The 72,089-nt window shown below is 38.0% G+C and overlaps 5 protein-coding genes across 5 annotated transcripts in view; 3 read left to right on the top strand and 2 right to left on the bottom strand.

The window, feature by feature from the left end:
• Positions 1-197, top strand: part of LOC125389813 (olfactory receptor 6C68) — a 939-nt gene extending 742 nt beyond the window's left edge. Inside the window, exon 1 of the mRNA XM_048418484.3 lies at positions 1-197. This exon is cut by the window's left edge and continues 742 nt beyond it. Coding sequence (XP_048274441.1) covers positions 1-197 — 197 coding nt within the window.
• A 19,518-nt stretch (positions 198-19,715) lies between these two features.
• Positions 19,716-20,651, top strand: LOC125389892 (olfactory receptor 6C2-like). Its single transcript, XM_048418610.3, has one exon. It carries the CDS (start codon positions 19,716-19,718, stop codon positions 20,649-20,651), a length of 936 nt encoding a protein of 311 aa, XP_048274567.3.
• A 6,574-nt stretch (positions 20,652-27,225) lies between these two features.
• LOC148117748 (olfactory receptor 6C2-like) lies at positions 27,226-28,161 on the top strand. The gene has a single exon (XM_087902192.1). It carries the CDS (start codon positions 27,226-27,228, stop codon positions 28,159-28,161), a length of 936 nt encoding a protein of 311 aa, XP_087758318.1.
• Positions 28,162-43,885: 15,724 nt separating this feature from the next.
• On the bottom strand, positions 43,886-44,824 carry LOC148117747 (olfactory receptor 6C3-like). Its single transcript, XM_087902155.1, has one exon. It carries the CDS (start codon positions 44,822-44,824, stop codon positions 43,886-43,888), a length of 939 nt encoding a protein of 312 aa, XP_087758281.1.
• A 16,639-nt stretch (positions 44,825-61,463) lies between these two features.
• Positions 61,464-62,402, bottom strand: LOC146889804 (olfactory receptor 6C3-like). Its single transcript, XM_085683338.2, has one exon. It carries the CDS (start codon positions 62,400-62,402, stop codon positions 61,464-61,466), a length of 939 nt encoding a protein of 312 aa, XP_085539464.2.
• Positions 62,403-72,089: the final 9,687 nt, after the last annotated feature.

Below are 72,089 nucleotides of genomic sequence, written 5' to 3'. Positions count from 1 at the left end.
TCACCTACGGCAGCTGCATCTTCATCTACATCAAACCGTCCGCAAAAGAAGAGGTAACCATTAATAAAGGTGTGTCAGTGCTTATTTCTTCCATATCACCCATGCTGAATCCTTTCATATATACTCTAAGGAACAAGCAAGTTAAACAAGCTGCTCATGACTTACTCAAGAAAATTGCATTTCTTTTAAAAAAGTGAAGTGTGCCCAAGTTGACAAATCAAGGTGTCCTCTCTTCTTGTTTTTTCATTACAAATAACAAGCTTTGTACTTTCTTAGACAACAGACAATCATGTGACCTCTTATGGTTTTTGTTGGCTGTGGTGCTTTTGTTGGTAGTGATGGTGGAACTACCCATAGAAATCATGAAACTGATAAGGGGTCATGGGAGCCATCAGTTTTTAAGAAAGGACAGAGAGGTACAATTCACAAGGTATGAAGGGGAAAACTGGAGATAACAAAACAATAAAGGTTAAGTGTGGTGGGAGATGGATCAAAAGAGAGAAGTGGGATTTGAGAAGCCATGATTAACACTGAAAGGCTTCTGGAAAGAAAAAAACAGAAACTTTAGAAGCTTCTTAACATTTATATTTATACATATATAAAGGATTTTAAATAGAATCATCCTATAATGGGACAACACTGCTCCTACCATACATCACAGGCAAATAAATAAAAAGCCTAACAGCAGGTGTGGAATATCTCTTTTGTCCTTGTTGGTTGGTGAGGTCACATAGACCTCCCCAAAACATTACATACTACTGCCAATGCTTTTGGCTGCCCTCCAGAAATAACACCCTGTTGCTGAACACACCAGATGCTTGAGTAACAAAACATAGGGAAATCAAACTGGTGCTCACCTGGAAGCTTCATGCTTTTGACTAGTTGTCATAGTTCCTGAAGGCATAGTGATGACATTTGGGGAGCAAAGCAATCATCAGTCATATTCAGCTGTGAACCTTTAAAGCTACAACAGTTTGGAAAGTTATAACCACTACTGTACTAGTGGGATGAATGTTATGTGAGTAGCCAACCATTTTCTAGCTGGACTTAAGACACTCCACAAAATGAAATTCATTCCCAGTACTGTTAATGAGTCTGGGTAGGTAATAGGCCCTAAGAGAGGACCTATTACTATTTTTCTAAATAGACCTAGTATTAAACCAGCTACTAAAGAGAAAGTATTAAACTGATTCCTAAAGACTTATAGTTATACCAATAGATAAGTTTGACTCTCAATCCTCATCTCAGAATCTTCTTTTGGGGTAGATGATGAATAACATGGAAACCCACAATTGGCCAACAAACAAGAATGCACAGTATTCAATCCTTAATTGGACATCTAAACCATGCTTCCTCATTCCAAAGTTCAAAGATAGGATGATTATTGAAGAGTATATAGAAAGATTATGAGTTGATGGGAGATTATCCTCTGTATTTTCTGAATATGTTTTAATACCATTGCTTAATAAAAAAGCTGCTATGGCTTATAGCAGGACAGAATATAGCAAGGCAGGAAAATTAAATTGAATGCAGGGAGAAAGAAGGCAAAGTCAGACAGATGCCATGTAGCTGTCCAAGAAACAAGATGTGAGGCAACAAACCATGAGCGTTTTGGTAAAATATAAAATAATAGAAATGGGTTAATTTAAGATGAAAGAGCTAGCTAGGAATACACCTAACCCACTGGCCAAACAGTGTGGTAATCAAAATAGTTTTGTGTGATTATTTGGTTCTGGGTAGCTAGGAAATGAAAGCACAGTATTCATTTATATAATGGCACCCAATGTGGGGCAACACATATACACATATAGCCTAAGAAAGCATTTTTTAAAAAGGATAGTAAAGCTTCTAGGCCCACAAAAACAGGAACCAACTGGAGCTTCTTGGTAGTTGCATTTTTTCAGTTAGCCTCTGTTTGCTAGCTGTAAGCAGAGGCATAACTTCTTTAAGAGACAGTTTCCTGGTTTGTGCTAGAGGCATGAATGGCTCTGGATCTTTTGGGAAGTCCTGCGACAAAGCACTTAAATGGGATTTGTGAGCAGAGGGCTATAAGTTGCTTAATGGTGACATAGACCTGCTGTGTCTCTAGAGCTAGAGCAGTTAAGATGACTCACAGAGGTTGTGAACATACCTCTGCCATAGTGGACAGGGCAGAGCCAACAGGAAAAGCTGCAGCATTAGCTCTAGCCACACCTTCTTAGCAATTAAAAAAAACTCTCCTAGTCAGGAAGGATTACAGATACACAATAAGACTGAATCAGACAAAAAAAAGAACCTCTGAATGGGTCACATTGTTGGATAAATGTACATGGGCTTAGGAGAGAGAGAAGAAAGAATACAGATAGTCATAGACAAAAGGAGTAAAAGTAAAATAAATATTAAAAGTAGTAGAGTTAAAAAATAGTCATGTAAAGATGGAATATACACAGAGAATGGATTATGTGTATCATTGTGTTTTCTTTGGATTTTTTGACTGTTAATGTGTTAACTGATGGGGAAAAATTTGAATCTTGGACTGTTCAACTAAACCAACATATATATTTTAAAGGTATCTTGACTTCAAAATTTGAGTCTAAAGATATGTTACTTAGGAAAGAGGTTCTGCTTTTGTTTCCACAGAAGAAGAGAACATGTGGATTCCTTCCAGGCTAATGTAGTTTGATGGAACAAAGGCCACTAAAAGGTCTCCATGAACCTTAAAAGTGCTATGTCCAACAAACAGCATGAAGGAATTTGGAGAAAACAATACCCAATCATTCTAAAAATGACTGTTTATAAATGTTTTTTTTCATTTAGGGGGTTGCTTATAAGTAGCTAATGATCACAATCAATCTCTTTCTAAAATAAAATAAAATAAAAAAGATAGTGGAACTTTGATATATACATTGGTATGGACTTTGGTTCATTGATTCAAATTTAAGGTCAATTTTATTATATCTGTATTTCTACTCTCACTTAAGGTATTATGTTTATATAGCTCATTTTAAAATTTATAATTTAAAATTACAGATTAAGAGACAATCATTTATAATAGTCAAACATAGTTACGCTAGTTGGGTCTTCTAGATAGACAGAGACATATTTCAGTTAGATAAATAATCTTCACCAATTTAAAGACATACAGAATATGGCATTTAAAAGGTTTTTTAGACTTTTCTTAACAGTGAGACAACTGTTTCTAGCAGCACCAATTACTTCAGAAAGGTTGATGGGCATTGAAGAAACTTATTATGGAATTCGCCTTCAATGTAACAAGGCTAGCCATTTGAGCAAGAAATTGCTTTGAGGGACTACTTGATGGTATGCTATATAAAGTGGACATGCAGGCCCCACATAAAACTGACTACTGAACTTGCCAAAAGAACGTGAGACAGCCTTCAAAGTTCCTCGTTCATGAAAAGTTTTCCAGACATTCTACAGCACACACAAGAAAGTGAATGACAAATTGCCAAAATAGGCAAAACAGTCTTTCAAATTTCCTGCTTCATGGAAGAGTCTGCCATATAGTATGGGTCTGTAGGGTGCAGATGGATATCCCAATGGTACAGAAGAACTTTGTGTGACTGTCCAGGCAGCAAGATGTCTCTGTCAATTTGGAAGTTGCTCACAATGCACTTCCTGTTTACTTAGGTAATATTGTATCCTTCTGGGGTCTTCGATGGAATTGAAGACATCCAGTTATAGTTACAGTTTTCCTTAGTTATGATAAAAGATAAATTAGATATGAAACTTTATACCCACAAAAAGTAGATGATAGAATATTTTCCAGATACAAATGAACTAAATATCGTAACTGTAATTCTTGCTGGATACCTGTTTTGTTATATGTAGAAGTTAAACCCGTTCTTTTTATTTTGACAGAAAATGGGGAGATGATATGGGATTCCCCTTTGTATGCTGTGAATGTTTTATTGCTATTGATTAATAAAGAAGCTGCTTTGACCTATGGCAGGGCAGAATATAGAATATAGCTAGATGGGAAAACTAAACTGAATGCAGGGGGGAAGAAAGCAGAGTCAGGCAGATGCCATGTAGCTGTCCAAGAGGCAAGAGGTGAGGCAACAAACCACGAGCCTCATGGTAAAATATAAAATAATAGAAATGGATTAATTTAAGATGTAAGAGCTAGCTAGGAAATGCCTGAGCCACTGGCCAAACAGTCTTGCAATTGAAATCGTTTTTGTGTGATTATTCAGGTCTGGGTGGCAGGGAAACGAAAGTACAATCTCTGTTTACAATGAGTAAGTGGATGTTATAAGAAAACAATGTTTCTTGACACATCAGGGCAGTCATACATATTAACTGACAGTGGCTCTGACTGCATGTTGGGTCCTTAGAGAAAAGGCCTTCACACCCCCACTTGATCTGTTTTACACTCTTGCAGCAGGTTGAAAACAGGAACAAAAACAGGAACAATCTGTTGTTTTCAGCAATGTTTCTAAGGATGTTTACCCCTAAGCCATTGAGTTATAGTGATGAGCTTCCTGCTTTTGCTGGCTTGGCCTCCCCTGCTGAGGTTTATATATACTGTGTGAGAAAGTGGAATAAAGGCTTGCCTACAGAACCTGAAGTTGTGTTGTGTGTTAATCCCAACGTCCCTCATTCAGAAAAACAACAGTTGCTGGAGGTTTCCACTGAGATCTGAGAAAGAAGGGGTAGCAAATGGGGTCATCCTAGGCCAGTAATGACGGATTGAGGTAAAAAATGGGATCCACAAGCAGTAAGAGAGACCTGATATATCAGAGAGCTAAATTGTTAGAGAAACAAGGCACCGTGGTCAAAGAGAGAACTATAGAGGTTTTTTTTTTTTAAGAATATAGTCACAGCAAGCCTATATATGACAAAGGATACATAGGACAACTCTTTATCATGCTAAATTAGGGGAAAGGGAGCACATCTAACATGATAAGGGGTACATATGATAACCCTTTAACATGCTAAACTAGGGAAAGGGGAATACATCTAACATGATAAAGGGCACATATGACAACCCTTTTAAATGCTCAATGTAGAGAATCTCTAGACACAATCAAACCAGTAACAAGAAAACTGTCCGTCATCTCCACTCCTTTTCAATACTTGAAGTCTTAACTAGAGTAATATGCAGAGTTGTGGAGCCCAGTCTCAAAGGATACATCTACAAATACTCCCGCATCAAAGGATCAAGGAATAGTGTGGGGAAAGTGTTGGGAAAAGTGTAAAAGCCAAAGTGTCAGGAAGTTTTCTAGGAGACTGTACCTCCTGGTAACATCAGAAGCTACACCCATAAGGCCACAACAACAGGACTGCCTAGAAATGAGCTGAACAAGGGTGACACCAACGAACATATCAGACTGCACAGAGGAAAATCCACTAGGCCTCAATCCTGCACAAAGAACTACGGACAACTCAACAAAACTGGGAGAGGTGCCCCTCCCCAGAAAAGAATAGACCAATTGGTTGCCAAAAGGTCTGTTCTGAAAACATACATACAAGCAACACTAAGTGGACTCAACAAGTTATATTTGGAAACTTTTTGTATAGGTAAATGTATGTGATGGAATAACAGTCGAAGAAAAAGAATTTACAGGACGGTGGAGAAAGGAGGGTATGAAAAGAGGAAAGGGAAGGAGAGAATGTTATATTTAAATTAAAATCACAAAAATTAGAATTAAGAATGAATATAATTAGGTTTGTGAAAGATGACGCTGTATTTTTATCTCATTTAGAAGGAAGAAGGGCACAACAATTTATTTTAAAATTTATTGCTATGTTCAGTCGCAGTCCAACTGCCCTTGGTAAACTCTCATTAGATCCGACCCCTTGTATCAGTGGGTGATAGCATCCCTCGCAGTCCTTCATCATTTTCTTCGTCCTTCTGCTCCTCATTTGGACCTTGGGGGGCTCAGTCCGGTGCTCCAGTGTGGGTCTCCGTCTGTATCGCCATCCATCGCCAGATGAAGGATCTATGGTGATAAGCAAAATATTCATCAGTATGGTTATAGGCCAAGGAATGTGGCCGGATTCTCTGAATGTGGCTGGCCCGGAGTCTTTCTGAGAAGCCATTGACAATGACACTGGGACTAGTTTCCTCTGCATATACTGGATTTTTGGGATCCAGTCTCTTTGGATACTCACCTTCCTGGACCTGGAGGGAGGGGGGAGGAACTTGAACTTCCCACAGGGCTGGAAACCCTGACTGCCCTTAGAGACAAAGAGGGAGGAGGAGAGGGAGGGGGGGAGTGGGAGGGTGTTGGGAAGAGGGGCGTAAATGGAAACTTTTATAATTTAATAAAATTATTTTTAAAAAAATTTATTGCTATGACTTATTTCTAAAAAAAGACTCTACAAAGGAAGAAGACATCTATATTAGAAAAAATAGCTGTTTAATTTGAGTTTTCTCTATATTGTTTAATTTCGTTACTGTGAATGTTGTTTGCTATCTATCTGTTATGCCACACCCAGGTAAATCAGCACTGAAGAACTATTAGATCAACAGGGAATGGTTTAGAAATGGCCAGCTGTCATGCTACTCATAGACTTTAACCAGTTTATTTAAGAAAAAAAATTTTGCCAATTATTACTAAGAAATATATATTTTTCTGCTTTTGCTATTTCTTTCTATATGGATATGCATTCTGTTAAAATATAATTTTAAAAAATTTTTAAATATGGTTCATACAAATAGAATATATGGTTGACACAAATAGAATATTTTGTTCAATTACTTCATCAGTGACAGGTAGCAAAGATGTTTCAGAGAAAAATTCAGGGAACACATACTGTGACTGTATGTCTGTCCACATCATTTTCTAATGGTTGTTAAACTGGTTAAGGATCTACACAGTTTTGATCATCATCTTTTTAATTATAAGCTATGTGTAAGTTCATTCATTCTTTTTTATTTTTATTTTTTATTTCTTTCAGCTTTTTCGAGACAAGGTTTCCTCTGTAGCTTTGGAGCCTGTCCTGGAACTAGCTCTTGTAGACCAGGCTGGCCTCTAATTCACAAAGATTTGCCTGCCTCTGCCTCCCGAGTGCTGGGATTAAAGGCATACACCACCACCGCCTGGCTAAGTTCATTCATTCTATATCCTAGGCAAAAAAAAAAAAAATCTCCTAAGCTTGTACACATTTTTCTTTTCTTTCAGTATCTTCCAGATGAACCTGTGAAACAGTGGCTTTTTAAGTCATAAAGTTGAATGTCTTCTTTATTTCTAAGATTTCAAAAACTTTTCATCAATTGATTTGAGCAATTATCCTGAACTCTTTCTCCCATCTGCTCCCTTGGGTTGAAAAAGGGATATATTTGACAGCTGAATTTTTATCAAGAATATGGAAAAACTTAGGTATCTCCTTTTAATCAGTTAAATCTATTCTTTAACAATTTTGTATGTATATGTAACACATTCTGGTTGCTCTCATCCTGCACCTCTCATACCTCCTTCTGCCCACTCCAGTCAACTCTGGCCCTCTACCAATACTTTCCCAATGTCCATGTCTTTTGGATCTGTGCAGAGATGGAGAGAAGAGAGTGGAAGAGGCAGAAGCCAATGAGGAGGGTAGTTTAGTATGAATATGATGGAACTATTTATTTTTAATGTGGAAAGTATTTACACTTAGATATTAACTTCCTTTGAGTATATTTCTACTTTTTTTAATCAAAACAGATATCAAGCAGTGTTTTATCTTTTCTTACCTATGAGTTAAGGTAAACACAGAATTTTCAGAAAATTCTGAATTGCCCATTTTCCAGACAGTTATTGATTTATGCTTAGACTGTGTCTAATAAAACTGTTGTGTATTATTGTCTCTGAGGACACAAGTCCCATTGTTGCTACTGCTTGATATTCTGCCAATTAGAGATTATCACATTCATTAGCTGTGTTTGTGTTTGGCCACAAAGGACTCTTTCTTTATCCATAAAAGACTGCATAATAAAACAGTCACCTTTCTTTACAATTTAAAATTCTTTTTGTCCATAGAAATTGGAAATTATCTACCAAAATACTCTAACAATAATTTTATATGCCTTTATTTCAGTTTTGAGATATAATAAATTGGTTACTATGTTTAGACTAAAATGAAATCTTTAATGTGAAGCTAACCAAAAACAGCACTATCTTCTGTAAAAGAATTCTCTCTCCATGTACATCTTCACAAGGTTAGATCACTCTTACACTGCCAGTTTCACCTTTAAGAAAACAAATATAATAGATCACCTGAAGTCATGATTGCCTTCCAGAAGAGTAAGTATGTTTTACTCTTTTGTTTGTTCTGAAGTTTGACCACTTCCATTTTTTTCTTTGCCATCATTCCATTTTCTTAGCCGCTGTAGTAGTCACACTTGTCCATTTAAACATCAGAGGTAGTGAAAAACAATATTGGTGTTGCTGGACAAGAAAATATATATAAATGATGTCATTTTCTGTTCTACAAAAATCAAATATACAAAATAATAGGATTCATTGAAAATAATTTATATATGCATCCTCAGAATGAATATGATCATATCTTATTCACCCATTCTCTCCTAATTATTTAATGTGTATCAATCATATCATATATAAGAAATATTCTCTAATAAGCTCATGAGTAATCTCAGGACAAGATAATTTTAAAGGCAAACAGAAGTGACCCACAATGACACTTTCATCAATCTATACACAAATGGAAACTGTAATATCCTTCATGCAATCTCCAAAACATTTGCAGTGTTGTCACTTGTGATTACTTAGTTCACAACAAGTAAACTTGAAATATTCGACATTGAAAGTATACCTAAACTGAATTGATTGATCAGAGCATTCATTTCATATTCCGCTTCAAAGTGGAAAAGACATTACTAGTCACACAAGAAAGAGAGTTTTTAAATCTACAATTCTGCTATGAGTTAGGATACAACATGAAAAATTAAGAGTGAAATTTTCATATTTGGGCTCAATTTCTGAATGATCTTCTCTGGAAGAAAGATAGCCTAATCATAATGAAGCCTACCTGATTATCAACTAATTGTTTTTTCCAGCACTTAAGTTTCTCTTATTCTGTAGAGGTGCTTACAAACCAGATGTATTTGTCTGATTATGAGCATCTAATAGCTTAATTTGTAACTGCCTTAGAAGACAAACATGCCTCAATCCACCAATTTTAAGAAAATGTACCTCTGAATTTCTTCCAGAGTAAAATTCATAAAACATGAATGATCATTGAGCTATAAATTTCAAAAGAAACCTTTTCTAGCTTGAAAAAGAAAGAAAGTAGAATTCTTTCTTTACAAAGTACACTTAACAGACCAAAATTTTTCATAACACATTTGGAAAGATTAATTTTATCTGGATTTGGGAAAAAATTCCAATTGCATTGATAAAGGAGTGAATGAAATTGAAGACAATAACATCTTCAGAAATAAATCTAGAATCCTCCTGATGCATTCTCCAAATTGCAGAATCCACGGTCCTCCTCTTGTTAATTCACTAGATGAGTATAGAAGGTTATTAGAGGCACTAAAAATTCTCATTTTAATCAAGACTACAAGAACAAAAATATAATATGCACAATGGCCATTGTTTAATGATGAAATAAATTAGCAAAAACGTTGAAGCAAGTTAATGAGCAAAGGAAAAAAAGTAAAATGAATACATAAATGAACAAAAGAATTTGAGATACTGACTCTAACTTATGGTCTACCAAGAATTCTTGGGAAACTATCCAACAAATAATCACAATAATTTCATTAACTAGATATTGTTAAGGATGCTGATGCAAAGAAATAAATAAAAATAGAAAGCTCATAGATAGTTTCTAAAACTTATAAAAGCACAGGAAATATTCTCTCTCTTTATACATCAGTCAATAGAAAAGAATTATAGAGAGTCAGACCAATGACTATAATATTAAAGATAGTCTCAACATATCAATGAATTTTTGTAATGAGGATCATATGAAAAGAAAATTCTTAGAAGTGATTCTATGACTTTACTTGTATAGGTAAAACAAATATGTTCATTTCAGCATTACTTCTGCAAACTTTTATATAATACTATCTAGATTCATTGAAATACATTTCAAAGAATTGTATTGATATTGAAGCTATTTCTGTATTCCCATGTCCATTTGGTCATCATTAATGATTCTAACATATAAAACTAAGCATCCATAAATAGATGAATAAAGAAAATAAGATACAGATGTCAAATAAAACACAGTACAACTTAAGTAAGAAGGAAATTCTGCCATCTGCAATAACATATGTGGAACAAAAGGACACTATTTTAACTGAATAAACCAAGACCACAATGTGGTAATTTAATTTTCAATTTTAATATGATGGAGAAAATTTTATATATATATACATAGTGTGTGTGTGTGTGTGTGTGTGTGTGTGTGTGTGTATAATAAGATATGGGACTTTGGAACCACATCGTAATTTTATTTTTACTTTTTTAAAACCTTTATGTCGTTTTCTAATATATCTGTACTATTGTGCATTCCTGATAGCTAAATGGTCGGCTGCCTTCTCTCCACACTTGCAGCACTTGTTCTCATTCACTTTTGATTTAGCAATAAAAGTCTTCCATGTAAGACCTTAAACAACAAAAGAACCAGAAGAAAGCATAAGGAAAGTAGACAGACGAGATGGCACCGAGCTAAAAAGTTTCTACACACTAAAGGAAAATACTTAGAGAGGGAGAAGACAAACTACAGATAGGAAGAGAATGCTTACCAACTAAAAATCACACGACGGAACAAATATTTAAAATATTTAAGGAACCCAATAGCATAAAAAGTATCCAATTTTAAAATGCACAGAATATGTAAAAAGAGGTAGGAATAGCCAATGCTGTCATTTCTAATTATAAAAACATCTCTAATCATAACGAAAGTACAAACTAAAACCACATTACCTAGAGTTGAGGCCCCATGAACTTTCCCCTCTCGTGTCAGCATATTTATTGGTGTGGTTATTGTTTGCTTCTTGCTTGTACTCCTATGTTGATGAGATTTCAAGGATGTTGATTCTCTGACATTTCTAGAAGAAATGATCTCACACCAAATTCCCTGTTCCTCTGGTTCTTACAGTCTTTCCAATCTTTCTGCTCCCCCTTCCACAGTAATTTCTGAACTTTAATTATAGGAATTGTGTTATACATGTTTCCAGTAGGACTGGGTTCCACAACCCTGCATTTTGATTGGTTGTAGTTTCCTATAATAGTTTATTTTTTCAGTTGCAAAGATGAAGAGTAGGAACTACCCTTATGTGTGAGCATAAAGATAAATATTTAGAATGTAGTTAGTAATTTGCTGGTTTAGAAAACTGAAGGTGCATGTTCTTCTCAAGAGCCATGACAACTCTAACCTTAGAAAACTGGTTAGGTTTCGAGGGGAGGGCATGAGTGCAATTAGAGAGCTGTTGGTTGCCACCAAGGTATGCATTCCACTCTTACACCCTTAGAATTATAGTGTCCTGTGGTCATTATCGTAATTCAAAGTGCTGTAGTTGAGCAGGTTGATTGCTTGTTTTCCTCCCTTGGATAAGCAGCTAAGAAATGGCAAAGTGAAAGAAATAATTTTCCCCAGAGAACATATTCCTCAATTGGTTATTCAATTTCAAGTGATCTGCCTTGAAATTATATACGTGCAAACAATATTATACAGACTGAGCAGTTTATATTTAATATTTAGAAATAGATACAAACATATGTAACAATAATTAAAGAAGAAGCCATGAATTTGAGAGAGAGTGAGAGGATTCATAAGAGAAGTTGGAAGGAGGAAAGGGAAGATAGAAAAAAGATAGAAACATAATTATTATAACTCCAAAAATTAAAACATATTTTAAATAAATTTTAAAAGTACATTATCCTTTCATGGAGACTATTATGAAAAGATGAAAGAAAAATAAGTATACAAAACATTCTCTTTGAATTTTTCTCTTGTACATAACCCAAGATAAATGAATTAAGTGAATTATTTGAGGGCATTCAAATACAAAAAATAAATCATGAATTCAGACCCTCTAAGTCAATTTTGAGGTCCTTAAATTGGAAAACAGTACCATACATTTTCCACACAGATATGAAACTAAGGATTATTTCCTTACTTCAAATCACTTCATTAAAAGAAAAAATCTCCTAAGTAAGAATCAGAAGCAATTTCCTTAAAAGTGATTTATACTACACAATTGTAACACTTGGATGAGGAAAAAGAGCCATGAAGGAAATGGGAATTCATGAAAGTGTGAGATGATGGAGCTAAGCTATAAAGCCTTTCAGGGGGAAACAGGTCACAGTCTTATATTCAGCAGAAAATGTGAATTAAATAAAGACTGAGTTATGCTTAATTAATGAAGTAAAGAGTGATAATTTTGGCCGAAATAGTTTAAAACATACTTAGAAAAAGTGAGTTCATGTATTAAGTGGAAAGTGGAAAAGCAAAAATAATTTTGTACAAATTGAATATAAAGGAAAGGGAAAATAAACTTCAGAAATGACCTATTCTCTTGATGTGATGTTACTAGGTCACACTGTCATATATAACAAAGTATTAAGACTGTCTCAAACTAAACTGAGGTGGATCCAAAACGGAATAACAAGAATATAGCTCTTCAATTATGACAGCATATTCTGATTCCCTGACTTCCCTGCAGGGAACTGAATCAAAATTATCACCAAAGCATGCATACAGTGAGTAAACATGCTGGTATTGCATGTGTTTTAAAAAATAAACACAGGGACCTTCATTTTAGAATTTTATATAAAAATATACCTTTATTGAAACACCTTCTTCTAAATATATCAAAGGAAAAAATCTTCACTATCTAGAGAGCATGGAACCTGCAGCTAGTTAGGGACACCAGGGTTTTCAGCAAGAAAATCAAGTAACCTGGTGAGTCAGTTCCACACTTCCATTTGCAAGCTGGGAAAACAATTCTTTGTATGAGCCTGTATTATTGTTTGTTTTTCTTTATTTGTTTATTTTTTAATTGATTTTAATTGAGCTCTACATTTTTCTCTGCTACACTCCCTGCCTCTCCCCTCCCCTTTAACCCTCTCTCAAGGTCCCCATGCTCCCATATTACTCAGGAGATCTTGTCTTTTTTTACTTCCCATGTAGATTAGATCTATATAAGTCTCTCTTAGGGTCCTCACTCTTGTCTAGATTCTCTGGGATTGTGGTTTGTAGGCTGGTTTTCTTTGATTTATGTTTAAAAACCCACTTATGAGTGAGTACATGTGACAATTGTCTTTCTGTGTCTGGGTTACCTCACTCAAAACGATATTTTCTAGCTCCATCCATTTGCCTGCAAAATTCAAGATGGCATTATTTTTTTCTGCTGTGTAGAACTCCATTGAGTAAATATACCACATTTTCCTTATTCATTAGTTGGTAAAGGGGAATTTAGGCTGTTTCTATGTTCTTGCTATGACAAACAATGCTGCTATGAACATAGTTGAGCACATGTCCTTGTAGAACGAATGAACATCCTTTGGATATATACCCAAAAGTAGTATTGCTGGGTGTTGAGGAAGGTTGTTTCGTAATTTTCTGAGAAATCACCACACTGAAATCCAAAGGGGCTGTGCCAGGAGTGTTCCCTTAACCCTACAACCTCTCCAGCAAAAGTTGTCATCAATGTGTTTTATCTTTGCCATTCGTAGAACTGTAAGAAGGAATCTCAGAGTTGTTTTGATTTGCATTCCTCTGATGAACAAGGATGTGAACATTTACCTAAGTGTCTTTCAGCCATTTTAGATTCCTCCATTGAGAATTCACTGGTTCTGTTTGTACTCTATTTTTATACTGAATTATTTGTTCTTTTGATGACCAATTTCTTGAGTTCTTTGTATATTTTGGAAATGAGACCTCTGTCTGATGTGGGGTTAGTGAAGATCTTTTCCCATTCTGTAGTCTGTGATTTTGTCTTGTTGACCATGTCTTTTGCTTTACAGAAGCTTTTCAGTTGCAGGAGGTTCCATTTATTAATTGTTTCTCTCAGAGTCTGTGCTGCTGGGGTTATATTTAGGAAGTGGTTCCCTGTGCCAATGTGTTCAAGTGTACTTCCCACTTTATCTTCTATGATGTTCAGTGTGGCTGGCTTTATGTTGAGGTTTTTGATCCATTTGGACTTGAGTTTTATGCATGGTGATAGATATGGATCTATTTTCATTCTTCTACATGTTGATATCCAATTATGCCAGCACCATTTGTTAAATATGTTTTTTTTTCAATTTGATATTTTTGCTTCTTTGTCAAAAATCAGGTGTTCAAAGATGTGTGGATTAGTATCCAGGTCTTTGGTTTGGTTCCATTGGTCCTCCTATCTGTTTTTATGCCAATACCAGACTGTTCTCAGTACTGTAGCCCTGTAGTATAGTTTAAAGTCAGGGATTGTGAACCCTCCAGAATTTCTTTTATTGTACAGGATTGTTTTGTCTATCATGGATTTTTTGATTTTCCATATGAAGTTGAGTATCATTCTTTCAAGGTCTATGAAGAATTTTTCTGGGATTTTGATGGGCATTGCATTGAATCTATAGGTTGTGTTGGTAAGATTGCCATTTTTATTATGTTAATTCTACCTACCCAAGAGCATAGGAGATCTTTCTACTTTCTCGTGTCTCCTTCAATTTCTTTCTTCAAAGATTTAAAGTTCTTGTCATACAAACCTTCCATTTGTTTGGTTAGAATTACTCCAAGATATTTTATGCTATTTGTGGCTATTGTGAAAAGTGATGTTTCTCTGTTTCTTTCTCAGCCCATTTATCATCAGTGTACAGGAGGGATACTGATTATTTTGAGTTAATCTTATATCCTGCACATTACTAAAAGTGTTTAGGAGTTGTAGAAGTTTTTTGTTAGAATTTTTGGGGTCACTTATGTAAACTATCTTATCATCAGCAAACAGTGAGAGTTTGACTTCTTCATTTCCTATTTGTATCCCCCTTGATCTACTTTTGGTGTCTTATTGCTCTAGCTAGGACCTCAAGAACTATACTGAATTGATATGAAGAGAGTGGACAACCTTGTCTTCTTCCTGATTTCAATGGGATCGCTGGGAGTTTCTCTTCATTTAGTTTGATGTTGGATATTGGTTTGCTGTATATTGCCTCTATTATGTTTAGATATGTTCTTTGTATCCCGGCTCTCTTCAAGATCTTTAACATGAAGGGATGTTGTATTTTGTTGAAAGCTTTTTCAGCATCTAATGAGATGATCATGTGGTTTTTATTTTTCAGTTTGTTTATATGGTGGATTACGTTGACAGATTTTTGTATGTTGAACCAACCCTACATCTCAGGAATGAAACCCACTTAATCATGGTGGATGATGGGTATGATGTGTTCTAGGATTCGATTTGCCAGTATTTTATTGAGTATATTTTGGTGTGGGACAATGGTCTGTATCTGTCAATTAAACTTTAAATAAATGCTGATTGACCAGTAGCCAGGCAGGAAGATAGGCGGGACAACCAGAGAAGAAGTAGAGGTGGATCAATGAGAACAAGAGAATTCTGGGAAGAGGACACAGTCCTGACCCAATCCAAGAAGAAGCAAGATGTGACTGCCCAGCCACATAAGGTCCCAAGACATGTGGCTAACACAGATAAGAATAATGGCCTAATATAAGTTGTGAGAGTTAATAAAAAAAACCTGGACTAATGGGCCAATCAGTTTATAACTAATGTAGAACTTTCTGTGCTTTCTTTGGGACTTAAAAACTGCAGGAACCAGGCAGGACAGAAAATTCAGTCAACAATTTTTGCATCAATGTTCATGCGTGAGAATTGTCTGTAATTCTCTTTCTTAGTAATATCTTTAGGTGGTTTGGGTAATAGGGTAATTGTAGCCTCATAAAAAGAGTTTTGTGATGTGTGCTCTGTTTCTATTGTGTAGAACAATTTGAGAAGTATTGGTTTTAGTTCTTTGAAAATCTTGTAAAATTTTGAGCTGAAACCATCTGGTCCTGGACCTTTTTTGGTTGGGAAACTTTTGATGACTGTTTCTGTTTCTTCAGCAATAATAGGTCTGTTTAATTTGCTTATCTGCTCTTGATTTAATTTTGATAAGTAATATTTATCCAGAAAGTTGTCCATTTCCTTTAAGTTTTCAAATTTTGTGGAGTACAGGTTTTCAAAATACAACCTGTATTTCCTATGTACCTGTTGTTATGTTCCCTTTCAGTTCTGATTTTGTTAATTTGGATATTCTCACTGTCTTCTGGCTATTTGGGATTAAGTTTGTCTATTTTGTTGATTTTTTCAAAGAAGCAACTCTGTCTCATTGATTCTGTCTATTGTTTTCTTTGTTTCTGTTTTGTTGATTTCAGCTCTCAATTTGATTATTTCCTGCAGTCTAGTTCTCTTGGGTGAATTTGTTTCTTTTTGTTCTAAAGTTTTCAAATGTTCTGTTAATTCACTAGTTTGGGATTTTACCAGTTTCTTTATGTAGGCATTTAGTGCTATGAACTTTCCTTTAACACTCTTTCATTGTATCTCATAAATTTGGGTATGTTGTGTTGGTCCTTTTCATTGAATTTTAGGAAGTCTGTAATTTCTCCCTTTATTTCTTCCTTGACCCATTGATTATTCAGGTGAACATTGTTTAATTTCCATGTGTTTTGTGGGCTTTCTGGAATTAGTATTGCTGTTTAATTCATGGTGGTCTGATAAGAAACATGGGGTTATTCCAAATTTTTTTGTTTTTGCTGAGGTTTATTTTGTTACCAAATATGTGGTCAATTTTTGAGAAAGTTCCATGAGATGCTGAGAAGAAGCTATATTTTTTTATGTTTGGGTAGAATAGTCTATAGATGTCTGTTAAGTTCATTTGAGTCATAACATCTGTTAGTTCCCTTATTTCTCTGTTAACTTTTTTTCTGACTGACCTGTGCAGTTGTGAAAGTGGAGTGCTGAAGTCTTCCACTATTAGTGTGTGGGGTTTGATGTATGATTTAAGTTTTAAAAGTGTTTCTTTTACATATGAGGGTGCCCTTGTATTTGGGGTATAGATGTCCAGTATTGAGATTTCCTCTTGATGGATTTAGTATTAATTAATACTAAATGTCCTTCTTGGTCTCTTTTGATTGATTTTAGTTTGAAGTCTATTTTGCTAGATATTAGGATAGCTACACCAGCTTGTTTCTTAGGTCCATTTGATTGAGATTTTTTTTCCCAGCCCTTTTCTCTGAGGCAATGTCTGTCTTTGAGGTTGAGGTGTGTTTCTTGTATGCAGAAGTAGGATGGATTCTGTTTTTGTATCCAATCTGTTAGCCTGTGTCTTTTATAGGTGAGTTGAGTCCATTTATATTAAGGGATATTAATGACCAGTGATGGATATCTCCTGTTAATTTAGTTTTCATATTGGTAATGTTAATCTGTGCGTTTTTCCCTTCTTTGGGATTTGTTGCTATGAGACCATCAATTGTCTGTGTTTTTGTTGATGTAGACAACTTCCTTGGGTTGGAGTTTTTCTTCTAGTCTTTTGTGTAGAGCTGGGTTTGTGACTAGGTGTTGGTTAAATCTGGTTTTGTCATGGAATATCTTTGAAATTCTTTCTTCCAGCTCTTGTATTTTGCTGTTTATGCTTCCATTTGTGGTTCCTGATCATTTTCTCATGATTTCTGTTTCTATAACTCTCTTGGCTTGTGTTTTCTTTATTGTCTATATTTCAGTTTCCAAGTCTTCAATAATTTCTTTCATATGTTTGTTTGCTTTTTCTTCGTTCTCTTTAAGGGATTTGCTGATGTCTTTCAATTTTTTGTTTGTCTTTTCCTTCATTTCTTTGAGAAAATTTCTCTTTTCCTCTTTAAAAGTCTCAAACATTCTCCTGAAGTTATTTTTTAGGTCATTTTCGTCTACTTCATCTATATTTGGTCTTGCTATTATAGGGCCTTTAGGTTTTACTGGTGTCATGTTGCTCTTTGTGGTGTTGTGGATATTCTTATCTTTTCTATTCATCTTTTCCTCTAATAGGTGTGGTGGGGCTGTCTGTGATTCTGCTGATAAATTTTCTAAGTGCCAGTTAATCCAAGGTGCAGATGGTTGTTCCTCGTGGTACAGTCAGTGCCACAGTTCTATTTACCCCATTGGTCACTCTGTGTTCCTGGAGGTTGCTCAATGCTCCTGGGCTTTGCTCCACTCCCTCAAAGTTTGCTGTCTCAGGTCTGCTCTAGCCTAGGTTCTTGACTCATACCTGTTTCTGTAAATGTCCCTGGTCTGAATCCATTCCTGCAGAGGTCCTGGCTTGTGGTTGGTCCTGTAAAGGACTCTGGCTCTGATCTACTCCCTTGGAGTTCTCAGGCTCGGATGTTCCCAGACCACCAAAGGACCTGGCTCAGGCCTACTCCCTCAGAGGTCCCAGACTCATGCCTGCACCTGTAGAGATCTCTGGTTCCTCCCTAATCCCTTGAAGGTTCCAGACTCATGCCCAGAACCACAGGGGTCCTGGCTTAGGTCTACTCACGGAAGGTCCCAGACTCGCGCCAGGACCTGCAGCAGTCTCCGTCTCTGGCCCACTCACTCAGTAGTAGTTGCTCCCCTGTACCTGCTCCTGTGGAGTTTGCTGACTCAGGTCTGCTATAGCTCAGGTTGCTGGCTCAGTTCTGCCTCTACAAATGTCACTGGTCTGGATCCATTCCTGTTCCCATGGAGCTCATCTTCTCAGGCCCGCTCTGTCCTTGGTAGCTGGCTCTGTCTCGCTCCCATGGAGCTCACCACCTCATTTCTGCTCTGGCCTAGGTCACTGGCCCAGTCCTGTTTCCTCAAATGACCCTGGTCTGAATCTCAGTACTGTTCTTTTGTTGATCTCTGCCTCAGACCTGAGCCTGTATTTTGAATCACAAAATTATACTTTGTAGATATTCTATTGTGGCATCCAGAGGAAAATACAATCAGCACTAATTGTCACATACAGAAAATACATATTCATATGTATGAAAATACAAATCAATATGGCAAAAATCTAAAAACATTTTAACCGAAACGGATCTAAATTGATCTTTTTTGTGAGGAAGTTTTGAGACAGGGTCTGTCTACATAGCCCTGGTTGTTCTGGAACTCCTTTTGCATACTAGGCTGACCTCTAATTCACAGAGATCTACATACCTCTGACTCCAAAGTACCAGGATGGTGTGTGCCACCACACCTAGTAACCTAAATGAATCTTTTAAAAAACACTAAAAAGCATTAAACATAGGACTATACTGCAACTGTGTGCTAGTTATGTACAAGTTAATAACTAACATTAAATATGAACATAATACTAAGATTATCTTAACAGATACCTTTTTTTTAAAATACAATTTTAAAAATTTTAAAATAAAAGTTTTTTAAAAGATATCTTAACAGATATCTTTGTTTATTTCAGCAGTTCTAAAATCTTGTCTAGGAACAGCAGTTGGAAGAAAGCAGAAGTGTTGGAACAAAAGCAATTGATTTAAAGGCAATTCTTGTGGGATAATGTTTATAAGATTATGCATTAAATTGGCATCGATTCCAGCTAGACTGCAGACGGAGGGTATCGGTATGAAATCTGTGATTCAACTATGAGCTGCTGTATGACACAAAAGGAAGATCAAAGGCCAGCATGCACTGCGCGCTTGCTTCTTCACTACCCAACGGCAGTAGAGGAACGGCAAGCTAACTTGCCGTGAGGTTAGCATCTGACTAAATTCTGAAGTTTTGCAAATAATGTCTTTCTTATTTTTCAACCAGGCTGGTCAAGAGACAATAATCAGGAATGAGAAACCGAACAGTGACAACCTTCATCTTGCTGGGTCTGACAGATGACATTAGACTGAAAATTCTTCTTTTTCTCTTTCTGCTCCTTTCTTACATGTTGAGTTTTTCTGGGAACATAACCATCATCACTCTTACTCTGACTGACCCCAGCCTTAAAACACCTATGTATATTTTTCTCAAAAATTTCTCCTTCTTGGAAATTTCACTAACAACTGCTTGTATTCCCCGATTTTTGTATAGCATATCGTCTGGGGACAAGTCCATTACCTATACGGGTTGTGTCGCTCAGCTATTCTTTATAGACCTCTTTGCAGCAACAGAATTTTTTCTTCTGGCTGTCATGTCCTACGACCGCTACGTGGCCATCTGTAAACCTCTGCATTACATGACCATCATGAACGGTAGAGTCTGCAGGAATTTCATCTTCTTCTGTTGGGTAGCAGCACTGAGCATCCTTGTCCCCCCTATCAGTCTAGGCTTGGGCCTGGACTTCTGTGACTCAAACATCATTGACCATTTCTGTTGTGATGCAGCTCCTCTCCTGAAAATCTCTTGTTCAGATACGTGGTTGTTAGAGCAGATGGTGATCGCTGGTGCGGTGCTGACCTTCATCATCACCTTCGTGTGTGTTGTCCTCTCCTACGTTTACATCATCAAGACCATTCTGAGATTTCCCTCGGCCCAGCAAAGGAAAAAGGCGTTTTCCACCTGCTCTTCCCACATGATTGTGGTGTCCATTACTTATGGCAGCTGCTTCTTCATCTACATCAAACCTTCATCCAGGAGTGACGTAGCTATCAACAAAGGGATTTCACTTCTCATCATATCGGTTTCACCAATGTTAAATCCTTTTATTTATGCACTGAGAAACAAGCAAGTGAAACAAGCTTTCAATTACTCAATTAAAAAGCTTGTGCTCCTGTCAAAGGTGTAAAATAAATTGAGGCATGCTAGACAGAAAGACGGGTGAAAAAGCACAGGATCTGAAGCTGTGCTATATTTTTCCACATACTTGTTTTATAATCTTTTTATACTCACATTTTCTCTTTCAGCTTAAATACTATGAACCATGACATTCCTTACCGTTAAAAATAAACTTTTTGAATATGTTTAGTCTTGCAGGGAACCTAAAATTGTTGTCTGACTGTTATTCCTGGAAACACAATAGTTGGTGGTTTTCTACCATGTTTTCCACACTTTCAGGTGTGCCTTTTTATTTTATGCTGAAGCTAATCAAGAGAGTGTGGAAATGATGTATGTACCATTGACAGATGTGGCCCATAAAAGTATTCATTATCCATTTCCACTTAGAAAAAAGATTACACTTCTTAAAATGACTTTTTACGCTTCATGGTGGTTATGAATGTTCTTATTAATATTTCCTCTCAAAACCACTCTAGGAAGACCTTTCCAGTGACCATCAAATTTGAAACCTCCATAAACCATTTAGGTGAACAATAAACTGATTTAAGTTCTTGTTAAACAACTTTTCCTGGGATTTCTCCGGGGGTAGTTAACTGTGACAGCAAAAACCTAAGACATGTGGCATTCATATAAAATGAAGAAATGAATAGAAGACTAGAAACATAAAAATTTATGCAAAGCAGTGGGAAAATTAATAAGACAGTCACTGATTCCCTTTACAGGGACCCATGATGACTGAGGAATCAAGTAGACAATTTTCACTCTCGTTCTCTCCTCCAAATTTAATCCCCCAATGTCATTCTCAGCTCTGTAGCAGATCACCTTCTATGGTCACTTGTGCTTCTCTGCCACAATTCTCAGTGGTCTATGCAGATCCTGGTGGTTCACACTGCTTTACTCCTTCCAGTGAACACACTGAGAATCTGCCATTTGTGGCAACTCCACAGAGCAAACCAAGAGGTTAGTGACCAGCTCCCCAGATGAACAGAGCAGAACTTGACCAGCAGGCAAGCCTCCTGAAGGCAGGCATTCTGCTGCAACACTCCCCCATCAATCAGACCCTGTCTACAAGTTCCACTCCCACCCAAACCCACCCAACACCAGAGACATCAATGAATCCCTGAGACACAGATAAAGGCTGAAGAGAGCAAATCAAGAACAGTCCCCTAAGAAACAAACAGCAACCACAAGGATGGGTCCAAGAGAAGATTATTGAGACACAGACACTGACTTCAAGGATTGCAACAAGAAGCAAAGACCCTGCCTGCACAAATTGCAGGAAGAGATGAGTAGGTGCCAATTAAGATTACATTCCACAACCTAAAAAGCAACATGGCAACACCAGAACCCAGGGGTCATACAACAAGAAGACCTGATCCTTACCCAGAAGAAGCAGAAGAAAATGACCTTAAATATAACTTTATGAAGATGATACAGATTCTTAAAGAAGAAATGAAAAATTCTCTTAAAGAAATGGAGGGAAAGATAAAAAAACGGAAGAAATCAATAAATTTCTTAAAGAAAACCAAAAGAAAGCAATCAAACAGGTAAAGCATACAGTTCAACCAGTAAAAGACATGAAAACTGAAACAGAGGAAATAAGAAAAACACAAATCAATGGAATTATGGAAATGGAAAATCTGGGAAAGCAAACAGGAACTATAGATGCAAGCATAGAAAAGAGAATCTCAGGTATTGAAAATATGATAAAGGAAATAGAAGTATCAGTCAAAGTGAGTATTAAATCCAACAAATTCTTAACATAAAACATCCAAGGAATCTGGGACACCATGAAAAGACCAAACCTAAGAATAATCGAAGAAGGAGAAGAACTCCAGCTCAAATATACAGAAAATATATTCAACAAAATAGAAGAAAACTTTCCCAACCTAAAGAATGATATGCTAATGAAGGAAAAAGAAGTTACAGAACACCAAATAGCCTGGACCAAAAAAAAATTCCCCTTGCCATATAATAATCAAAGCACTAAACATACAGAATAAAGAAAGACTATTAAGAGCTGCCAAGAAAATAGACCAGGTAAAATTTAAAGGCAGACATATCAGAATTACACCCAATTTCTCAGTGGAAAACACTGAAAGCAAGAAGGTCATGGACAGATGTGCTGCACACACTAAAAGGTCATGAGGCTATAGTTACCCTGACACCCAAACCACACAAATACTCAGCTAAGAAATAGAATTACAGATCAATCTCCCTTATGAAAACTGATGCAAAAATACACAATAAAATACTGACAAATTGAATCCAAGAACACATTTTTTAAAAATCATCCCCTATGATCAAGTTGGCTTGATCCCAGAGATACAGGGATGGCTCAACATACAAAAAAATCTATCAATGTAATCCACTATATAAATAAACTGAAAGAAAAAACATATGATCATTTCATTAGATGTTGAAAAATCATTTGACAAATCCAGCACCCCTTCATGATAAAGATCAGAGATATGAGGAACATATATCAACATAATAAAAGCAATACACATCAAGCCAACAACCAACATCAAATTAAATGCAGAGAAACTCAAAGTGATTCCACTAAAATCAGGAACAAAATAAGGTTGTCCACTCTCCGCATGTCTATTCAACATAGTACTCAAAGTTCTAGTTAGAGCAATAAGACAACAGAAAAGGATTAAGGGGATACAAATTAGAAAGGAAGAAGTCAAACTTTTGCTATTTGCAGATTATATGATAGAATACATAAGTGACCCAAAAAAATCTACAAGGAAACTCCTACAGCTGATAAGCACCTTCAGTAATGTGACAGGATACTGTGTCTCTGTATTTTCTCTTCCCAGAATTCTCCTAGTCTGGTTGCCCTGCCTATACTTCCTGCCTAGCTACTGGCCCATCAGCATTTTTATTAAACCAATACAAACAGTCTTTGCCATTTACAAGAGCATTGTCCCACAGCACATTCTATATTATTTGTAGTAATGTCATCCTTTTGTTGATCACCAGGATCTCAGGCCTATAACCATCTGTGGGTTCTCCTGCCTTCACATTACTCTTGGCACTGAGCCATCTCCTCAGCCCCATAGTTTGGCTTGCAAAAATAATACTCAGGAACCATCAAGATTCTTCATGGAGTAAACACTGATATAGGCCTGGAAACCTGAATTTTAGCCCCTAAATCCATGTAATAGTGGAAGGAGAGAAACTGCTCCACAAACTTGTTCTCAGACATCCACACATCACTGTGGCACACACACCCATATGCAAAAACACAAATAATGTACACATATTCAGATTAATATTTATTAAAAATTTAACTTTTAAAAATAAAATTAAAACATTTTTCATAGAATAAAACAGTGATATTTTAAACCCGTGTAAAGTATTTATTGCATAACAAATTGATAATACAGAAAATGAGACCAAAATATTTTGCACCTGGCATAACAAGGATTAATTATAAGAAACTGGGCTTGGTTTTCTTTTAATTAAATTCTACATTTTCCTTGCAGTTTATTTTAAATGATTTTGATGCTTCATTGAATCTCCAAAGGCCCTGCTCCCACAGATAATTCATTAGCTATTTCTGAGTCTGAGCCACTGAGGACTCTTTTTTTTATTTGCTGTAGACATGGTACATTAATAAGAATCAAGCTTGATATTAGAAAACCCTCTCTCTGAGCAAAAGGGGTCAGAATATCAGCTCTTCGCAAACTTCCAGACATTCCTTTGAAACTATTTTTCAGGGATAGAAGAAGTAAGAAAATTACTTTCTTATGACGGCACTGCATTCTTTTTTGGAAAGTTGATGCAATTGATTAAAAACAGAAAATTTAAACCTCTATGCATTCCCAGACTACTATTTTTGTAGACATGAATAGATTTAGTCAGTGATCACTAGAAATAATCATTTTCAAATAATATTTAGAAGAATCAATGTGCTTAAATAACTAAGAGAGAACAAGGCTATGAACAATTGCCAGAAGTTTGAATAGGATGAATTCTGTTCTTTCAACTACAGGGTTTTTTTTTTGAGATTCAGATCCCATGTTTCTCTAGTTACAGTCTTCACAGACTGTGTTAAAATTAAAAATAGACACTCTAATGTAGTCCCAATTGAAATATCATTTCAAAGTGTTTGATATTGGATAGGTATAGCCATTAATAAGGTTATATTAAGCAACGATGAGAACTGAGGCCACAGCCCAACTATCATTAGAGGATACGCCTTTCTTGCTAGAATTGGTTGATGACCAAAAGTGATGATTAATTCCTTATACCCATTTCTGCCCTCAAACTCTTGATATAAAAAATTATCAATGAGTAGGTATGCACCCTAAAGACTTAAGGTAGAGCTAAATGGTTGTTTTCCATGTATAAAAGTATATATTTGTGATACTTTTAAGATTCTTTATAAGATTACCTTTCAAGATAGGTAATAAAGTGGTTGGTCCTATCTTTGTAACTGCAAAATGCAAACTTCCAGAAAAAGACCTGACTGAGAAAAATAGCTTACTTGCTTTTACTCTGTTAATCTATGACAAGTTGTTTGTGTAAGAATGCATGTGATTTCTTGTGGACAATTTTTCCCCTATAACAAGTAAAATGTTCAATCATGGAAGGGATAAGGATGACATGCTGTTTTTCACTTGTTTTCATTGTCATCAGTCACACGAAAAGCAAGATGTAACCACATTGTAGTTTTGATATTGTGTAAAAGATTTTGCTAAGGTATTTAAGCTGTGTGGACAAAAACAAAGAGTTAGAAGGAAAACATCAGGAATGAAAGAATAAGAAAGCATAAAGATAAAATTAGATGGAAAACATCAAGAATAAAGATTGAGTTAGAAGTAAAACATCTAGAGTGAAAGAAGGAAACCACCAGGAAATCAAGAATAGAGGATACAGATAATAAAGAAGGAAACCAGAGAGAGAAAGAGAGAGAGCAAGAACGAGAGAGAGAGAGTCTTTCTCCTTACCCCCTAACATAGTATGGAGGATTCCCTTTGAGCCCTGTGCTGCTTGAGGCTGGATCCCAGGCAATGAAAGATAGCTAAGTATGTAACCTATTGCAAAGGTTCAGTAAGTATGTAATTTATTGTAAAGTTTCAGTAAGTATGTAAATGTGCAACCTATTGTAAAGGTTTAGTGGCTTTGTAAGTATGTAACTCATTTTAAAGGTTCAATATGTAGCCTCTTGTAAAAGTTCAGTATGTAACATACTGTAAAAACTTACTGATCATAACATACTAGTTTGAATTAAAGATACAAAGTAAAATAGAATACAGGTATGGACATCAAATATTTCATTTTCGACTTGTATTCCAGGCATTTTCTGATATGAGGAGTAATAATTATTGGAGATTAAAAGCTCAAGAAAACACAGAGTTATGTTAACAAATAATAAAGCACAATGGGCTACATAAAGACTTCAGCAAGAAAAACAAATGACTCAAAATTACAAAGAAGGAAGGTGACAGACAAAACACATAGGTCACAAAGGTAAGCTATGAAAGAATGCTATGAATATTGTGTGGTTAAAAATACCCACTCTACTCACAGTGTCCATAAATTAAAACACAAATTTCATAGTGTCTGATTAATTTTGTTAAAGATTGTTCAATTTAAGTAACAGACAAAATGTGACTTTGGTATATGGACAACAGAACATGTTAACAGAAAAAATCATGGCTCAGGATGCTGAAGAAGTTCAAACATGTCTGCTACTCACAAGCACCTCATTTTTGGTGTTTTAACATGGAATATGTATGAATAATATTATTATTTCCATAATAAACTAAGTGCAAGTGAAGCTGCGATATCATTGAAGACAGGCTTAACAGTTAAGTGTGGCATTTTTACTTAACAGTAAAAATATAGTGATATTTATAGTGCATTCCAAAATTAAAAAGTAATAGTGGTGATCTAAGCAAAAGTGTATTTTATATATAACTGATCATATAATACAATAAGCCTACCCTCAACATATTTCCTTTCTTTATTCCACGATAGGAATATAACAAAATTTTGAACTGAAAAATTAAGAGGAAGAAATGGGTAATAACTAAGGAAAGGACTATTTAAAGAAAACATGAAAGTTCGTGATTATAATACTAGCCCCCAACATGTTAGACAGCAAATAAAAGGCCTATAAGAGCAAACTATGTGTGACTTTTATAAATAACAAAATCTCAAGAAATACATGAAAAGGTCAAAGAGAGTTTGAGATTTGACTTCAGGATTCTACCTCTACGGAGGAAGTAAGGGTCATGAAGCATTAGCATCCAACCCAAAATGCTTGGAAACACATAAACTCAAAAGACAATTAAACAAAAAATGATAAATTAAGAATCGGATGCATAGAGAAGAAAGCACCCATAACATTTTGAAATGTGGTATACATAAGGCAATTTGATTTTCTAACTCTACCCTGAAAAGACCAAACTACCTATTTGTTAGATCTAAGCAACCAGTATGTTTATGTCTGCAATCATGAGTGAACGCATATGAGTGGGGTTTCATAATATTTTTCCTTAATTGCTACTCCTGAACAGATAACCCTGAATTTTCAATGCAGACTGGATAAAGGTACCAATTCAATTATGAGAAACCACACAGTGACAACATTCGTCCTCCTGGGACTGACTGATGACCCAAAGCTGAAAATTCTGATCTTATTCTGTCTGTTTCTCACCTACCTGCTCAGTATAACTGGAAATCTCACAATCATCTTCCTCATCTTTATAGATTCACACCTAAAAACTGCCATGTACTTTTTCCTACAAAATTTTGCCTTCTTAGAAATCTCATTTACAACTGCTTGCATTCCCAGATACTTATACAACATCTCAACAGGTGACAGGACAATTTCATATAATGACTGTGCCTCTCAACTATTTTTTACTGATCTTTTTGGTGTGACAGAATTTTTTCTGCTGGCCGTTATGTCCTATGACAGATATGTCGCCATCTGCAAACCCCTGCATTATACCACCATCATGAACAGCAAGATCTGTAACAGACTTATCTTCTGTTGCTGGGCAGCTGGCTTGTTGGTGATCCTGCCACCACTTAGCCTGGGACTCAACCTGGAATTCTGTGACTCTAATGCTATTGACCACTTTGTCTGTGATGCGTCCCCTCTCCTGAAGATCTCATGCACAGACACGTGGCTCATAGAGCAGATAGTGATAGTTTGTGCGGTACTGACATTTATCATGACCCTTGTGTGTGTGGTTCTTTCCTATGCATACATAATCAGGACCATTATCAGATTCCCTTCTGCCCAGCAGAGGAAAAAGGCCTTTTCTACCTGCTCGTCCCACATGATTGTGGTTTCCATCACTTATGGAAGCTGCATCTTCATCTACGTCAAACCTTCAGCAAAGGACTCAGTGGCTATCAACAAGGGTGTGATAGTGCTGACCACTTCCATTGCTCCCATGCTGAACCCCTTCATTTACACCTTGAGGAACAAGCAAGTCAAACAGGCCTTTCATGACTCAGTTAAAAGGGTCACACTGCTCTTTCAGAAGTAGAGAAATCTGCTACTGTAAAGAGTCAACTTTTCATTAAAATATATGACATCTATAAACTATATCTTTTAAATTTTTATTTTAGCTTTCTTACTGAGAAACTTTACGGCATTTATTTTTTCTTTTATTCAAAAAAATTTCATTTTACATAACAACCACAGTTCCCCCTCTCACCCCTTCTCCCCCCTCCCCTGTGTCATCCCCATGCACTTCCTCAGAGAGGTAAGGCCTCCCTTGAGGAGTCAACAAAATCTCGCATGCAAAGTTGAAGCAGGACCAAGCCCTTCCCTGCCCAGGATCAAGGCTGAGCAATGTATCCCACCATAGTGAATGGGGTTTAAAAAGCCAGTTTATGCACCGGGGATAAGCCCTGGTCCCACTGGCAGGACCGCCCACAAACTGCCTACAGATAAAGCCACATAACTGTCCCCCACTTTCAGAAGGCCTAGTTTGGTTCAATGGAGCAGGAGTCCCAGTTGACAGTCCAGAGTCTGTGAGTTCCCATTAACTCAGGTCAGCTGTCTCTGTGGTTTTCTCCATCATGAAACCCCACCCCTTGCTCATATGATATCTCCTCCCTCTATTCAGCTGAACTCCGGGAGCTCCGTCCAGCATTGTCTGTGGGTCACTGCATCTATTTCCATCAGTTCCTGGATCTAGGTTCTATGATGACAGATAAGGTAGTCACTAACCTGATTATAAGGAAAGAAAGTTCAGGCACCCTCTCCGCTATTGCTAGGAGTCTTAGTTACAGTCATCCTTGTAGGCACTGGGAATATTCCTAACACCAGGTTTCTCACTAACCTCATAATTGTTTCAAATTTCTTAGTTATTTATAAAGTATTTTCAGGAAATAAAAATATGTCTTCACACTAAAAAATGTTAAAACAAACAAATGTTAAAGCAATTGCAATGAATGCTTTTGTATATTGTCCATGTGCAGCTTTCATGAGGATCTTGACTCCAGGCACCGTGTTCTATCTACTTGGAGGATCCTCAGGGAATTGATTCAGGAATCCCATGAGGGTGCTGAAATGTATGCATTTAGTGCCTTACATTAAATGGCTCAGTATTTCCATATAAAATGTACATCCTATTGTATACTTTAAATCATCTCGATTACTGAAAGTGTTGAACTTAGGATAAATTCTATGTAAATAGTTATAGTGTTTAGGGAATTATAACCACAGGTGGAGCATGTTCACTACATATGCAAATTTTGTTCAAATGTTTCCCACCTTTTGATTGATTCCTGCATAACTTGTGTGTATGGAGGGGCCCCTGGCACTTTATTGTTTACTCTAAGTAATAGACTAAGAAAAAAGAATGGGTTTAGAATAACAGATTTAATATTACAGATACTAATTAAATCTTGGTTTAAATGTTCTTCATAGTTTCATCTTTGTACTACAGTAGCAATGGTGGTTATATAATTCTATTACTTTTATGATTTGCAGTAATAAGTATAAATGGTGTTTCATCTTGTGTTTAATACACTGCTTGATGCCTTACTAAAATACTTCAAACATAAAGATATCCTAAAGTATAGTTTGAGAAAACTATCAATACACAATAGAAATAATGATTCATTAGTGAAAACTTTTAAAATGAGTTTGAAAGAAAATTGTGGAGGCTGGAGAGATTGCTCAGCACTTAATAGCACTGGCTGCTCTTCCAGAAGATCAAGGTTTGATTTTCAGCACCAGTATGACAGCTCACAGCCATCTGTAACTCCAGGCCCCCATGATCTCTAAAACTCTTTGACTTCAGTAACTAGTCACAAACATGGTGTACAGGCATAACACTCAGGCAAAATACCCATACATATAAAATAATAAAAAGGTCTTCTCATTTTAATAATAATACAGTTACATCATTCCTCCCTCTAACCCATCCCATAATCACGTCCTCTAATTCTTCCATGTCCAGGTCTTGTTTAGGCAATCAAACTGTTCAGTTATCATGACTGCAGATCTCCTGTTGTTATATGAGACACTGGTGCCTGAGAATTGCCTGTATTGTGTCAATCATGTTTTAAATAAGCACTAATTGACCAGGCAGGAAGTATAGATGACTCAACCAGACAGGAAGTAGAGACAGGAGAATTCTAAGAAGAAGGAAGTTCTTTCCCAAGTCCTGCCCAGACCACCAAAGAATCAGGAGATGATCTGCCCCACTGAAAAATGTACTGAGCCATGTGGCTAACATAGACTAGAATAATGGGCTAACATAAGTTATAAGAACTACTACAAAGCTTGAGCTAATGGGCCAATCAGTTTTATAACTTATGGAGATCTCTTTGTGATTTTCTTTGGTATTTGCCGGCTATGGGGTATCGGGCGGGACATAAATGCCAACAAGCCAGCCCTCGTGTTACAAGACACCGTCTCACAATTGACTTCCTGCCCTTACAATCCTCTGTCCCCTATTCCTCACTGTTTCCTGAACCTTGGGAGCAGGAATTGCATTATAAATATATTCACTGATGCCAGGCACCTCACAGTAACTTGATCTCTGCATCTTGACCAGCTGTGGGTTTCTGCAATGGTCTCCACATGTTGCAAACAGAAGTTTCTTTAAAAAGTGGTAAAAGCCACACTTACCTGCGAGTATAGGGAAGGTATATAAAATGAAGTTAGGAATTGTGCTGTTCTAGTAAACTGCAGATAGCAAGTATCACCTAGAGTCCTCTCTAGGACCCATGACCTTACAACCCTAGGTAGTTGACTAGATTTCCAGCCACAGACATGATTTTACTCAAACTGATTAGATAGTTCTTGGTTACAGACAAGACATAAGTTCTACTACTTCTACTACTGCTGGCTTCTTTAGAAATATCTTGCCATGTTGGAAATTGCTATGGTTTCTAGGTGTTACATCTGTGGAGGACTATTTAGTGTTGATAAATTTATTATTTATTCATAAAATAATAAAAAATCAAGGAAAATTTTTAAAATACACTATGGTATTTTATCCTCATGTTACTAGTTCTTTCAGGATTTTATATCATATTTTTATTACAATAATCCCTACCCCAACTCCTCCATAATTCATACCCTCTTGCCAATCCACCCAATTTTATGTGTTCTTTTTCAAAAAACCATCAACTACAGTTTGTGCTACCCATACACTCACGGATATGTGTCATTCCCCTGGAGTATGGGTCAACTCCCAGGGTCCATACTCTTTAAAGAAAATACACTCTCCCTCTCCTAGCAGTCATGAATTGTAAATAGCCACTCAGAAAGGAGTTAAAATCTTGTCTGCCTCCAATCTCCATGTTAGAAATTCTCTGACTCCTTGAACAAATCTTGTGCATGCTGTTATAACCACAATCACTGTGAGTTTATATGGACAGCTGATCTGCTGTATTTGAACTATCCTCTTTCTTTTTTACAAACCAACACCTCTTGCTCTTACACTTTTTCCTCTCCCCTTCCACAATGATACCTTAGCCTTGAAAGAGGGGGCTGTTGTCAACCCACCCTGGCCATCAAGGTAAAATCTTCACAGATTGAAGGATATACCAAAATATAAGTGGAGTAACCAAGGCCTCCAACCATTAGAGTTCACAAGTAATGCAAAGCCCTTCTCACTTTTGTTATTTAGGCAAGCCAAACAAAGGGTGACCTTTGCAGTTAGCTTTAAAAAATAAAAGCATAGAGAGGGAATACACCATCTCCTAGGAAAAACATTCTGTGCTCTGTCCTTCTGTGGGAAGTCCTTCTGTACAGGTGTTGTTTTTATTGGTTAATGAATAAAAAAGAAACTTGGGCGTAGGCAGGGCAGAATAGAGCTAGATGTGAAAACTAAACTGAATCCTGGGAGAAAGTAAGTGGAGTCAGAGAGACACCATGCAGCTGCCAAAGGAGAAAGACACCCACCAGAGCCCGCTGGAACTTTTCCGTAGGTGATGCACAGATTAGCAGAGATGAGTTAACTTAAGATGTAAGAACTAGCTATAAATATGAATAATATAAAAGGCCAAGCAAGGTTTTAATTAATACAGTTTCTGTGTGAGTATTTTGGGTTTGGGCAGCTGAGAAATGAAAGAGCAGCCTCAGCCTACACTGTCCCATCCAGAGTTGACACTGAGTCCACAGCTCCTTTACACAGGCTCACACAGGCTGTGACACAGATGCCAGTTTATAGCTTAACATTCTGAAGTCTCTTGTACTCTGCTTCTTGACCAACTGTGAGTGCATTTACTGCCACCAACTAATGAGACTGTTCTGATGATAGCTGATTGTTGCCTTAATCTTTGAGTACAGTGATAAGTCACTGGGAGTCAGTGTCATACTAGGCCAACTTAAAACAATAATTGCAGTAGATTATACATCTAGGCCCGTACCTGTCTAGTTACAGGTGTTTTGGCCCCTATAACAGAATCCAACTATCTAATCTGGTTTAAGATGCACTCTACAAATGGAACCTATGCCTAATCCTGTCTGGGTGGCCATGAACCTGAGACTAGATGGACCATAATCACAGGAAAAGCTAAATACTATTATTCTGCTTAGTGGTTGCACCAATATAATGACTCATAACATTTTACTACACCATAGAAAAGTGTCTTGCTAATCTGTCATTAAAGAAGATTCCTTCTGGCCCTTTGTCTCCAGTGTCCTTGGACTACCAGCTATCCCTGTTTGAGTGCTGAGGAGTTCCATCCAGAGGGGTGAGTGTGTGCTCTCCCGGGTGGACTGTCCTGGAAGAGAGCACAGTCCCCCAACCCCAGCTTCTGCTGCAGGGTCTTCTGTGTTCCACTCTACTCGAAGCTGCCCTGCCCCCACGATCATCCTTTTGTCTCCGGTGTCCTTGGAATACCAGCTATCCCTGTGTCTGTGCTGAGGAGTTCCATCCAGAGGGGTGAGTGTGTGCTATCCGGGGCAGACCATCCTGGAAGAGAGCACAGCCCTCCCCCCAGCTCCTGCAGCAGGGCTTTCTGTGTTCCACTTGACTCTGCCCTTCCGCCACCTTTGCCCTTTTGTCTCCTGTGACCTTGGAATACCAGCTATCCCTACTTCAGTGCTGAGGATTTTCATCCAGAGAGGTCACGCTTTTGTCTCCTGTGTCCTTGGACTATCAGCTATTCCTGTGTCTGTGCTGAGGAGTTCCATCCAGAGGGTGCTGAGGAGTTCCATCTAGAGGGACAGGAATAGTTCCTGCTCCTGCACTGAAGAGATCCACCCAGAGAGTCAGTCACAGCAAAAACTGAACCAAGACACCAAGACACCAAGACTCTTCTTGCTCCATTTGAAGGAAGAAATGTGCAGGCACCAATGTAAGAATTCCTCCAACAACCTGAAAGGCAACATGACATCACCAGAATCCAGGGATCACAAAACTAGAAGAATTGAACACCTTACTCCAGAAGAAATAGAAGAAATCAACTCTAAGTGGAACTACATAAAAATAATAGAGGAACTTAAACAGGAGGTGAAAATCTGCCATAAAGAAATGGAGATAACAAACAAAAAAGTAGATGAAATGAATAAATCTCTCAAAGATACCCAAGAAAAACAAGAAATCCAACAAAAAGCAATCAAACAGGTAAGGGAAACAGTTCAAAACTTGAAAAAATGAAATGGAGGTAATGAAGAAAACACACACCGAGGGAAGCCTGGATATGGAAAATCTGGGTAAACAAATAGGAACTGCAGAGACAAGTATTACCAACAGAATACAAGAGATAGAAGAAAGAATCTCAGACACTGAAGATACTGTAGAGGAAATAAACTCACTGATTAAAGAATAAAATCCAACAAATTCTTAACACAAAACATCCAGGAAATCTGGGACACCGTGAAAAGGACAAACCTAAGAATAATAAGTGTAGAAGAAGGAGAAGATTTACAGTTCAAAGGCCCAGAAAATATACTCACCAAAATTATTGAAGAAAACTTTCCCAATCTAAAGAAGGATATCCCTAAGAAAGTACAAGAAGCATACAGAACACCAAATAGACTGGAACAAAAAAAATCCCCAGCCATATAATAATCAAAACACAAAACATACAGAATAAAGAACAAATATTAAGAGCTGCAAGGGAAAAAGGTCAAGTAACATATAAAGGGAAACCTATCAGAATTAAACCTGACTTCTCAATGGACACCATGAAAGCCAGAAGGTCTTGGATAGATGTGCTGCAGAAACTAACAAACCAAGGATGCAAGCCCAGACTACTATACCCAGCAAAGCTGGCATTTCCCATCGATGGAGAAAACAAGATATTCCAGAAAAAGAACAGATTTAAACAATGCGTAGCCACAAACCCAGACTTATAGAAAATAATAGAAGGAAAATCACAAACCAAGGACGCCAACAACACCCATAATAACACAAGCATCTGACAACCCTCCAACAGCACAACTCAAAGAAGAGAAACACACAAACAATAGCACCAGGAAAAGTAACCGGAGTCAACAACCACTGTTCATTAATATCAATTGACTCAACTGACCTATAAAAAGGCACAGGTTAAAAGAATGGATACATAATCAGGATCCAACATTCTGCTGCCTACAAGAAACACACCTCAAACACAAAGACAGACACTACCTCAGAGTAAAGGGTTGGGAAAAGTTTCTCCAATCAAATGGATCAAAGAAACAAGTGGGTGTGGCTATACTAATATCTAACAAAATAGATTTTAAACTAAAATCAATTAGAAGAGACGGAGATGGACACTTTATACTCATATCAGGAACAATTCATCAGGAGGAAGTCTCAATCCTGAATATCTACGCACCTAATATAAAAGCACCCACATATGTAAAAGAAACATTACTAGAACTCAAAACATACATCAAACCCCAAACTCTAATAGTGGGTGATTTCATCACTCCTCTCTCACCAATGGACAGGTCAACCAGACAGAAACTTAACAGAGAAATAAGATAACTAACAGATGTAATGAACCAAAAGGACATAATAGACATTTATAGAACATTCCACCCAAACAGAAAAGAATACACCTTCTTCTCAACATCTCAGGAAACCTTCTTGACAATTGACCACATATTGGTAACAAAGTAAACACCCATAGATATAAAGAAATTGTAGTAACCACTTATGTACTATCAGATCACCATGGAATAAAGTTAGAATTCAACAGCAATTCTAACCCCAGAAAGCCTACAAACTCATGGAAACTGAACAGTCAACTACTGAACTATCCCTGGGTCAAGGAAGAAATAAAGAGAGAAATTAAAGTCTTCCTTCAATTCAACGAAAATAAAGACACAATATACCCAAACCTATGGGACACTATGAAAGCAGTGCTAAAAGGAAAGTTCATAGCACTAAATGCCCACATAAAGAAAACGGAGGAAGCACACATTAGAGACTTAACAGCACACCTGAACGCTCTAGAAAAAAGAAGCAGACTCACCCAGGAGGAGTAGAAGACTGGAAATAATCAAACTGAGGGCTGAAATCAACAAAATTGAAACACAGAAAGCAATCCAAAGAATCAATGAAACAAAAAGCTGGTTCTTGGAGAAAATCAACAAGATTGACAAACCCATAGCCAAACTAATCAAATGGCAGAGAGAGAACACGCAAATTAACACGATCAGAAATGGAAAAAAAAAAGGGGGACGTAACCACAGACACAGAGGAAATTCAGAGAATTATTAGATCTTACTACAAAAGGCTGTATGTCACAAAATTGGAAAATGTGGAAGAAATGGACACTTTTTTAGATAAATACCATGTACCAAAATTAAGTCAAGACCAGGTGAGCAGTTTAAATAGACCTATAAGTCGCGAGGAAATAGAAGCTGTCATCAGAAACCTCCCTACCAAAAAAAGCCCTGGACCAGATGGTTTCAATACAGAATTCTACCAGAACTTCCAAGAAGAGCTAATGCCTATACTCCTCAATGTGTTTCACAAAATAGAAACGGAAGGGTCATTGCCTAACTCCTTGTAAGAAGCTACAGTCACCCTGATACCAAAATCACACAAAGACTTAACAAAGAAAGAGAATTACAGACCAATCTCACTCGTTAACATTGATGCAAAAATTCTCAATAAAATACTGGCAATCAGAATCCAAGAACATATCCAAAAAATTATACATTATGATCATGTAGGGTTCATCCTAGAGAGGTAGGGCTGGTTTAACATATGAAAATCTATCAATGTAATCCATCATATAAATAAACTGAAAGAGAAAAGCCATATGATCATTTCATTAGATGCTGAAAAAGCATTTGACAAAATTCAACACCCCTTTATGATAAAGGTCTTAGAGAGATTAGGGATACAAAGTTCAATCCTAAATATAATAAAAGCTATTTACAACAAAACGACAGCTAACATTAAATTAAATGGAGAAAAACTCAAAGCTATCCCACTAAAATCTGGAACAAGACAAGGCTGTCCACTCTCTCCATACCTCTTCAATATAGTGCTTGAAATTCTAGCAATAGCAAAAGACAGCATAAGGAGATCAAAGGGATTAGAATTGGAAAGGAAGAAGTCAAACTTTCATTATTTGCAGAAGATATGATGGTGTACATAAGCGACCTCAAAAACTCTACCAAAGAACTCCTACAGCTGATCAACACCTTTAGTAATGTGGCAGGATACAAGATCAACTCAAAAAAATCAGTTGCCCTCCTATACACAAAGGATAAAGAAGCAGAGAGGGAAATCAGAGAAACATCACCTTTCACGATAGCCACAAATAGCATAAAGTTTCTTGGGAGAACTCTAACCAAGGAAGTGAAACATCTATTTGACAAGAACTTAAAGGTTTTGAAGAAAGAAATTGAAGAGGATACCAGAAAATGGAAGAATCTCCCCTGCTCTTGGATTGGGAGGATCAACATAGTAAAAATGACAATTCTACTAAAAGCAATCTATACATTCAATGCAATCCCCATCAAAATCCCAGAAAAATTCTTCACAGACCTTGAGAGAACAATAATCAAGTTTATATGGCAAAACAAAAAACCCAGGATAGCCAAAACAATCTTATACAATAAAGGGACTTCTGGAGGCATTACCATCCCTGACTTCAAACTCTTATTACAGAGCTACAGTATTGAAAACAGCTTGGTATTGGTATAAGAACAGAGAAGCCCACCTATGGAATTGAATAGAAGACCCGGATATTAACCCACAAACCTATGAACACCTGATTTTCGACAAAGGAGCTGAAAATATACAATGGAAGAAGGAAAGCATCTTTAACAAATGGTGCTGGCATAACTGGATGTCAACCTGTAGAAGAATGAAAATAGATCCATATCTATCACCATGCATAAAACTCAAGTCCAAATGGATTAAAGACCTCAACATTAATCTGACCACATTGAACCTGATAGAAGAGATAGTGGGAAGTAGTCTACAAGATATAGGCACAGGAGACCACTTCCTAAGTAGAACCCTAGTAGCACAGACAATAAGAGCAACAATGAATAAGTGGGACCTCCTGAAACTGAGAAGCTTCTGTAAAGCAAAGGACACTGTCATTAAGACAAAAAGGCAACCTACTAATTGGGAGAAGATCTTCACCAAGCCCTCATCAGACAAAGGTCTGATCTCCAAAATATACAAAGAACTCAAGAAACTAGACACTAAAACTCGAATTAACCCAATTAAAAAATGGTGTACTGAACTGAACAGAGAATTCTCAACAAAAGAACTTTGAATGGCCAAAAGACACTTAAGGTCATGCTCAACCTCCTTAGCGATCAGGGAAATGCAAATCAAAACAACTTTGTGATACCATCTTACACCCGTCAGAATAGCTAAAATCAAAAACACCAATGATAGTCTATGTTGGAGAGGATGTGGAGTGAGGAGAACTCTCATTCATTGTTGGTGGGAATGCAAACTTGTGCAGCCACTGTGGAAATCAATGTGGCGGTTTCTCAGGAAACTGGGAGTCAACCTCCCTCAGGACCCAGCTATTCCACTCTTGGGAATATACCCAAGAGATGCCCAATCATACTACAAAAGCATTTGTTCAGCAATGTTCATAGCTGCACTATTTGTAATAGCCAGAACCTGGAAACAACCTAGGTGTCCCTCAATAGAAGAATGGTTAAAAAAGGTGTGTAACATATACACATTAGAGTTTTAATCAGCGGTAAAAAAACAATGACATCTTGAATTTTGCATGCAAATGAATGGAAATTGAAAACGCATTATTGAGTGAGGTATACCAGACCCAAAAAGAGAAATATGGTATGTACTCACTCATAAGTGGATTCTAGCCATAATTTAAGAACTTCGAGGTTATAACTCGTGATTTGAGAGACGCTAAATAAGAAGGTGAACCTAAAGAAAATCATATAGTTATCCTCCTGGATATTGGAAGTAAACAAGATTTCCAGGCAAAACTTGGGTGCACGGGGGTGGGAGTGGGGGTGGATGTAAGGGAAGATTGGTAGAGAGAGGTGAGAAGGGGAGGATTGAGGAAAACTTGGGGGAATGGGATGGGTGGAGTGGAGGAAGGGTGGATATGGGAACAGGGAAGTTAATATCTTAATTAAGGAAGCCATTTTAGGGTTGGCAAGAGATTTGATTCTAGAGGGGTTCCCAGGTCCAAGGAGAGGTCCCCAGATTGTTCCCTGGACAGCAGAGGAGAGGGTGCCTGAACTGGCCTTGTCCCTTACCCACACTGATGAATATCTTGCATATCACCATAGAACCTTCATCTGGTGATGGATGAAGATAGAGACAGAGACCCACATTGGAGCACTGGACTGAGCTCCCAAGGTCCAAATGAGGAGCAGAAGGAGGGAGAACATGATCAAGGAAGTCAGGATCGTGAGGGGTGCGTTCACTCACTGTGATGGTGGAACTGATCTAATGGGAGCTTACCAAGGCCAGCTGGACTGGGAGTGATGGAACATGTGATCAAAATTGACACTCTCAATATGGCTGGCAATGAAGGCCGACTGAGAAGCCAAGGACAATGGCACTGGGTTTTGATTCTACTGCATGGACTGACTTTGTGGGAGCCGGTTTGTTTGGATGCTTACCTTTATAGACCTGGATGGAGGGGGGAGGACCTTGTACTTCCCACGGGGCAGGGAACCCTGACTGTTCTTACGCCTAGAGAGGGAGGGGGAAGTGGGGAGGAGGAGGGAAAAGGGAGGTGGGGAGGAGGTGGAGATTTTTAATAAATAAATAAATAAATAAATAAATAAATAAATAAATAAATAGAAGCAAATATTGGAGAAATGGGAATAAACTGAGGTATTTCTTTGGTTGCTCATATGAAAAAATTCAGGGGTTTATTTGGTAAGTTGCTTTTTGTATAATAATTTGCTATTTTTTTGTAATGTGACATCTTTATTTTAAAACTATGCTTAATTGTAACAAGTATTGTTTTTCAATTTAGAAACATTTTCCAAGGGTTTTGATGAAAATATTATTTTAAAATAAAATATAACTTTCATGGGAAAAAAGAGTTAATAAGAAGCCTGAGCTAATGGGCCAATCAGTTTATAACTAATGTAGATTTCTGTGTGATTTCTTTGGTACATAATGATTGCAGGAACTGGGCAGAACAGAAAACCTCGACAACACCCTTGGTCATCCAACATAACACATAGTAAGAACACCAGTCCTGAAGACAACACACTTGTGACTGTAGGAAGTATAGAAATCAGTCTCAAGTCACTCAGGGAACTTTCTCCTTACTACAAGTTATCATAGTGCTGAAAAGTCCCAAACAGCCTACTATGGAGCAAAGACATCAATGACCTTACCCAGCACTAGACACTGCATGCTATGACACTGCCCTGCTGGACAAGATATGTCCGGACACTTGTGCAATGGGGCAAGACTGTTCTGGATAATTAATTACTTTCTGACTGGTTTTGAGGTCTTATCCACAGGACAGAATTATATATTTTGTGCTGTAATCCTGGTCAAAATCCCATGGAAGGGAAGGGCGCAAGTCTAAGTTTTTTGAAATTGTGATCTTACCCAATACCTTTTAAGTAATTATGTTTATGTTCGCAGACTTAGGCAGCACTCAGTCTTTGCCAGAAGAGCTTCTTTTGCAAGGAAGCAGCAGATATGAAGGCATGCATAACTGGACAAAGTGCACAGAGTGACTGAGTACTCAGCCTGGATGGAACATCTATTTTTTTTTTTTTTTTAGTTTTACTTGCCCTCTACAACTGGCTCTGGGAGCATCAAAAAAAGAGGAGGTAGAAAGAATGTAAGAAGTAGAAGATGTTTCCTGGTTCTGGCTATGACAAACAAAGCTGCTATGAACATAGTTGAGCACATATCCTTGTGGTACCATTGAGCATCCTTTGGATATTTACCAAAAGTGGTATTACTGGGTCTTGAGGAAAGGTGTTTCCTAATTTTCTGAGAAATCACCACACTGACATCCAAAGGAACTGAACCAGCTTACATTCCCACCAGCAATGCAGGAATGTTCCCTTTTCCCCAGCATAAGTTGTCAACTTAAATGCCCCTCAACCAAAGAATGGATGAGGAAAATGTGGTACATTTACACAACGGAGTACTACACAGCAGAAAAATTAACAGCATCTTATCCATGCATCCATGCATGCAAATGGATGGAGCTAAAAAACACCATATTGAGTGAGGTAACCCAGTCCTGGAAAGACAATTATCAATGTACTCACTCATAAGTGGTTTTTAGACATAAAGCAAAGACAACCAGCCTACAAATCACAATCCCAGAGAACCTAGACAACAATAAGGACCCTAAGAGAGACATACATGGATCTAATCTACATGGGAAATAGTAAAAGGCAAGATATCCTGCATAAATTGGGAGCATAGAGGAGGACTGAAGAGGAGGGGAGAGGCAGGGAGGGGAGCAGAGAAAATATATAACTCAATGAGATCAATAGAAAAGAAGCAAGAAGATAGAGAATATTGCTATTTTTAATTGTTCCATTTTTTATTATTTTTATTGAGCTATACAATTTCTCTGCTCCCGTTCCCTGTTCCCCCTTCCTTTCCACCCTCTCCCCATGACTACCCCATGTTTCCAATTTACTCAGGAGATCTTGTCTTTTTCTCCTTACTGTGTAGATCCCTGTTATATCTCTCTTAGCGTCCTCTTTGTTATCTAGGTTCTCTGTGGTTGTGGACTGTAGGTTGGTTTTCCTTTGCTTTGTCTACAAGTTACTTAGGAATGAATTAAATTTGTCTTTTTCAGTCTGGGCTACCTCACTCAATATGGTTTTTTCTAGATCCGTCCATTTGCCTGAAAATATCAAGATATCATTATTTTTTACCACTGTATACTACTCCATTGTATAAAAGTATCACATTTCTTTATTCATTCTTTAGTTGAAGGAAATCTAGGTTATTTTCAGGTTCTGGCTATTACAAATAATGCTGCTATAAATATAGTTAAGCACATGTCCTTGTGGTAGGACTGAGCATCCTTTGAGTATATATACTCAATCATGGTATTGCTGGGTCTTGAGGTAGATTGTTTCCTAATTTTCTACGAAAGTGACATACTGATTTCCAAAGTGGTTGTACAAGTTTACACTCCCACCAGCAGGGTGGAGGCTTCCCTTTACCCTGTATCCTCTCCAGCATAAGTTGTCATCAGTATATTTGATTTTGGCTACTCTGACAGGTGTAAGATTAAATCTCAGATTTGCATTTTGATTTGATTTGCATTCCTCTGATGACTAAGGAAGTTGAACATTTCCTTAAGGGTCTTGCAGTCATTTGAGATTCCTCTATTGAGAGTTTTCTGATTACGTCTGGACCCCATTTATTTATTAGATTATTTGTTCTTTTGATATCAATATTCTTGAGTACATTTTATTTTGGAGATCAGACCTCTCTCCAATGTGGGGCCTGTGAAGATCTTTTCCCAATCTGTAGGCTGCTGTTTTGTCTTGTAGATCATGTCCTTTGCTTTACAGAAGCTTCTCTTTTTCAGGAGGTAACCTTTCTCCTGGAAATGATGTCACAGCAGTTGTGCTTACCTGCACAAGTCCTGCACAAGAGCAAGCCAACCAAAATCCCAGCACAGAGAAGGCAGATGATCTCCAGACCCTACCCCTTACTGAGGAGCTATTGGCAGTGTACAGTTGGTGGAAGAGAGAGATTCATTTTTTGAGGGTGGGGCCACTGGTAGGGTCCCCATGCTCCAGAAGATAGCCTCACATCCATGAACATATGGACAGCACTAAGTGATTTGGAATGAACAAAGAGGAAAATGTCCTGAGGTTAGAAGGGAGTGAGCAGAAAAGGGGAACTAGGGATAGATATATTTCATTGTAAACATGTAAAATTCTAAAATACAAAAAATTGTTATTAGCTACTAACTAATGCATCAGTGCTGAAATCAGAAATTTCCACCATCTTCTATAATAATACAAAGGTATTTATTACCACCAATTCTCATACAATTTTATAACAACCAGAATAGATGGGATAGTGACAATTTTTGACAATGATCTGATTCAGACAAATTAGCATTTATAAGAACATTTCCCTCTCACTTAAAAGACATTGGGTCTTGGCCTTACCATTTTATATACAGTGTATGTGTTACTTTGACTGAAGAGATGGAAGAGCACAGCTTACAAAAGGAAGAGTATCAGGCAGAGGCATTTTTAAATTATTTCACATATCTTTATGTTCACTTTCTGCAGCATAAGATGCTTAATGTATAATCTCTTCTCTGCCACCAGCTGAAGGAACTATTGTATTGCAATGAAATTGTAGTAGACTGGTCAAGGAGAGATGGCTCAGTGGTCAAGAGAGCTTGCTACACAATCAAGAGGAGCAAAGTTTGAGTATCAGTAGCCACAGAAAATCTGAGCACAGTCCCATGCATGCCTGCGACCCAGGAACTGAAGGGAACACAAGCAAGTGGGTCACTGTGGCTTGTCTGTGGTGAGTGTAGCTGAACTCCAGGTTCAGTGAGAGGTCCTGCCTCAAAGCAAAAGGCAAGAATGACAGACATTCTTACTATCTGTCACTCAATACTGTCTCCCGGTGTCATTATACACAGACATGCACATTCACACATATGTACAAAAATTACTACACATGCACAGCACCCCAAGTACATACACAAAAAGAAAGAGTCATGACAGAATACACATACAGTCTAGAGGAATATAAACATAATAAAAATTTGTAACAAACTTAGAAAAGGAAGATTGGCAGACAGTGCCCAATGAAATGAAGAAGAAAATGATAACATGCAAATGCATTTTACCATTAGCATCATATTTTAGAGACAGATTGTAACCAAACACAGGATAATATTCCACAGTATTAATGTCTATCAACTGTTCCAGAACATTTTACACTTATCCTCAATGCCTACAGGATGGAAAATTTCAATGCAGAGAAAACACTAAATAATACCTATAGAGGATTAATGGAAAACATAACATAGTAACTGTAAAATTTATAAGAAAGTTGAGGTACTGAACAGGTGAATCAGAGATAAAAGGGCTTGCTGTTCTTTCCAAGTACACTGGTGCAATTCCCACTACCCACATGATGGCTCACCACCATCAATAACTCTACTTCCAGGGAACCCAGTGCCTTCCTCTGGTCTCTATGGGTACCAGTCTTGCAATTTAAACAGAAATGCACACAGGTGTGCATGCAGGAAAAGTATCCATACACATAAAATACTTTGTAAACAAGCTGAAACCAGTAAGCTCATACTATAAAGTTTCACTCTTTTTTTAAAGAGATAAAATGACTTTCAGGTTAATCTGTACTTTCATTTGTTTCTATTAAGTATTACTTTATTGATCAAATCTTTGAAGGCTTGTTTTACTTGTTGATTTCTCAACGTGTAAATAAAAGGGTTCAACATGGGAGCAATTGAAGTGTTGAGAACAGCCACCCCTTTGGTCAGTGATGCCCTTTCATTGGCAGAAGGTTTGATGTACATGAAGATGCAGCTTCCATACGAGATGGAGATGACAATCATGTGAGAGGAGCAGGTGGAGAAAGCCTTTTTCCTCTGGCTGGCAGATGGGAACCTCAGAATGGTGTTGATGATGCAGATGTATGACAAGATCACTAGGGCCAGTGTGAAGAGCAGAGTGAAGGAGGCAACATAAAGGCCAAGGGCTTCTGAAAGCCTTGTGTCTGAGCAGGAGAGTTGTAAAATGGGGAAGTAGTCACAGGAGAAGTGATCGATGATGTTTGAGGCACAGAAATCTAACTTGAGGATAAGTATGACTAATGGGAAAATGATTAGAAATCCTGCCAGCCACGAGGTGAGGACAAGAAGAGTACAGACTTTCTGACTCATGATGGTGGTGTAATGCAGTGGCTTGCAGATGGCGACATAGCGATCATAAGACATAGCGGTTAGAAGAAAGAACTCAGACACTCCCATGGAGATGAAAAAAAATAACTGAGCCAAACAGTTGTTGTAGGAAATGGTCTTAACTTTTGTAATTATTGACCCCAGAAATCTAGGGACAGAAACACTGGTGAACATAATTTCTAGGAAGGAAAAGTTCCGGAGGAAGAAATACATAGGAGTCTTTAGGCGAGAGTCAAGCAAGGTGAGGGTGATGATGGTTAGGTTTCCACACACACTTAATATATAAGCAATGAATAAAAAGAAAAAAATTACAACCTGAAGCTCCAGGTCATCGGTTATGCCCAACAGCACAAACTCGGTAATCACAGAGTGGTTTCCCATGCTGATTTGTAGTAAAAGGAATCTACTGATAAAAAAAATAAAGGTGTAAATTCAGTGTAAAACAAACAACTGTTTAAATACTGATATTACTATATCCGATGAAATGAGGCCATGGGGTAGTTTCACTAATGTTTTCTAATCTCTCCTCATTGATCTTAAACAAAAAACACCTTGTTGAAAAACAAATCTTAGTAGATGGGAGTTTAAATCTGCTTCAGCAATTGTGCACAGAAATTCCACATACAGTCACAATTTCTATATGAGTACGATACCTTTTGTAACCATATTTTAATAGTATCATCATTTCCAATATGCAAAATTATTTTCTGGCTTCACATATTATATGCTTTCAAGACTGAATATATAATATTTAACTTCAATTTTAGTACTATTTTCAAACTTCCATAGTTTAGAGGTACAAAGTGAGCACCCAATCATATTCACTAAACCTAAAAGCTGTTCTTCCTTTTCTTTCTTTTTTTTCTCACTTTTTTTGGTTTTTCGAGACAGGGTTTCTCTGTAGCTTTGGCATCTATACTGGAACTAGCTCTTGTAAACCAAGCTGGCCTTGAACTCACAGTGATCCATGTGCCTCTGCCTCCCCAAGTGCTGGGATTAAAGGGGTGCACGGCCAGGATGTCATGGTTACTTTCAAACATAATATATGTGTTGTTTAAAATGGAAGAGAAATAAATGTATTTGCCAAAAGAGAAATGAGGCAAGATTTTCTTTAGTTATAAAAATAACCAAGTTCTTAGTTTGTGGAAATTAAAACAATAGCAAGGAAAAAAATTAAACAGAGCCAGGGATGAATAGCTACTCTCTGTGAATTCTGAGTCACTTCCAGCATTTCAACATCTTCTTCTTACTAAGTTCACTTTGTGGTCTTATCTTTAAACTTTCTTGAGGACCAAAAGGAACTCATACAGAAGATTTATCATGTCAAAGCATAATAGTGCCTCCCTTCTCAAAGAATCAACAGAATAAACAAAATTTTCTACAGGATTTACTTCATCAAACCACATACTCCACACTGTAATCTCCCATCCGGCCTACTCTCTCCTGAGAGCTAACAGACAGCACAGCCTGTCTGGTTATCACAGTGTATGGGCTACTTTCTAGGCAGGCAGCAAGGGGGAAGCCCTAAAGCTGAAAATGGGCACTGTTCACCTTCTTCTGTCTTAGTCCTGAGTCTCTGGTTTTTCTCTTTAGGAAGAAACATATATTTTCTATCATTCTGTCATCAAAATGAACAGATAACTGTTATATGGTTTACGTGATCACTAAAATATAGTAAAATGCAAAATTAATAGTAACAATTGTATTTAAGAGATAATCTGGGGATCCTTGTATTTTCCCAGTATAGTAAGTCCTCCAACGATAGATAAAAATTAATTTCTTCACAAATGTGAGACACAGTTTGGTGTATATGGTACTAGTAGTTAGATATAAAACTCTATAGTCTACATCCATGACTTAATTTCTGCCACTTAAAACACAAAATTAAACATATTAATAATATTCTCTAGAAGTCTTTCTCATTCAGCTCGCTCTTGATTCTTTTCATTACACTGAAGCCTGTCACATTAAAAACTTCACGCTGAATTGCTTGTGAGATTGCTAACAGCCTCGCTTACAAATGAAAATAAATGCATCTTTAATCTCTTTTATTGTTTCGTGGAAACTGAGTGTGCTATCAGACTTACTGTTGTCATCCCTGCAAATCTTTAAGAACAAGGAGAAACTGATGCTGCTTTAAGATAGTAGAAGGTAAAGAGTGTTGAAGGTCTCTAAATAAGATAAAGGGTGAAATCTTCACAAGCATAAATACAGCTTTACCTTCTCTGATCAGAGTATAAATCCCTGATACTCTCAGCTAAAGAACAGAAGGATGCACACAGAAGTTCAAGACATGTGTGGTGATGCCATGACACCTCTTTCTTGAAACCCAAACACTATAGAGAGAGAAAGAAAAAGTGTACCAATCAACTGATAACACTTGACCTGGTTTCCCTTTGGTCAAGCAATTTTCCTAATAAGGGCATGGACTCAGTCTATGCTCAGGAGATAATTCTTTCTCAATTCACTTGGGATTAAACTCAAGACTAACCTGTCCTACAATGGGTTCCTCCTCGACACACTTGGTGATAGTTTACTAATTACTAAGTTCTGCCAGTGCAGAGCAGAATAGGTAAACTAAAATTAATTTTTAATATCTTCAAAAGTTTGGGTGGTACTTTGTCCTTGTTTTTTATTTTTTAATTTCAAAATTGATATGTGCTTTATGCTATTAGGTCCCAAACCACAACAGTGTTACAGAGAACTTTCATTACCCTACCAGCCATGCATTTATTTCAACTCTTTTCATTATTCAAAATAAAATATACTGTATTATATCAAATTGTTTTAGGTACTATACAAACAATCACAAACTCAGATATTATTCTATGTACTTTATTACATTTTACAAAACAGATATTATGAAATTTTATTAAACAAAACATTCAATGTTTCTATCTTCTTTTCTCAGTTAACACTGAATAGTGGATGTCATTTCTGGTTGAGTTATCTAGAAAACAACTTTATTCTTTTGTAACATTTACATGCAATATCCAAGAAGACTTGCACATAATTATTAATTTCATTGTTAGTTAAGATTAGGGTTAGATCTACACTTCACTTGCTACATTCTTTCTCTGCTAGGACACAACAGCATAACTTAAATCACTTAAATATCTTCATAGATTAGTATTGCATGTTAGCTTTGCACAAATGCTTTCATGGATGACAACTCAAGACAAACACAGGATCAAGGCTTGAGAGGCCTAGCTTTTCCTGAGGAGCCACGGACTGATCATTTTTCAGGTTTTAATACTCTCACTACTCCACTTTATGGAAAAGGTGTTCACATATTGTTTGATTTTTTTTTACTTAAAATTTGGTATCATTAAACTGTGATACTATCTGAACCTAGGATTTTTTATTTTTATGAGGTCTTCCTACACACTAAAATTCTTTAGCAAATATAGTGGTATGTAAATAACGGTATGTAAATAACTATTTCTATCATGGAATTTTGTTGAATGTATCATAAGAAATTTGTTCATTTCTTCGAATTTTAAAAATTCTAAACTATGAGATATTACCTATATCTAACATATAATAGCACAAAGTTAAAGTTCTCAGTCAAACTTGGAAGATTTCACAACTCTTTAAACACATATACATTGTATACAAATAAATACATACATAATAAAATGGAAGAATGGGGCTAGATCAAGACTAATCCCAAAAGAACAAACATTTAATCTTGTGATTAATATTGGGGTAAAACTGAGAGCAAGTGGTGGTGTGATGTAAGACCTAAAGATTTTAGAAACTCAGTCACTACTGCTTCACCATCTGGATCCCATGCAGATTTTCTGTTGGGCTGACATCACCCACTGCCTGCAAATTTCTTGGCAGACATTCTATGTCCCTATCCTGTCTAAATATATTTAGAGACTCCAACATTACACCCAATACCTGGTTACTAATGGCTGCTCATAAGCAGGGCAACAGTAAAAAGGGTCAATTAATGGAGAAATAAATACAAAATGTATAGTTTAAAGAGAAAAGGAGCACCAGGAAACAATATTCAGACAAGGCTTGTAATGAGAGAGATAAAGAGATTAAGCAGAGGCCAATTCTACACTGGAATAAATACCTCATCCATCTAAGCTTCCAACTTGTACAAGGAAAATGCTTGAGAATTTATTAACCCTAGAAAGGAAGACAACCAAAACTGTTGTAAATGTGATCCAAGGATCTCACATTCCCTACCAAGCTCACCCAGAGAGACAATGTGGCCAGGCAATGTGTAGGAATTGAAAGCCCTGGGGGTCTATGTATGAAACTGTGGAAGTAAAGCCTGAATTTCATTGGAGACCCTAAGAGATGTATATAAAATAAAGAACTCTGTATCTTTTGAAAAATCTAGAAACATTCAGTGTTGCCCACGCACTTTTCTGTGAATACCCACACCCGATTCAGGCGCGCGCTTTCCCGAACCGAGTCCATGAGAATGGATGACTATCCTAAGGGTTAAAGCACATAGACACAGGAGACCTGCTCATTCACCATGAGCCATGAACAAAAGGGAAAAAGACCTGGGTACCTACAAGTCTCTCTTTAAATATATATAAAATATGATGACAAAAACCTGCCTTAGGTGCCACCGGGAACCAGATCAAATCCGGATCCGTCGTCAGGATGACACCTCAGGTCCAGACGTATCCATGTCTTAGATTGGAAAAGCCTGCCCACGTGGTCTAGACCCGTCTCTGGTTAAAGTCATCCTCCAACACATCCAGCCAGGTTTATGCTGAAAGATACTCTGAGGCGAATGCCTATTAGGGCCAGGCCATGGCAGACCTGAAAGCCATTGGCCAAGTGAAGATGCTCCAGCATACACATAAGCATTCCTGGAAGAGACTGTGCTTGCACAATATCTGAAACGTTTGCTCAGAATAGAGCCCCTTGAGTAGGGCTACAGCACCGGCAAATGGGACCCCTGGAATGACTAGTCAAACTAAATTAAAGCCAATTAGCAAATTTGTATTCCGGGGTCCGAGAAAAAGCAGCAAAATCTTATCCTGCGACCAGCTGAGGTCAAAATCCACACCCAGATTGTAAAGATTAACTACAGCGTCCAATTGTGAATTTAGATTACTTTGAATAGTTATGGTAATCCTGTCTATCTGGCAAGGTTTTTGCCAAGAGCACCCAAGGCTGCAAACAGGGCAGAGGAAGCAGCTGTTTTCCCCTCAGGGGGTCAAGCAGCCTTGACTAAAAACAGGAAGAGCAAGGATAGGAAGCTGGGAAAAGGGGTAAAATCAGGCACTGGATCATCTCTCAGGAATCTGCCATCTCCGCCGCCGCCTCCGCCACGGCGAGCATCCGTGGGATCTCTAGATCTTGTCTCGTCCTCAGGTCTCTGAATAGAGGAATCCATGGTCCGCACCAGACACTCGGGGACCCAGACCGGGTGCTTTGCATCCTGTGGAAACACACAAACCGCTCCTCTACCCCAAATCAAAACCCGGTCCGGACCATGTACATTAGTACATGACCTGGGCCATGCCAGACGCTAGCCGAGGCAAATCCTGCCTGCGTGCGCCATTGAAATTGGCTCCCCTCGTCGGTCTCTGGGAGCAATGCACTTAGCTGTTTAGGATCTAAACTACAACCAAGCAGGCCTTGGACCCATAGAGATCTGTAGGTCTCTGTCTCCAAGGAGCAAATTCTATTGGCCTGTGCCATTGAAACCAGCCTAAATACTGGGCTGAATTAGCCAATCTCAAAACATCTTTTTTTTTATTGACCTGCATCATTGTAGCAGGTCTTTGAATTGGGCTGAATGGCCAGCCCCAAAACATCTTTTAGAATTAGTTTCGCCTGGAACTTTTCCAGGGGCAGAAAATAATTATCTGATCCAGTATGTGAGCACTAACATAAGTGGATAGAATTATTAAAATTTTAATTTTGGGGGCACATTGCCTCCCGTCAATATTTAGAGAAATAAATAATAGGATCAACATATCTGGCTATAGATATGGAAATCTTGTCAGTCATCAATCCATATAAAAAAATATAAGGACTACAGAAATTGTCCTCCAAAGAGCAATTAATCAAATAAAAATATATGCAATAAACCTAAACTGAAAACTCTCAATAGACAAACTTAAAAACAACTGAAAGACATTTTAAAAATCCTCAATTATAATATCTTTAATCATTGGAGAAGTGTGAATCAAAATAACTCTTGAGACTCTATCTTATCCCTATAACATGATCAAGATCAAATATTGCTCATAACTTTACTTAAGAGAAACTCCTCCACCATTGGTGGAAATGCAAACTGGCACAGTCTGGATTTTTAGAAAATTAGGCAACAAACCATCCCAAGATTTAACTAACTTCTTTTGGGTCTGCACATAAAAGATGTTTAGCCATATCATAAGGACATGTGTCTAACCATGTATATGGCAGAATTACTTTATTAATATAGAACCTGAAAACAACCCAAATGTATATCTTTAACACGCCTGATAGATGAGATAGCCATAAATGTTATAAAACATTTTTAATAACTCTAATTATATAAATTTAAAAACCTGTATAACAAGAACTTTAAACCTTATAAGAGTTATAAGCCATTAGACAATGGAGAGATCTCCATTCTTCCGTGAAAACAGTATCAAATAAGCCAAATGGACAATATTATTGAAAATAATCCATGAGTTTAATGTAAATGTCCATCAAATTTTATGATGAAAATTTAGACTTTGAACAAAATAATTATTACCCTTACGAGAAAATGTAAACTTAAAATCCTGTATAATTAAGGAACCCTTGAACCTACAGTAATCTCCAACTAAAAACTGTCTAGACTTAAGTCCTAAATAAATTGTTTTAAATCTGGCATAGTTGAGCTATTGCTCTAAAAATATCATTTGAGAAAACCGTTCTCCCACTCCTAGCCTGGAGCCCTCTAAAGATGTGTAAGCAACCTTTCTTTAGAAAGGAAAATATTAGATTTAAAACCAGACAGCTGTGGGCTGCCATGTGGTCATTGGGGATCGAACTTGCAACCCCTGGAAGAGCAGGCAGCATTCTTAACTTTAGTTGTTGTTTTTTGAGACCTGCTTGACCCGGACTCTGTGAGTCCACATGTCGCGGGTCCTGTTTGTAACTTTCTCTCTATGCCTTAAGTGTATCGGGCATAATTTAAGTTTGCATCCGAGCCTCTGTGCTCCGGCCGCCGTTGCGCAGCCCGTCTCTCTGTTTTTAAGCGTACTTTGTAGAACCTCAGCCACAGTGAGGGGCCGAGTGCGGTCCTGTGACCCACATTCAAACATGCATGGGAGCTTTCTAGTCTCCCTGAAAGACAAGCTCTGTGAAGCTGTTCTTTTGTTACTCAAAAATTCTTAATAGAACCCATAAATATATCTTTTGAATCCTCTCTCAGCCCGAGGCCCGCACCTATACGGGCCCTTGGCTATTTTATTTGTTAGTCATCAGCTATATTGAGCCCTGTAGCCTTGGGTACAGATTCCTGCCGGGAGCTAGCTGCGCCCAGCCTGTTCTCTTTGGTAAAAATTAAAGTTCCCTGCATGTGAGAGCCAGGGACTGAGTTCTAAAATAGTCTAAACGGTCTCTAGTGCAGTGTCATTTAATCCCGGTGCCTAGTCTCTTTATGAAATTTAGCAGCTCATTTGCCCACTGGCCTTCAGCACTGGATCAGACCTTTTGGCACCCATACTCCTAAACATCAAGCTCATTCACCCCCTTATCACATATGCACAATTGCACACTACAAAACTGGCCAGTTTAATCATGGGGTGACCCTTACCTTTTGGGGTTCTCGTGGTGGGTCCACAGAAGGCAGAAAGAAGAACGCGGTTGTCCTTCTTCAGTGCCCACCGAGGGACGCCATTTGTTGCCCACGCACTCTTCTGTGAATACCCACACCCGATTCAGGCGCGCGCTTTCCCGAACCGAGTCCACGAGAATGGATGACTATCCTAAGGGTTAAAGCACATAGACACAAGGAGACCTGCTCATTCACCAAAGAGTAAATGGCAACTTTATTAAACTCAAGTCGGGTATATATACTAGTGGGCAACGGGGGCAAAAGGGCAAAGCCCCCTCCCATCAGGAGCAGTGAAAGATGATGATAGGTGCCCGGCGCCCCACGCCAGAATCAGCTGCGGGAGGCAGGCGTGGCAGGCGTATAGGGCCCGCGGCTGGAACCTTGTTTACAGGTGGAATTACCATAACAAAAGAGGGCCAAGTTCTTTTTAAGCTAAACCCTCAGGCCGGTGATGTGCAGAAGACCCAGGGAGTCAGAGGACAAACGGCCCTGCGAATTGCCACAAACAAAAGGGAAAAAGACCTGGGTACCTACAATTCAGGTATTCCAGAGCTGGTTCATCAAGCTAGGGTTCTCTTAAGAATTTTTAATGACATGATTGAAAGAAAGACTCATCAGAAGCTAGTAAACGATTGAAAGATTTATTTTATTAGAATTTCTTTTCCCTATTATTCATGATTATTTTCACAAAATCTCCTAGGGAAATAATATGAGTTTTGTATTAATTAACTTTAATAATGAGTTAATAATGATGATTGTAATAGCAATAACCAGTCTGTATAGAAACAAATCTTTAAAAAAAAAAAGACTACTACATCAACTTCATAAGGAATTAATAAATAATAACATTAAAGAAACATAAGGGCTTTGCTATTGGTTGCTCTGTACAAACTGATTGTAAGGCTCTATTGCTGAAGAAAGCACCTATACAGCCTGTGAATGCAGAGAAGTCTAATTGGTGCCTAACTAGCGCCTTCATCCCTACTGACTACTGCTCATGGTACTAGAAAGTACTCTGCATGCCACCAGAAGAAAAGGTAAACATACATAAACCCTTTGGTCTACACTGGTCACCTGCCTGGATAATATACTGGTGCAATAGTAGCCCGATAATGTGGGAGCAACCGACCATTATCTGGTTGGGTTCAAGCCCCACTCCACAGAATGGAACTCATGATTGACACTATACAGGTGGCCAAGAACCTGGAGGGAGATCAGCCTTGGACCTTGGAGAAAACCAAATACTGCTGCTCTGTGAAATGATTGCAGCAATGTAATGACTCCTAATAACATTCTTCTGTACGCATAGATTAGTGTCTTCATCAGCCATCATCAGAGAAGCTTCCATTTTCAGTATATGGGAACAAATACAGACACACACAAATGAGCAATGGACAGAGAGAGAGGTCTTGGAACATTCAATCCTAAATGAGCTGTCTCCAATAAACTTCCTACCTTTGGGCTCAGAGAACCCTGCGGAACAGGAAGCAGAAAGATTATAAGAGTCAGTGAGGATAGAAGACACCAATGAAATAATGCTTTCCAGACATAAAACAACCGACACATATAAACTCACAGAGACAGTGGCCGCATGCACAGGGCCTGCACAAGGCTAAGCCAGGTCGAGTCCCAGCACTAAGAGGGGAAAGTGGATATGAGCTCTCATCTGTAACCAAGATGTCTCTGCTTGGCAACCACACTCATAGGAAAAATTATTTTTTTTCAGTGGAGTCTCTTTGAGTATACAACCCACACTTAAGAAGGAACAAACCACATGTAGTTAAGGGCCAACACAAGACAAAGTCAGTAGTATTTTTGGATATATTATGATTCCTAATGCTTTATCTGTGTACTTTTTAACCTTACTGCTCTTTTGTTTAAGTAGTATGGTTTCCAGTTTTGTGTTTTTATGGGTATGTATGTGTATATGTGTGTTATCTGTGTGTCTGAGTGAGTGTGTCTAATTGTGTGTGTGTGTGTGTGTGTGTGTGTGTGTGTGTGTGTGTGTGTGTGTGTGTATCATGTGCCATTTCTTTGGTTTTTTTACCTACTTGTTTTTTTTTATTCTATTCTGATTTCTTTATTTACTTCCCTGTTTGTTTTCTAAACAGAAGGAAAAAGAAGGCTGGAAGTTAGATGGATTGAAAGAGGAGAGGATCTGGGAGTAGATGAAAGAGGGGAAACCATTATCATAATATAATTAATTAATAAATCTATTTTGAATAAAATATGAGTTTTGAATTTGGAAGACCAAGAAAAAAGTGCAAATAAGCATTAATGGGATTTCTAGTGTTGAGTGAGTTACTTGATATCCTTAATCTTCAATTCCTTTGTTGAAAATGGAATTATAATTTCTAGAGAGATTTTGAAAATTAAATAAAATTATATTTTTAAAAACTTGTTCTTTATAAGTATGCTGCATTCAATTTTCAAAATTAGCTGGAGTAATTCTGTTGTTTTACTTTCAAGCAGAATTAATTAATTAGGAACTCACAGCAGTTGTAATTTATCAAAGGTACTATTTATTCTGATCACTGTATTTTTACTATTAAAAACAATTTTAAATTTAAATATGCTTTGATTACATTCTTTCCTTTTTCAAAGTTCTTCCAGATCCTCTCCTCCCTCTACCCACCCAAATTTTAAGTTCTTTCTCAAAAACCCAATATATCAACAGAAAAAAACAAAGTCAATAAAATCACATACACCACCCCTCCCAAAAAAAAACACCAAATCATAACCAAATAAACCACACAATTAAAAAAAATGTGGAGTCTGTTATAAGTTGGTCAACTACTCCTGAACATGAGGCCAGTAGTGTCACTATTGGACAAAACTGATTTTCCCTCTCCAGCTGGTATGGGGTACAGTTCAGTGATTAACTTGAGTATGCGGACAGTTCAGTGGTTAACATGGGTATAAGGAACAGTTCGGTAGTTAACATGGGTATTGGGGACAGTTCAGTGGTTAACATGGGTATGGGTACAGTTCAGTGGCTAATATGGGTATAGGGGACAGTTCAGTGCTTAATGCAGGTATGGGGACAGTTCAGTGGTTAACACAGGTATGGCTGCAATTTAGTAGTTAACATGGGCATAAGGAACAGTTCAGTGGTTAACCTTTACCATGGTAGCTAGGTATTCACTCATGCTTTCTTTTTTCATATAATACAATAAAACTATACATTCAAGTTGAACAAGGCAAACCAACAGAACGAAATAGGTCCAAGAGAAGGAATCAGAGACCCACTCATTCACACACTCAGAAATCCTATAAAAAAAAAACACAAAATTGGACGCCATAAAACATAATCAGAAGACCTGGTTCAGACCTATAAAGGTCCTGTGTGTGGAGCTTCAGATTCCGAGTTCATAAGAGTTTTGGTCATGTTGATTTAAAGGGTCTTTTTTGGTGTCTTCCACACCCACTGGTTCTTATATTCTTTCTGCCTTCTCTTCCCATGGTTGTCTGTACTCTGAGGAGAGGGATTTGATGGGGGCATCCCATGTAGGGAAGTGAATGCTTCAAGGTCTCTCACTCTCTGTGTTTGCTCCCATATTCCATAGGAGGAAGCTTCTCTGATGAGAGACAAAAAAGCTAGCACTATTCTATGAGTAGAGCAGAATGTCATCATAAACCATTTAATCATTATATTTTTTTCTTTTTTGAGAATAGAATCATGAAATTTTAGCTTCATTCTCATATGGCCTTAAAATTTTTATTATTGTTTACAAATGAAGCATTATTGTTCAGAGAAATTGTATATTATGCATTAAATCATATAGCTAACAAATGTCAAATGTAATCTAAGATCACCAATAAATAGGTGTACTGCATTTAAAAAAGTACAATATAACCTGCATTTAAAATAAATATAAATACAGAAAGAGTAATTTCTAACTTTTAATCAGTATAAAATGAGTTTTTTGTACTAAAACAAAATATATCATGTAATATAATTTTAATACAGCACTTCAAAATGTAGTCTGATATAATCTACTTAGTTTGACTAAAGTTGAACTGTTAACTTCAAAATACAACTTTAAAAATAAGGACTAACATGAAATTACACTCCATGGATGGACAATGTCTCTCTGGAAAACATTGGTTGTTAAATGAAAATTCCAGTACCAGGATCAGATATATCATTGTGATTTATTGGCAAAAGTGGGCCCCAAGGTCTCCAAAACTGAAAATGGTATTACCATCTCCCTTGGTTATCCAACATACTAAACATGGCTAAAATTCCAGTTCTTAAGACACCACACACATTGAACAAGAAATAAGGAAATTACTCTCAACCCATCCAGGACACTTTCTCCTTACTACAAACTTTCATCATGCTGAAAATCGCATACAGGCTGCGAGGGACAAAGACATCAATGACCTTACCCAGCACTAGACACTGCATGCTGTGACACTGCCCTGCTAGACAAGGTGTGTCCGCTCGTGCAATGGGGCAAACTGTTTGGGAGAAGTAACCACCTCTGACCAGATCTGACCTACTCCATAGGACAGAATTTTTTAGTTAATTTATTTATTTATTTAAAATTTTCACCTCCTCCCATCCTCTCATTTCCCTCCTACTTCTCTCACTCCTCCTCCCCTCACTCTCCAGTTCTAGAGAAGCTAGGGTGCCCTACCTTGTGGGAAGTCCAAGTCCCCCCCATCCTAGGAAGTTGTGCATCCAAACAGACTAGGCTCCCAAAAAGTCAATCCATGCAGCAGAATCAAAATCCAGTGTCATTATCTTTGGCTTCTCAGTCTGTCCTCATTGTCAGCCACATTCAGAGGTCCGGTTTGATCACATGCTCCTACAGACCCAGTCCAGCTGCCTTGATGAGCTCCCATTAGATCAGTTCCACAGTCACCGTGAGTGGACGCACCCCTCCGGTCTGGTTTCCCTTTCTTGTATTCTCCCTCCTTCTGCTCTTCATCTGGGCTTTGGGAGCTCAGTCCAGTGCTCCAATGTGGGTCTCTGTCTCTATTTTCTTCCCTCGCCAGATGAAGATTCTATGGTGATATGCAAGATATTCATCAGTGTGGCTATGGAAGAAGGCCAGGTCAGGCACCTTCTCCTCTGCTGCCCACAGGACTAGCTGGGGAAATCCCTTAGGACACCTGGGGGGAACCCCTCTAGAGCCAAGACTCTAGCCAAACCTAAAATAGCTCCCTTAGTTAAGATATCTTTTCCCTGCTCCCATGTCCATCTTTTCTCCATCTCAATTATCCCCAAGCTCTCCCTAAATGCCCCCTTCTGCCTTCTCCCTCCCCATCTCCCTTTCCCCCCAACCCACCCATACCTCACTGCTCCCAACTTTTGCCTGGAGATCCTGACAACTTCCAATATCCAGGAGGATAACTGTATGTATTTCTTTGGGTTCACTTTCTTATTTGTCTTCTCTAGGATCACAAACTATAAGCTCAATGTCTTTTGTTTATGGCTAGAATCCACTTATGAGTGAGTACATATCATATTCCCCTTTTTGAGTCTGGGTTATCTCATTCAGGATAGTGTTTTCTATTTCCATCCATTTGCATGCAAAATTCAAGACATCATTGTTTTTTACCACTGAGTAGAACTCTAAAGTGTATATGTGCCACACCGTCCTTATCCATATTTTTATTGAGGGACACCTAGGTTGTTCTCAGGTTCTGGCTATTACAAATAGTGCTGCTATGAACATAGTTGAACAAATTCCTTTGTAGTATGATGGCGCATCTCTTGGGTATATTCCCAAGAGTGGAATTGCTGTGTCCTGAGGTAGGTTGACTTCCAGTTTCCAGAGATTTCAAGCTCTATTGCAGAGCTACAGCACTGAAAACAGCCTGGGATTGGCATAAAAACAGACAGTAGAACCAATGGAACTACATCAGAGGCCCGGATATCAATCCACATGCCTACAAACACCTGAGTTTTGACAAAGAAACAAAATATAAAATGAAAAAAAAAACAAAACATATTCAACAAATGATGCTGGTATAACTGAAAATAAACATGTAGAAGACTGAAAATAGATCCATATCTATCACCATGCACAAAACTCAAGTCCAAATGAATCAAAGACCTCAACATAAAACCAGACACTGAACCTCATAGAAAAAGTGGAAAGTACACTTGAACACATTGGCACAGGAGGATACTTCCTAAATAGAACCCCAGTAACACAGACACTGAGAGAAACAATTAATAAATGGGACTGCTGAAACAGAGAAGCTTCTATAAAGCAAAGAACACAGTCCACAATTCAAAATGGCACCCTACTGAATGGGAAATGATTTTTACCAACCCTACATCAGACAGATGATTGATGGTGTGGGAGGTCCTTCTGTCTATGTTTTGCTTTTACTGGTTAATGAATAAAGAAATTGGCTTGGCCTGATAGGGTAGAACAGAGCTAGGCAGGGAAAACTAAAATGAATGCTGGGAGAAAAGAGGTAGTCATGGAGAAGCCATGGAGGTGCTGAAGGAGACAGACATGCTCAAACTTTTCTTGTAGGCCACGAACTTGTGGTGATGCACAGATTAATAGAGATGGGTTAGTGTAAGATATGAGTTAGCCAGAAATATGCTTAAGCTATTGGCCAAACAGCTTTTGCAAATGATATGGTTTCTGTGTGATTAATTCTGGTCTGAGCTGCAGTGCAGTCAGGAAAAAAACAAGCAGTCTTTCTTACAACAGACTGCTCTCCAAAATATACAAATAAATCAAGAAATTGATAATCAAAAAATGAATAATCTAATAAATGAATGTGGTCCAGACCTAAACAGAGAACTCTCAACAGAGAAAACACTAATGGCTGAAAGACACTTAAAGAAATGTTCAACATCCTTATCCATCAGAGAAGTGCAAATCGAAACAACTCTGAGATTCCATCTTATACCTGTAAGAATGGCCAATATTAAAAACACTGATGACAATTTATGCTGGAGAGGATATGGAGTAAAGGAAACACTCCTCAATTGCTGTTGGGAGGGCAAACTGATACAGCCATTTTAGATTTCAGTATGGCAATTTCTAAGAAAATAAGGAAACAACTTACCTTAAGATACAACTTTTCGGTATATACCCAAAGGATGCTTAATCATACTACAAGGACATGTGCTCAACTATGTTCATAGTAGCTTTATTTGTCATAGTTAGAACCTAGAAACAGCCTAAATGCCCCTCAATAGAAGAATGGTTAAGGAAAATGTGGTACACTTACACAATGGAGTACTACACAGTCAAAAAAGGATAATGACATCTTGAAATTTGTGGGCAAATAGATGGATCTAGAAAACATCATATTGAGTGAGGTAACCCAGACCCAGAAAGACAAATATCATATTTAATCACTCATAAATGACTTTTAGATATAACATAAAAAAACTATAATTCACATTATATCTGTTTCAGGAGGTAACTTTTCTCCTGGAAATGGTACAGTTAGAGCATTCATGATGTCACAGCAGCTGTGCTTGCCTGCACAAGTCCTGTACAAGAGCAAGCCAACAAAAATCCCAGCACAGAGAAGGCAGATGATCTCCAGACCCCACCTCTTACTGGGGAGCTATTGGCAGTGTACAGTTGGTGGAAGAGAGAGATTTGTTTTTTGAGGGTGGGGCCACTGGTAGGTTCCCCATGCTCCAGAAGGTGGCCTCACATCCATGAACTAAGTGACTTTTGAATGAACAAAGAGGAAAATGTCCTGAGGCTAGAAGGGAGTGAGCTGAAAAGAGGAACTAGGGGTAGATATATTTCATTGTAAATATGTGGGATTCTAAAACATAAAAAATTGTTATTAGCTACTAGCTAATGCATCAGTGCTAAAATCATAAATTTCCACAATCTTCTACATTAAGTGAAAGATATTTATTACCACCAATTCTCATACAATTTTATAACAACCAGAATAGATGGGATAGTGACAATTTCAACTTTTGACAATGATCTGATTCAGACAAATTAGCATTTATAAGAACATTCCCCTCTCACTTAAAAGACATTGGGTCTTGGCCTTACCGTTTTATATACAGTGTATGTGTTAATTTGACTGAAGAGATGGAAGAGCACAGCTTACAAAAGGAAGAGTATCAGGCAGAGGCATTTTTAAATTATTTCACATATCTTTATGTTCACTTTCTGCAGCATAAGATGCTTAATGTATAATCTCTTCTCTGCCACCAGCTGAAGGAACTATTGTATTGCAATGAAATTGCAGTAGACTGGGCAAGGAGAAATGACTCAGTGTTCAAGAGAGCTTGCTACACAATCGGGAGGAGCAAAGTTTGAGTATCAGTAGCCACAGAAAATCTGAGCACAGTCCCATGCATGCCTGAAACCCAGGAACTGAAGGGAACACAAGCAAGTGGGTCACTGTGGCTTGTCTGTGGTGAGTGTAGCCGAACTCCAGGTTCAGTGAGAGGTCCTGCCTCAAAGCAAAAGGCAAGAGTGATAGACATTCTTACTCTCTGTCACTCAATACTGTCTCCTGGTGTCATTATACACAGGCATGCACATTCACACATATGTACAAAAATTCCTACACATGCACAGCACCCCAAATACATACACAAAAAAAATAACCATGATAGAATACACATACAATCTAAAGGAATATAAATGTAATAAAAATTTGTAACAAACTTAGAAAAGGAAGATTGGCAGACAGTGCCCAATGAAATGAAGAAGAAAATAATAACATGCAAATGCATTTTACCATTAGCATCATATTTTAGAGGCAGATTGTAACCAAACACAGGATAATATTCCACAGTATTAACGTCTATCAACTGTTCCAGAACATTTTACACTTATCCTCAATGCCTACAGGATGGAAAATTTCAATGCAGAGGAAACACTAAGTAATACCTACAGAGAATTAATGGAAAACATAACATAGTAACTTTAAAATTTATAAGAAAGTTGAGGTACTGAACAGGTGAATCAGAGATAAAAGGGCTTGCTGTTCTTTCCGAGTACACTGGTGCAATTCCAACTACCCACATAATGGCTCACAACCAACTATAACTCTACTTTCAGGGAATCCAGTGCTCTCCTCTGGTCTCTATGGGTACCAGTCTTGCAATTTAAACAGAAATGTTCACAGGTGTACAGTAGGAAAAGGATCTATTCAAACAAAACACTTTTGTAAAAAACACGAAACCAATAAGCTCATACTAAAGAGTTTCATTCCTCCTATTTTGCAAAGGTACAATGTTGTTCATGCTAATAATTGCTTTCATTTCTTTCTATGAAGCATTAACTTATTAATCAAATCCTTGAAGACTTCTTTTACTTGCTGATTTCTCAATGTGTAAATAAAAGGATTCAACATGGGAGCAAATGAAGTGTTAAGAACAGCCACCCCTTTTGTCAGTGATGCCCGTTCATTGGCAGAAGGTTTGATATAAACAAAAATGCAGCATCCATACGAGATGGAGATGACAATCATGTGAGAGGAGCAGGTGGAGAAAGCCTTTTTCCTCTGGCTGGCAGATGGGAACCTCAGAATGGTGTTGATGATGCAGATGTATGACAGAATCACTAGGGCCAGTGTGAAGAGCAGAGTGAAGGAGGCAACATAAAGGCCAAGGGCTTCTGAAAGCCTTGTGTCTGAGCAGGAGAGTTGTAAAATGGGGAAGTAGTCACAGGAGAAGTGATCGATGATGTTTGAGGCACAGAAATCTAACTTGAGGATAAGTATGACTAATGGGAAAATGATTAGAAATCCTGCCAGCCACGAGGTGAGAACAAGAAGAGTACAGACTTTCTGACTCATGATGGTGGTGTAATGCAATGGCTTGCAGATGGCGACATAGCGATCATAAGACATAGCGGTTAGAAGAAAGAACTCAGACACTCCCATGGAGATGAAGAAAAATAACTGAGCAAAACAGTTGTTGTAGGAAATGGTCTTAACTTTTGTAATTATTGACCCCAGAAATCTAGGGACAGAAACACTGGTGAACATAATTTCTAGGAAGGAAAAGTTCCGGAGGAAGAAATACATAGGAGTCTTTAGGCGAGAGTCAAGCAAGGTGAGGGTGATGATGGTTAGGTTTCCACACACACTTAATATGTAAGCAATGAATAAAAAGAAAAAAATTACAACCTGAAGCTCTGGGACGTCTGATATGCCCAACAGCACAAACTCGGTAATCACAGAGTGGTTTCTCATGCTGATTCCTAGTAAATAGAATCTATTGATAAAAAAAGATTTTAAGGGGGAAGTTCAGTGTAAAAGAAACAGCAGTTTAAATACTGATATTACTGTATTCAAAGAAATGAGGCCATGGAACAATTTCACTAAGATTTTCTGATCTCTCCTAATTCCTCCTAAGTAAAAAACATCTTGTTGAAAGGCAATATTTTAGTAGTAGTGTACAGAAATCCTACATGCTGTCATAATTTTTGTCAGTATGATACGTTTGTGTAACCATATTTTAATAGTATCTTCATTTCTAATATGCAAATTTATTTTCTGGATTCATAGTGTATGCTTTCAAGATCAAATATATAACATTTAACTTCAATTCTAATAATTTTTCCAAACTTCTGTACTTTACAGGTACAAAGAGCACCCAAACATATTTACTAAACCTAAAAGCTGTTTTTCTTTCCCTTCTTTTTCTTTCTTTTTTGGTTTTGCAAGACAGGATTTCTCTGCACCTTTGGAGTCTGTCCTGGAACTAGCTATTGAAGACCAGGCTGGCCTCGAATTCACAGGGATCCTCCTGTCTCTGTCTCCCCAAGTGCTTGGATTAAAGGCGTGTACCACCACCTCCCGAATGTCATACTTATTTTCAACCTTAATATATATGTTGTTTAAAATGGCCAAGAAATAAATGTATTTGCCAAGAGATAAATAAGGCAAGATTTTCTTTAGTTATAAAAATAACCAAGTTCTTAATTTGTTAGAATTGAAACAGAAGCCAGAGAAAATAATTTAGACAGAGCCAGGGATGAATAACTAGTCTCTGTGAATTCTGAGTCACTTCCAGCATTTCAATATCTGTTTTTTACTATGTTCACTTTGTGATCTTATCTTTAAACTTTCCTGAGGACCAAAAGGAACTCATACAGAAGATTTATCATGTCAAAGCATAATAGTGCCTCCCTTCTCAAAGAATCAACAGAATAAACAAAATTTTCTATAGGATTTACTTCATCAAACCACATCCTGCACACTGTAATCTCCCATCCGGCCTACTCTCTCCTGAGAGCTAACAGATAGCACAGCCTGTGTGGTTATCACAGTGTATGGGCTTCTTTCTAGGCAGGCAGGCAGCAAGGGGGAAGCCCTAAAGCTGAAAATGGGCACTGTCCACCTTCTTCTGTCTTAGTCCTGAGTCTCTGGTTTTTCTCTTTAGGAATAGACATATATTTTTCATCTTTCTGTCATCAAAACTGAGAGGTGACTATTTTGTGGTTTATATGATAGCTAAGATATAATAAAATGCAAAATTAATAGTAATAATTGTATTTAAGAGATAATCTGGGGATCCTTGCATTTTCCCAGTATAGTAAATCTTCCAATGATAGATAAAAAATTAATTTCTTCACAAATGTGAGACACCGTTTGGTGTATATGATAATAGTAGTTAGCTATCAAGCCCTACAGTCTTCAGCCATGACTTAATTTCTGCCACTTAAAACACAAAATCAGACACATTAATAATATTCTCCAGAAGTTTTTCGCGTTCAGGTTGCTCTTCACTCTTTTTAATGTGACACACTGAAGCCTGTCACATTAAAAAAATTCATTGACATTTAATTCAGTGACACAAGCTGAATTGCTTGTGAGATTGCTAACACCCTCGCTTACAAATGAAAATAAATGTATCTTTAGTCTCTTTCATTGTTTCACAGAAACTGAGTGTGCTGTGATCCGTGTCCAAAACATACTCTTGTCATCCATGCGATTCTTTAAGAACATGGAGACACTGATACTGTTCTAAGACAGTAGAGAGTGGAGCGTGTTGAAGGTCTGGATAAGATAAAGACTGAAATCTGTACAAACATAAATACAGCCTTACCTTCTCTGGCTAGACTATAAATCCCTGATACACTCAGCCAAAGAGCAGAGGGATGCACACAGAAGCTCAAGACATGTATGTAGTGATGTCAGAACTCCTCTTTCTTAGAAACCAAACAGTACAGAGAGACAGAGAAAAAGTGTACCAATAACTGATAACACTCGACCTGGCTTCCCTTTGGTCAAGCAATTTTCCTAATTAGGGCATGGACTCATCTATGCTCAGGAGATATTTCTTTCTCAATTCATTTGGGATTAGTTAAACTCAGGAATAACCTGTTTTACAGTGGGCTCCTCTTTGACATTCTAATTAGCGAATTCTACCAGTGCAGAGCAGAGTTGGTAACATAAAATTAACTTTTAAAATCTTCCAACCTTTGGGTGGTACTTTACCCTTGTATTTTATTTTTTAATTTCAAAAATTGATATGTGCTTCATGCTATTAGATCCCAAACCACAACAGTGTCACAGAGAACTATCCTTACCATGCACATATTTCAAATATTTGATTATTCAAAATACAATATACTACATTACATAAAATTGTTTTATGTATTATGCAAACAATAACAAACTCAGATATTGTTCTGTGTACCTTATTACATTTTACAAAACAGACAGGAAATTGATTACACAAAATGTTGTTCAGTGTTTCTATCTTCTTTTACAGGTAACACTGGGTAGTGAATGTCATTCCTGGTTGAATTATCTAAAAAACAACTTTATTCTTTTGTAACATTTGCATGGAATATTCAAGGAGACTTGCACATAATTTATTAATTTCATTGTTAGTTAAGATTAGGGTTAGATCCACATTTTACTCACTACATTCATTCATTCTCTGGTAGCATACAACAGCATATCTTTAAAACACTTAAATATCTTCATAAATTAGTATTGTATGTTAGCTTTGCATAGATGCGTTCATGGAATCACCGAAGCTGTGGATCAAGACAAAAATAGGACAAGGCTTGAGAGGCCTAGCTTTTCCTGAGGAGCCACGGGCTGATAATTTTTCAGATTTTAATATTCTCACTACTCCATTTTATGGAAGAGGTATTCACATCTTGTTTAATTTTTTATTTGAAATTTGGTGTTATTAAACTGTGATACTAACTGAACCTAGAGGGTTTTTTATTTTTATGAGGTCTTCCTACACACTCAAATTCTTTAGTAAAGGTAGTAGTATGTAAATAACTATTTTTGTTAGGGAATTTTCTTGAATGTATCATAAGAAATGTGTTCATTTCACCAAAGTTTTGAATTTTAGAAAGTCTTAGCTGTCAGATATTGCCTATATCTGACATACAATAGCATAAAGTTCAAGTTCTCAGTCAAACTTGGAAGATTTCACAACTCTTTAAACATATACACATTGTATACAAATAAATACAAACATAATAAAATGGAAGAATGGGGATAGAAAGCAAGACAGAGCCCAAAAGAACAAACATTTAATCTTGTGATTAATATTGTGGTAAAACTGAGAGCAGGTGGTGGCATGATGTAAGACCTAAAGATTTTAGAAACTCAGTCACTACTGCTTCACCATCTGGATCCCATGCAGACTTTCTGTTGGGCTCACATCACCCACTGCCTGCAAATTTCTTGGCAGACATCCTATGTCCCTATCCTGTCTAAATATGTTTAGAGACTCCAACACTACACCCAATACCTGGTTACTAATGGCTGGTCATAAGCAGGGCAACAGTGACAAAGGTCAAATAATGGAGAAATAAACACAAAACATACAGTTTAAAGAGAAAAGGAACACCAGGAAACAATATTGCAGACAAGGCTTGTGATGAGAGAGATAAAGAGATTAAGGGTAGGCCTGATCTGCACTGGAATAAAGACCCAATCCATTTAAGCTTCCAACTTGTACAAGGAAAATGCTTGAGAATTTATTAACCCTAGAAAGGAAGACATCCAAAACTGCTATAAATGTGATCCAAGGAGCCCATGTTCCTTATCAAGCTAAGCCAAAGAGAACCAGTGTGGCCAGGCAATGTGTAGGAATTGAAAGCCCTGAGGGTCTATGTGTGAAACTGTGGAAGTAAAGCCTGGATTACATTGGAGAAGACCCTAAGATATGTATATAAAATAAAGAATTCTGTATCTTTTGAAAAATCTAGAAACTTTTAGGTATTCCGGAGGTGGTTCATCAAGCTAGGGTTCTTTTAAGAATTTTTACTCACTTGATTGAAAGAAAGACTCCTCAGAAGCTAATAAATGATTAAAAGATTTATTTTAATAGGATTTCTTTTCCCTATTATTCATGATTATTTGTGCCGTGCCAGCACGGCAACTGTTGTTCTTCTGAGCAAGGGATGTTGGGATTAACACACAACACAACTTCAGGTTCTGCAGACAAGCCTTTATTCCACTTTCTCACACAGTATATATAGTCCTCAGCAGGGGAGGCCAAGTTAGCAAAATCAGGAAGCTCATCACTATAACTCAATGGCTTAGGGGTAAACATCCTTAGAAACATTGCTGAAAACAACAGATTGTTCCTGTTTTTGTTCCTATTTTCAACCAACCGCAAGAGTACAAAACAGATCAAGTGGGACCACATTGTCCCTGTCCTCTAGGGACCCAACAATTCCCCCCTTCTGATTTTAAAAGTATGAGAGCCCCTATCTTAGGACTCCCCAACACAGAGACTCTTACCCGTCTATGGGAGGCCTTAACCCCTGTCCTAGGCAAGCTCTCTATATCAGGGCAGTAGGGATCCCTCATGACTTCTGCAGCATCTGCAGCCAGACTTGGGACACTTTCTGATTACCAGAAGACAGCCCGAGCAACATTTGTTGAGTGATAGTGTGCTGTACGTGGAATTGCCAAATAAAGCATCAGAGAATCCAAAAAGAGATAACCCCAATAGCAATATCAGTACAAGGGAGCATTCCAGACAATCGTTGGACCCAACCCCCAAGCTGGGCCATGGCATTCTACTGACTGGATCCAGGTGCAGTGGGGACCCATGTGCTATTAATACTAATACTGCTGTCTGCAGGGTGAAATTCAAAAAGGAGGAATTCCAAGGGCCATCCAAACATGCATTCAACTGTTCAACCACATCAGAAGCATTTACAACATTAGCAGGTGTAACATACAAGAAACTTGCTGCCAGAGTCAAAGGGAATCTACCTGTTCTTGCAAAAGCACAGTATGTTGGTTTAAATTTAAAAGTCCAAGTCCAATATGAGATTCCAGAGCACTCTGTGTCTGTAGGGACTCGATAACCCTTCCAGACAGCTGATCCACAGTCTCTGTAGTCACAGCTGTCTGTTAAATGGCACCTCCAGCAACCTTAGCTGCAGTGGCAGTGACAGCAATAGCAGCAACAATTGCAGCTATTCACCTGCTGTCAATAAAGGATGATCTCCTGATGTTCTTGAGACACCAGCTCCGGCAGAGAAATCATAGCAGGCATTCAAACGAACAAAGCTCGATCAGAACCGCCCCAGCAATTACTTAGCTTGCAGATCCTGGAAGAACAATTAAGAATATCACCCCCCCAAAGTGCCATTTCACAATACAAAGAAAAATGGGGCAGGAACACAAGCAGAGGATCACATAGTCACATTGCATCCAGCAGTATAACAAATCAGGCTCTTGAGTGATACATTCTCCCCACATAACTGTGGGGTAGAGATTAAAACCTCTATCAGCATCCCAACACCAAGGAGCAGGTTTGGGACCATAGGTATTATGCAATACTAACTGGCATCAATAGTAGGGGGTTCCTCAACAGACTCCCCATCATTCATAATTCTGTTGTTGTTACCAGAGTCATCACCTGAAGCAGAAGGAACATCGTAGTCTTCATCCTAGGTCACTGGCCTTATGCACCGCTCTGGCACCCAATCTGGTTTATCAACTCCTGAAGGAAAAACACATGCAGCCCCCTCACCTTTGCCAACAAGGGGTTTGGTTCCATCCATCTTCCTATTTGCAGATCTTTCCAATGAACCCATCCTAGGCTCTGAGCCCTAACTTGTGTATGGCACTCCATAGGCAAGCACCCTTCAGCATCCACTGTCAAAATTTTTAAAAAAAGAGAATGGAGGATGATTGAGTTGCTGGGGAGAATATGAACTCCCCCCTTTTTATTTTTTGAAAATATTGCTTAAGGATCTGATTGGCTCTTTCCACAATTGCTTGACCCATTGGGTTATATGGGATGCCTGTTTTATGGAAATTTCATAGAATGAACAAAAGGATAAAAATGTTTTGCTGATATATGCTGGGCCATTATCTGCCTTAATAACCTCAGGTTTGCCCATATAGGCAAAAGCAGATAGACAGTGGGCAATGGCATCTTTTGCTTGTTCTCCTGAATGCATGGATGTGAAAATTACTCCTGAAAAGGTGTCTACTGATACATGAACAAACTTAAGTTTCCCTGCAGCAGGCAGGTGTGTAACATTCATCTGCCATAATTGGTTTGGTCATAACCCTCGTGGGATAACTCCTAAATTGGGGCTGCTAAGGAAAGGAGCACACTGAGGACAAGAAGATGTAATGGCTTGTGCTACTTCTTGCATGCATCAAGTATGATGCCAAAGGAAGCACACATTAAGCTGAAATTTATAATGTATTTCTTGGGGGCGATCAGAAGTAAAGCAAACGTGTATATTTATCAGCTAAATCATTACTTGTTGACAACGGCCCAGGCAGCCGGATATGACTGCAGATATGTCTGACAAACAAAAGCTCAGTCTGCTTCCAATCAAATGCTGAACACAGCTGAGCAAATGATGGACCTTAGAGGTAGGTGATATATATGCAGATGTGGTGCGGGAGAATTGTGTGTATTCTGTCAATCATATTTTAATAAAATGCTGATTGGCCAGGCAGGCAGTATAGGCGGGAAAGCCAGACAGGAAGTAGGGGTGGAGAAAAGAGACTGGGAGTATTCTGGAAGCAGAAGCTCTCTCTCAGGCACTCCTGCACAGATCACTGAAGAAGCAACATGTAAGCTGCCCCCGCTGGAAAAGGTACTGAGCCATTATGGCTAACATAGATAATGATAATGGATTAATATAAGTTACAAGGACTAATAAGAAGCCTGACCCAATGGGCCAATCAGTTTATAACCTTATGGAGTCCAGTGTGTGACTTTTCTTTGTTGCTTGCTGGCTGTTGGGGTACTGGGAGGGACAGAAATCCCAACAAGCCAGCCCTTATACTACATATGGCGCCAACGTGTGGATAACTGCATCCACAGAAAGCCTGAGAAAGCTTGGGAAAGAATAGAGTAAAGCATGTTTCGTTGGTAGCAGCAATTTCTCGGGTCTGCTCTGCTTGCTAGAGGCAAGCAAATGCTCTCATCTAAGAGAGGCTTCCTGACTCAGCTTTAGCTGCAAAACTTTGTAGCTCCTTTAAGAGGTCCTGCCGTGAAACACTTTAACGGTGTTGATGAAAAGCTGAACGCATGTTTTTCGGTTTTCAGCCGTAGCAGGAAAAAAGCTGCGCTGTTTTAAAATGCCGGCTTTCTGGGCTGTCCTGCCAGAGCAAACTCTGACACTTTCAGGCAGGCAGTCCGACTGAGTGTGGTCTGTGAGCAGAATGCTGCAGCTTGCTTGCTGGCAAGGACCTTGAAACGCCATAGAGTTGTGGCAGTGAACACAGCTCTGGCTGGTACCTCAGCCTTGAGGCTGAAAAGCTAAGGAATGAGCTGGATCTAGCCGTCAAAGCCACAGCTCTCCATATTGCTTAGTAAATTAAAGACTCATATGGTTAGAAAAAGAAAAATATACAGTAAAGAGAGATTCAAAGAGGAAGAAAACCTCTAAATGGTTTACAGTGTATATATGCAGGCTAAAAGTTAAAGTTCTTAAAGTTAAAAGGAAAGAAAGAGAGTAGTTGGGTGTGGTGGTACACACCTTTAATCCCAATGCCTGGGAGGCAGAGGCATATTGACCTCTGTGACTTCAAGGGGTAGAGGTAGATTGACCTCTGTGACCTCAAGGTGTGGTAGTACACGCCTTTAATCCCAATGCCTGGGAGGCAGAGACAGATCTCTGTGAGTTCAAGGTGTGGTAGCATACACCTTTAATCCCAGCACTGGGGAGGCAGAGACAGGAGGATCTCTGTGAGTTCAAAGACAGCCTGGTCTACAGTGTTATTCCAGGACAAAGATATACAAAGATCCTGTCTCAAAAAGTAAAAGTAAAAATAAAAGAAATAGAGGTTAAAATAAAGCCACATAAAGATGGAAAATGCACAGAGAATCTTCATACTGTATGCTTTTATGCTCTCTTTAAATTGTTTGATTGCTGAGGAAGGAGCAACAGCTGCTAAAAGACTTTTGTTTATAAATGCTGCTGAACTAACCCAAGATAGGAATTTTGAAAATACCTTGGCTTCAAAACTGAAGTCAAAAGGTATGTTACTTTGGAGAAGAGATTTTGCTTTTGTTTCCACAGAAAACGAGAGACTCTGGATTTATTCAGAGTTAAGAATAATCACCTTTGACCAAGGGAGGCCACCTGAAAAATCTCCGACAGGAATAGATGGCCCAGATGTCTGTTTTACAAGCAGAACAAATTCAAGACTACTGCCTGAGATGATCGAGACTCCCAGGATACTCCAGTCATGACTTGATTATAACTCTAAATTTTCTTTAGGTCCCCTTAAGACTATCAGCGCCCCCAACCAGCAGGAAGTAGCCTGAAATACTACGCCCACATTCCCAACAAATGGATTATGGGTATTTTCCTTTGTTAAAAAAAAAAAGAGGGAAATGGTGCGGGAGAATTGTGTGTATTCTGTCAATCATATTTTAATAAAATGCTGATTGGCCAGGCAGGCAGTATAGGCGGGAAAGCCAGACAGGAAGTAGGGGTGGAGAAAAGAGACTGGGAGTATTCTGGAAGCAGAAGCTCTCTCTCAGCCACTCCTGCGCAGACCACTGAAGAGGCAGCATGTAACTTGCCCAGCTGAGAAAGGTACGGAGCCATTATGGCTAACATAGATGAAAATAATGGGTTAATATAAGTTATAAGAGTTAACAAGAAGCCTGACCTAATGGGCCAATCAGTTTATAACCTTATGGAGTCCTGTGTGTAATTTCTCTTTGGGATTTGCCGGCTGTTGGGGTACCGGGCGGGACGGAAACCCCAACAAGCCAGCCCTCATGTTACACAGATGTCTCCAATGGCTTAAAGATGTGGGCCATATACACACTATCAGTATGCAAGTTTACAGGTTCCCAGGGAAGAGCTGGAGTGCAGTGAGGCAGGCTGTTATCTCTGCAACTTGTGCTGATAGATCCCCCACAGGAAGTTTCCATACTTTTCCTCCAGAAACCATTACTGCATTACCTTTAGGGGAAGCATTTGTAAAGACAGCACAAGCTGAGGGTATGGGAGATCCTCTTATACTTGGGGGACTATAACGAGATGATTTTTGAATAGGACCATTAATGGATGCTGAGGATAATGAGAATCAAAACTTCTGAAAAAGGAGATGAGAAAAAGGGTCCACTCATCATGGTACTGCTATAATGTGCTAGCTGGTCTTTAGTATAAGGTGTTATAATCTTGTCAGGGTATTTCCCAAACGTCTGGCAGCAACCTTCTTAGCTTTCCAAAGTAATTGTAATATAACTTCATAGTATGGGGAGACTACCCTCACTGAAGAGGCAGGCATGTGTACCCATAAAATGGGTCCATCCTGCCAGAAGACTCCCATAGGAGCAAAATTGGAAGCAAGAACAACAAAATTTAATGTTGTAACTTATGGACAACACTTTCAATGTTGTCCAGAAGAAGCCTTAAGGCCTGACTGGCCAGAGGTGTCAATATTTGGGAAGATTCC

This window comes from Myodes glareolus, chromosome 26 (genome assembly GCF_982192425.1).
Source record: "Myodes glareolus chromosome 26, mMyoGla1.1, whole genome shotgun sequence".
In the NCBI taxonomy this organism is placed as follows: Eukaryota; Metazoa; Chordata; class Mammalia; order Rodentia; family Cricetidae; genus Myodes; species Myodes glareolus.
Note: the sequence above shows the minus strand (reverse complement) of the source record. Positions and strands in the feature narration are given on the sequence as shown.

Bases quoted from the DNA above. Each gene is read 5' to 3' on its own strand.
- LOC125389892 (XM_048418610.3), top strand. From the start codon at position 19,716: ATGAGAAACCGAACAGTGACAACCTTCATCTTGCTGGGTCTGACAGAT.
- LOC148117748 (XM_087902192.1), top strand. From the start codon at position 27,226: ATGAGAAACCACACAGTGACAACATTCGTCCTCCTGGGACTGACTGAT.
- LOC148117747 (XM_087902155.1), bottom strand. From the start codon at position 44,824: ATGGGAAACCACTCTGTGATTACCGAGTTTGTGCTGTTGGGCATAACC.
- LOC146889804 (XM_085683338.2), bottom strand. From the start codon at position 62,402: ATGAGAAACCACTCTGTGATTACCGAGTTTGTGCTGTTGGGCATATCA.